This window comes from Balaenoptera borealis, assembly GCF_965194805.1.
Source record: "Balaenoptera borealis genome assembly, chromosome: 7".
Classification (NCBI taxonomy): domain Eukaryota; kingdom Metazoa; phylum Chordata; class Mammalia; order Artiodactyla; family Balaenopteridae; genus Balaenoptera; species Balaenoptera borealis.
In genome coordinates, this window is record NC_138864.1 from 103,144,351 (window position 1) to 103,216,439 (window position 72,089).

Here is a 72,089-nt window from a genome sequence, read left to right on the forward strand (position 1 = left end):
ATCAGTGGTTTCACATTGGAAACTGCAACAATGATAAGAGAGAATGAGTGTCAGACACCGGGGTGGGGGGCTTCCCCAGCAGTCCGGTGAAAGTATCTAGACAACCGTAACTTCTTGGGTGAATAGCAGCTTCTCTGACAAGAGGGTGATTGTCTCAAGAGAAGGACACACCTCCCTAGTGGTGGCCAAACCTTCATCTGTAATCTTGAGTTGTTGGTCTTTCTGAGGAAATAAAAGTAGCACAAATCTGAACTGTTTCTTAAAGAGGCATTTAAGGATTTTCTTATAAGCAGCAAATGGAAAAAAAAGAAATGAAAAAGCTCATTCTATGGTTTCATTAGTATTATGGACTGGACTGTGTACTCTCAAAATTCACATGTTGAAAGTCTAACCTCCAGTACCTCGGAATGTGACTGTTTGGGAGTCACCTTTCAGGGGTGATTAAGTCAAAATGAGGCCCTAAGAGTGGGCACTAATTCAATCTAACTGGAGTCCTTTATAAGAAAAGGAAATTTGGACTCAGAGGGACACCAGGGGCGCTTATGCACAAAGAAAGACCATGTGAGGACACAGAATGTGCCATCTGCAAACCAAGGAGAGAGATCTCAGAAGAAAACAAACCTGCTAACAGCTTGATCTTGGATTTCCAGCCTCCAGAACTGTGAGAAAATAAATTTTTGTTGTTTAAGCCAACCAGTATGTGGTATTTTGTTATGGAAGCCTGAGCAAACTAATATAGTTAGTAAGCAAATGCATAAAAAAAAGTCTGTAAATGTAAAAGGTTGCTTTAAAAAAAAAACTCTTTATTTTGAACCACTAGTCTGTTCATGTGTACAACAGTAGTATTTCAAGAATGTCATATAAATAGAATCAAATATTACGTAAACTTTTCAGATTGGCTCTTTTCACTCAGGATAATTCTCTTGAAATCCGTCCAAGTTCTTACGTTCAACAATAGTCCATTCTTTTTTTATTGTTGAGTGATATGCCATGCTATAGATGCACCACACTGTGTTTAGCCATTCACTGCTGAAGGACACTTGAGCTACTGCCAGTTTGGGACTATTATGAATAAAGCTGCTACTAACATTCATGTACAGGTTTCCATGCAGATATGTAAGTTTTCATTTCTCTGGGAAGAATGCCCAAGGGTGTGATTGCTGAATCATATGGTAAGTATTTTTACTTTCATAAGTGCTATACTGTTTTCCAGAGTGGCTGTACCACTTTACTTTCTCACCAGCAATCTGTGAGAAGTCCAGTTTATCTACATTAGGAAACAGATAATACATGTGCCATATAAAAGTTTCCAGAACACCAAAATATGCTAATTTCCTTTTATGTTATGAGGTTAGCATACCTTGTGCACCCAAACCCAGTAGATTTCTGGTAAGCTAGCTCTCTGGAAATTAAGAGAAAAAAAAGCTGCAACTTATAGCAATTTCCTCTCTGCAAGGTGGTAGCTATTCCTGCCATGTGCTTTCAAACTACCACATGACTTCACTGAGAGCAAAGTTGGGAAGACATGCATATAAGTGGTCCTCACAAGCTGGCACAAGCCAGTTCTAGCACACTGCTGCACACACACACACACACACACACACACACACACCAGATTTATCTCCTTCATGAATATTGATAACCAAAATGGTGGCATGAATTTAATAACATGATGACATAATCAAATGCAGAGACAGATATAAAATTAAAAGTATGTTATAGTGCAATTTTTGAAAAAAGTGTATATTAATATATAAATATATTTATAGAATAAAAGGAATTGAAAACTCCAAAATGCTAATAGTTTTATTTCTAGGTAGTTGGATAATGAACGATTTTCATTTTCATGATTATGTCTCTCTCTGTATTTCAAATTCTTTTCAATGAACATGTTTTCTTTTAATCAGAAATAAATAATATATTTTATTATACTTTGAGATCTAAAATCTGAGGGCTCAAAATTATCAACAAACATAGAACAAAGCAAAACATTGATAAGTGACAAGGTGTAATCGAGTACAGTACAGTACAAATTCAGCTCAGAATGATTTTAAATAGAAACTAAACCAGATCATGTGGAGTCAATCAGAGATGTTTCCAGGAGAAAATAAACTTGAGCATGACTTTCCCCTCCTCCCTATCCGAGGAAAATTCTCGAAGAGATGCCACATGAACCTATATTTGTATCTATGTCGGAGAAGGGAAGAGATACAAGTTCTGGGAGGTAGTTTGTTGTGAAAGGAAAATGAAGTAAGTCAGATGATCCTGAGTTTGAAGACTCTTATTTACTATCCATGATATTTGGGGCAAGTCACCCTCTTGACGCCTCAGTTTCTTCCTCTAGCATGGGGTTAATATTCCTGCTTCATTAAAAGGTTGAATGAAGAAGTATTTATTTTACAAAGAAGACTTTCCTTCTGTTCTGTCTCATTTTATTGGAAATTATAAGCCATCAAAATCCCAGTGGAAGTTTTTATAATGATGACATTAAAAATTACTGGGATAGGAAATGCTTCCCTTTATGAGATAGATGGGATTTTAATTTTATGGTTTACAGCGTGGAAGGAAATTATATAATGTTTAAAAGATTGTATTATGTTTTAAAAATCAGTTACAGAAAGTAAATTTTTCCTTTCTATGTAATCCGCTCATTTGTGCATTCATTCATCAGATATTTATAAAGTACAAACTCAGTGAAAATCAGCCATTAGTTTAGGAGAATGTTACCAGAAAATACAAGATCAATGACACCTGGGGACAAGAAGTTTTCAATAACTTCAATAGATGGTATCATGCACATTTCAGAGCAGTGCAGCTGCAAGGCCGGTACTGTTGTCTCTGTGTCTGTTCTTTCTGTGGTAATGTTATACCTATAGGCCCATGCCAGCTAGTGCCTGAGGTTAAGACAAACACTTATTCAGCCTCATAAGAAAACGGAATGTGTAAAGTGTACAATGAACAACCATATTTATACTCATCTATTCCAGAACTACTCGATCTTTGAGTTAATAGGATATAAGGGCAATGCTCAAATCATGTCTTCCTGCCTGACGCTCTTTCCTCTAAAAGAGACAAGTTGTACTGTGGTTTCACAGCAACGCTTTCCCCACTAGTTGTTCATAACCACTGTATTAGTCAGCTGAGGCTGCTGTAACAAAATACCGTAGACCAAGTGCCTTAACCCAGACATTTACTTTGCATTGTTCTGGAACCGTAGAAGTCCAAGAGCTGAAATCTCCAAGGAATGAAGGCGAATTGTCCACTGGCATCTAAACAGCTGCAGTGAGGAGGGTAAGGATAATAGAGTCGGAAGCATGAACTTCAAATATGCTGGGATTTCCAGAAGACAGAGTAACTGTCTAGAGGTGGAAGTGAAAGCAAGAAAGCCCTGCAGAATGTGTGAGAGGGACAGAGAGACAGCCCCCATTAGAAAAGGCTCCGAGGAATGCGCATCGTTAGGGGAGGGCCAGATTTCAATTCAGGAAAAAAGATGAAAGGGACCTTGCGAAGAATTGATAGAAGTTATGAAGAAATTTGCTGATGACTGACTGAGTTCCAGAGGTTCGCCGCCAGAATGGATTTCAAGGGTTGGAACGGGGTGAGCGACGGGTCCAGAATAAGGGCTATACTGAGCTGTATGGGCATGGATTTCTAGGTGTTAGAGACAAGTCAGGGACTCTCAGCCTTCTCTCTTAGGCTTGTCAAGGTAACAAAAGTAAACTAGAATAAGTGGCATGATGAGTTCTTTATGGTCAGGGAGACAGACAGGGATATAGAGGCTGCTAATATGGGGGAAGGAGAAGGATCTTGCCATGAGTGTGTAGAGCCATCAAAGATGATGAGTAGATCAGAAGTGGGGCAAAGTTACCAGGAATGTGTAGAATTTAGAGGAAATGTATTTCAGCTGGAAATTATTTGTATTGGCTTAAAAATGTGATCTGTAAAGGGACAGTTCTACTGTAACCTTTTAAAAATGTTTATATGATACCAACACTAATACTGTTAAAAATAAATGTAATTGTAAATGTAAGTGTAATATAATGACTCCTAAATTAATAAATGTTTAATAGGAAATACATAACTATAATTTCCTAACTGGAAAGTATATAGAGAAATACGATAAACTTTACATATACTACCACTGAAATTAATAAATGTTAACAATTTACAGCACTTGCTTCAGATCATTTTTAAGAAAGAAAACTCAACAATACGTCTATGTACATTTTGCCAGATCCCTTCCTCTTCCTTCTTGTCTAAGGCAAACACCATCGTGAAGTTTATTTATTCTTTATACTTATGCTCTGTATACATTTTAACATAGATATATACAGCCATGAAAGCATGTGAGTTTTGTAAGTTTTAAAAGTTTACATAATTTTATCATATAATTACCAAATCATATTATCTTTACCTGCCAATATGGAACTAGCTTCCTTTCATTTAGTATTATGCTTCATTTAGTATTTTACTGTTCATTTAGTATTATAACAGAAATCTATTCCATCACATAAATATACCATGATTTATTTATCTTTTGATAACATTTTGGTTGCTTTAGTTTTTAAAATTTTAGCAATGTTACAATGAATATTTGTGACTACGTCTCCTTGAACACACGTGCAAAAATTTCTCAAGGGTATATACCTAGATTGTTACAATATTGCTTCTGTTTTATGTTTTTTGGTTTTTTGACCCCAAGGCATGTGGGATCTTAGCTCCCTGACCAGGGATTGAACCCACACCCCCTGCATTAGAAGGCAAAGTCTTAACCACTGGACCACCAGGGAGGTCCTGAGTTATGGGTATTTTCAACCTTACTAGCTATTGCAAAATTACTCTTAAAAAAGGTTATATTTTGAATTTCCACTCCAGCCAGGAAAGCTGGAGGATACCCATTTACCTATACATTTGCCTACATTTGGAGTTGTCAGACTAACACATCTGCCAATTTGATAGGTGAGATATTATATGTCACTCTTTTAATTTGCATTTCCCTGATTATCCATGAAGTTGAACATCCTATCATTTGTTTTTTGAACATTCTTGTGTCATCCTTTGTGAATTTCTAGTTCACATCCTTTTTCCCAATATATATAAACAATATAAATAAATAAATATTTATATTTGCCTGCTTTACATGTTTCAAGTTTTTTAGTGCCTAGTTTTATCTTTTATGGTATAATTTGGAAGATTTTCAATGTGACATAATTGAATTGATGAAAGTTTTCCGCTTAAAATCTTTGCTTTTGTGTCTGATTTGCTTAAGGTCATTAGTAAAATATTTTAATCTTTAATATCATCCATGGAAATAGCTCACACTATTATTTCATGAATAGAGCTAGCTCAGCAATGAATACAGAGTGATCAAAGTTGTATGACCAGACTTAGTATGATCATTTTCCAGATAGAGTACTATCAATCATATGAGAAATATGTTACTGATTACAAAATACTGCTAAGTAGGCAGGACTATAAATGCTGAAAAGAATAATATTTCCTATTTGCTTTCCCTTGTACATGTTTTATGTATAGGATAAATTTGATTGACGAACTTTAAAGTTATTACAGGAAATGTTTGGAGCAGATACAGACAACAGAATCAATAGTGTCTAAATAGACTGGGTTCATATGAGCAAATTTATTTTCTTGACCTTTCACTCCAAATGCCCTGTTTTATTTTGTCATAATAAAAATTAAACATACTTATATATAAAGCAACAGAGAACAGATAACTCTGATGCGGCAACGTCATTAAAATCTCAGGGCTTGTATATAATTTGTGATCCCAGTACTATTTTTGGCTTCTTTAAAAACATTTCTGTTCCCAGATTAAGGTCATTTCATTATTTCTTCTGCCCCATTGCCTTGAGGACAGTACAAACAAATTCTGCTCTATTTTTACAGTATCAACGGAATTATTTTTAGCTCTAAAAAAATTCAGGAGCAGGTTAAGTTAAATTTGGGTTTCTTAGAGTTAGTTGACCTTGTCTGAGGTCTATGTATGGAGGGATTTGGTAAAAGGCAGAGCAATATTATAGAGTTCTCCAATGCATATGATTTGTTTTCAGTGAACACAGGTAACTCTGTTTATGTATGTACTTACACACATTCTGTTTCTTTTCTATTTGTCTTTACTCTTTTGGTGATTTCATCAGCTTTATGACTTAAAAGTATCTATTTGGTGTGACTGACTCAAAATTATTCCTCTAGAATTAATGTCTCTACTAAACACCAACTATGTTCAATGGCCTACCAACATCGCCACTTGGGTGTTGAATAGGCTTCTCAAAGTGACTATTTCTAAAACTGAGTCCTGACTCCTCCTATCCCACCCTCACACCTGCAGCTCCCAGAATCTTTCCTGCTGCAGGAGTAGTAACTTCATTCTCTTAGTTGTCCAGGCCAAATGTGGCATCATTCTCTACCTCGCTCTTTCTTATGCCACTCTATTTGTAAGAAAAATTCTATCGGGTCCGCCATTCAATGTTTAGAACCAAACATTTTTCACCACCTTTGCTGGTACCGTCGCAGCCCAAGCAATCACCAGATAACCAATATATGACTTATTGCCATCATTTCTTAACTATACTTGGAGTTTAGCAAGATTTTTGGAGGTGAGGACTTAGACTAATGCTGAACAGGGTTGCTAAAGTATTTGGATGTCATGTCTGTTTCACGTTAAGAAGAGTACATTGGTCAAGGAAGCAACATAAATGTGATGCTTAATTTTATGTGTCAACTTGATGGAGGTTTTTGGTTAAAACTATTCTGGATGTGTTTATAAGAGTTCTTCAATGAGATTAACATTTGAATTGGTAGACTGAGTAAAGCAGATTACCCTCTCTAATGTGGGTGGCCCTCATCCAATCAGTTGAAGGCCTGAATAGAAGAAAAAGCTGAATGAGGGAGAATTTGCTTTCTCTGCCTGACTGGAACATTGGTTTTCTCCTGCCTTTGGACTTGGATTCAAAGTAGAACTTATACCACTGACTCTCCTGGTTCCCAGGCCTTTAGACTTGGACTGGATACCATTGGCTCTCCTACATCTCCAGCTTGCTGACTGTAGATCTTGGGATTTCTCAGCCTCCATAACTAAGTGATCCAATTCTTTATAATAAATCTCTCTCTCTGTCTCCATATATATATGTATATATGTGACATATTTCCATTCAATGATTCAAAGTAAGAAAAAGATTCCTTAGAATATTTCCAAAAAGTGGGGCTATTTAATGCAGTCATGAGCAACTTGTAACTAAAAGTTTTCAAGTTAAAGCAGGCTTCCCCTCTGCTTTAGGGGGATATGGTAAATGGGAGCATATATATGTCTAATGGGTAGATGAAGAAATGGAAATATTAAATTATATCCTTCCTCTCTTCAGAGAGTATACTGAAAATAAAACTCCCAAATGAGCAAACAAAAAGAGATGGCATAGTGTTATGCATATAGCAGATGGCCAATAAATCTATGTAGAATTAATAAATTAATAATTGTAATATGTTATAATGTGCAAAGAATCATGGAGACATCATTTTCTCCATCATCTATAAAGAATTTAGTTGTTAGGCTTACATGATTCTCTATTTGGAGGTTATAAATTCTGCCCATATGCTTTGGGAGCTAAAGTGTTTTAACTTTTGCTACATACTTCATGCAAATAATAGCCTGATAAGTCCCCAAACTCTAGCACTGTATTCACCATGCAGTTGTGTGTTCTATAAAATAGACATTAGTATACTTACACAAAATACACTAGAATACTGATGGCTTTACGCTCAAGAAAATACCCTGTGGAATTCACTACTTGGTTTTTTACATTTTGTAGGGAAAGGAATTTCACATAATAGCTGGTGAAATCCAATAAGCTAGATACATTAGGGATTTTCCATAGTTCCTTGAAAATAGGTGTAGTGTAAATAACCATTTTGTTTTTTTACACTTCTGTCTACATAGTGTTTTAAAGTCTTAAAATAATGAAAATTGAATCTTATTTTCTAACACTTTTTACTAAAATGGCTAAAAAAAAATCCCTTGAGACTAGATACTACTTAATATTAAGCTTGTTGCAGTATAATTTGCTCTTGAAAATTATTTATTAAATAATCAAACTTGGTTTCTTTTTTGTATTGGTATTTATAAGTAGGTTTAATGACTGGAATACAAAGATTGGTTCAAACTATTTGCTACAAACTACATCTGTGGTTTCACAACCAAATGTTTGATCGTTTCCAAGCCCTGCTTAACTTAATGCCATAGATACTGTACAACATTCACTTTACAAGAAGTACTGCTGATGCCTTTCTATGACTGTTCTCTTGTAATGAACAAGTGATATGCATCTCTTTTGAATTGCAGCTACTTATCTTTATTTGATTTGATCTTTTTCTTCATCCATCTTCTAGCTTTACCTCTTTTCACATCTTTAGTTTCCATAAACTTCAGAATACGATATAGCCTTTCAGTTAAAACAAAATCACCTTACTGGAAAAATTTTACAGTTGTTGAAAGAATTGCAGGATTATGGGGTATTGTAAAATGGGGTTAATAATTAGCAGTGATTCCTATCAGCTCGCAATTTTGTGTAACGGTTAGATAGCACTCTCACATCCATCCATCCTTTACAGGTTTATCCAGTTCAACTCAACAAGCCCCTTGAACAAATTTGTTACTGAGTTTCTCCCAAGAGAATATACATGACTGAGAGTATTAGAAACTTCATTGGACATTAGAAGATTGTAAAGGACCATCTTCACTTCTAGACTTTGACAATCTTAGTAAACTCTAAAGAAACACATTGAAGACACACACTGTTTTAGGGCTAGCTCATCTCACCTGGAATTTTATTGATAAAGAAATTAAGGACAGTCTGAAGTCATTCCAGATATCATTAATCTTTTTCAGAGAAGCATCCCGGTCAGTAACTGAGCTCTCAAGAATTAAAAAAAAAAATCTTCCGGCTACCTTTTCCTTTGCTATCCTGTACTGTTTTTCTAGGGAAATAAGAAAAAAAGTCAAAAATTAGTGAAGTGGAACAGACACAGTAATGTCATGTCAACATTTATTTATGGCCTGCCAGTTAAGATGGACAAAATAAAAAGTCTAGAGGATTTTAAAAGCAGTACTTGCAAAGAATTCCATGGCGGGATGGTACATCTCACTTGTCACACTGGAAATGGAGACAGTACAATCTATATCTGTAATTATTTGCTTGGGTTCACCATCCATTTTCCCAGATCCTACATTAATCATTTTATTTCTACTCGCCTGACATGACATTCCAACTTCAGTATAGAAAACACTCTATTAATCTTTTGTATTTCATGATTTCCACAGACTTTATAAGTTTTAATAGATGCTATGTATTTTAAATATAACAAGCTCTACCTTATGACTGGCATGTGCTGTAAAGGTCTGTTGTATTATTCAGCTATTTGGAATTTGGAATGAATCTACCCACAGGGCAGTGCTATGAATGCACATTAAATTTTTATGGCTAACGCTGAAATTGCATCTACTTCATTATGCACCAAAACCGTAGTTCTAGAGTTAACATTTCTTTGTGCTAATCATCATTTATAATTTTGCTCCCATAGATAGAGGACTTTCCCAGGCATCTATCCAACCATCTATTCAATGATTCATTTAAAGAATATTGTACAGTGTATGATAGGTGCCAGATGTTGGGGATTTAATAGTGCTGGAAACACTATTTCTGTTCCTCAAAAGCACAGGTGGCAGAGTACTAGGCAAAACATTACAGTGTTATAACACTCCCCCTCACTGCAGCTTGATGACATGGGTCAAGGACAAGGCAGGAGGCAGGAAGATCAGTGCAGGGGATGTTCCAATAATTCAGGAGAAATATGGTGTTGACAGAGGAGATGAAAACCAATGAAAATGGTTTCAAGAGATACTAAGGATAGGAAGGAGTCCAAGATGAAACCCAAGATGTTGCAACTATTGGACAGTGAATTGGAGAGAGTGTATAGTCCAGTTGCATTTTCACAAGAGAAATTATCCTTTTAAAAGAGTAAGTAACTGAGCCCAAGACAAGCAATTCTCTGGTCAGGGTGACCATTTAAAGTGAACTTTTCCTCAATGCTACCAAGTTTTTACTAAAGATTTACTAATCCTTTAATTACTAGTTCTGTTAATTTACGTAGCCAAATAATAAAATGATGATGAGATTTATCCCTGGTGGAACTCAGAGTTAGTATCAGGTTGAGATCACTGCATTAGTTATAATGTATTATCTTTTCTCTAACGTAAGGCAAACTATACTCTTCATCTGCCCAAGATGTTTAAAATTGTCCATAGTTATTAACTGCTCAAGCAATGGGGTAGCTTAGCTCAGCCAATGAAGCTATACGCAGCTTTCCCCGCGCCCCCGGAATACCAAATATATCAGTATTTTGTGCAATGAAATAGCTTGATACTTAGAAAAATCTCACTGTCATGTGTTTTTATGCATTGTTTCCTCCTAATAATTTATTGCAAGATGCTAAACTGAACATGTGATATTTCATACTAAATTATAATAGTCTGTTTACTTAATAAGTTTTCAAATAAATGGTTCACGACTGTCTTTGGGTACAAACTTCCATTTATCTTTTCAGAATTTTTGGCAGACTAGGGTATCTTGGGAAATAAATACTTATCCATTTTATTATATTCATATTTACATAGGTTCAATAGCAAACTTTCATATAAGATTGGGCTTTACTTTTTAAACCATTGCTTTACTTTCATGTAAGATTGGGCACGTGCTAAATGTTGGACATTATCCAACATCCTTTCCAGTAAAGCTGACTTTCAATGCAAATTCCATAGCTTTATGTAATGGAATGGAATTTTTATTTAATATTCCAAATACCTCAATCAGTTTCACTTTGAGCATTATTCTTTTGGCAATACGTTTCTATCTTTATCTTTCAGAGTCTGAATGACTTTCAGTCCCCTGCATATTTGACACATGACTTAATCAAACACAATTCCTTTACATGCTAGTACACTTTGTCTCTCCAGCTGTCACTCCAATCTTAGTAGCTCTTTGGAATATTTTTTTGTTGTTCATTTTCACACTTTTCCTTTGGTTAAGTGCTATGTCAGTCAGAAAATGATTCACTGAATTTGTTTATCCAATGCAGTGTAATTTGGCACAGTATTGTATGTTTCTAACACTTATTCTTTTATTAATATTGTTTCCTGTTACTTTATCATTCACACTTCCTTGACAGTCCTCTAAAATAAAACCACTTTTCCTGCATTAGTATTACTTTTTTCAACCATTGTCAATTTTAATTAGTGCACAAGATTCTGAGGGAGAAACTTATCTTTTGTTAATAATAATTAAAACCTAATGAACTGATTTTCTTGAATTCTAAGAACAAAATAATAGCAGTTTAGAAGAAATAACTATTCATCCTCTCTTTTAAAGAAAAGATTTAATTTGAATAATGAAACTTTTTATGTAGGGAGTCCATTAAATGCACTTACTGTTTTTCAGCAGCAATACAACAACAATAACAACAACACACATGTTTTTAATTGTCTTAGATTGCTGAGTTTAGAAGGAGGGATGATTTAAATCTGGTTAGGAACTTATATGACAGTTGGGAAATGAGCCATCAATGTTAACAGAAGTTTTACCCTGATCCCCAGTGCTGGTTACTGCCCAGGTTTAAATAAGCATGCCTGTCTATTTTGATCTCATAATACAGAGAAAAAACACCAAGTCTACTTAAGGATTTAATCTATGTATGGTTACGTTTGTCAGTCCATGTTTACCATATCTCAGATCAAAGATATTATCTTGCTATTACTAAAAGTAACTTGATCAGGGAGTCCATCATGGTCATTAGGTCAGGGAGCACAATTCTTTATGAACTATATACCTTACATGACTAGTCTCACTACCTAAAACCACTAAGAAGCCAATTTTATACTAAAGGTTGCTTTCCTCTTTATAAAGGAAAGCAAGTAACAATATAATTACAGAGGTCAATCAATAATATCTTTTTCTGCATCTAGGATGGTATGATACTATAACGATGACATGAAGATAGCACTAAAACTAGAATAAGAGGTTTTGAATTTTAATCTCTGGTTCACCATGTACTAACTGTACAACTTGAGACAGTATAACTAACTTTTGGGACTCGTTATTTTTCATCAGTCAAGAAGAATTAATAGTCCTTTCTACTACAAAGAATTTTAAAAAAATATTATATAAGATAATGTACATGAAAAGCCTATAAACTTCTACAATAGTATTAAATTTATTCTAACAACCTCCTGCAAGATAATCTCCCACGCAAGTTTTTCCTAGTATGTTTACTTAATCCAATTCAAGCGCTAGTCTTGGTTTCCCTGGTCTCTTTGAAACTGGAGAATCATTATTCACCCATATTAATAAAGTAGAACAATCAGAGAATTACCTTGATATCATCTATGTACTTACAAACTGTATGTATTTACTGAGTATTCATAAGCAATTGCTATTCCAACCACCCCATTCCCACCTTGTCCCCATGTAGACCAAATACTTCAGACTGACAATGTACTGGAATTCTAGAACTGGGTTTAGAGATGGATATTCCTTTTCAATGACATAAACATTATGTCCACAATATATTTTTTAAAGAGCAGCTATCTCTGAAGTGCTCAATCCTTGTGATGAATCAGTCTCTACTAGCTGGGGAAAATGGTCTGTTACAGGAATAGAGAACTTGACTTTGACCAGATAAGATTTCCCTCAAGGAACTGATGCGAGCTCTAATCTGTGGTCTAGTTTTTAACTTTTCTCTCTACTTTGTATTCTTCTTCTTACTTTTTCTTATTGCCCATTTCATCAGCATATCTACAAGTAGGGAAGAATTTATGAAATTTAGTTATCATATGTTCCGTAGCAGCAATGATTATATTAATTTATTTACAATTGCTTTAGCATGAGCACCATCCAAATAGGACACTGACAACAAGTTCATGTACATGGAAGTATTACAATTGAATGTCAGCAATGATTACCAGTAACTTTAATAAAAGTTTGTGAGTGGAAGAAGTTATAAGAAATACATACAGGGCTTCCCTGGTGGCGCAGTGGTTAGGAATCCGCCTGCCAATGCAGGGGACACGGGTTCGAGCCCTGGTCCGGGAAGATCCCACATGCTGCGGAGCAACTAAGCCCGTGTGCCACAACTACTAAGCCTGTGCTCTAGAGCCCACGAGCCACAACTACTGAAGCCCACGCGCCTAGAGCCTGTGCTCCACAACAAGAGAAGCCACCACAATGAGAAGCCCACGCACCACAACGAAGAGCAGCCCACGCTCACCACAACTAGAGAAAGCCCGCGTGCAGCAACGAAGACCCAACGCAGCGAAAAATAAAGTAAATAAAATAAATAAATTTTTAAAAAAAGACAAAGAAATACATACAATTTGAAAAACAGTTATAGCATTTACTTATTCATTAGAGGCATAAGCCACTTAAAAACTGTTACTGGCCTTACCTGAAATTATGTGAAAAGGAATTCTCAGAGATGTATGTTTTAAACTAGGTTTTCATATATTTTTCAAACAAGATTTTAAATTATGTAAAACAGATAAAAGCACAGCTGCTCTGGTTAAAGCAGAAGTAGGAACCTCTGGTACCTTCTCTATCAGGCCCTGAGATTCCTCCAGGACCTGACAAGACCATATAACAGTTTGAAAGTCCCAAAAAAGCAGGGGACACTTTCAACTCCTAAAATCCCAAATCTATATTAATTTCTTTCAGTAGGAAAAATAACAACATTTGTGAAATATGTTTTTTGATACTTTAAGCAGAAATTTTAACATATAAGTATGTTGACTGAAGTAGCCTTTCTGGTAAAATTCTTTAAATTCCAAGAATCATGAAATTTTAATATACTACAATTTGCTAAATATATATTGGACACAATTAAGTAAAGCGTACTATTTGGGTCTCCGGAAGACCCAAAGTTAAAGAAATATAAGTGCTGCACTCAAGGAACTTAATTATTCTAGTAGGTTAAAGGAAATCAGTAATAGTAATCAAAGGCGTGTTATCTTTCTTGATTTCTTAATTAGAATCTCCCTATTATTGTTGCACTCTGCCAATATTAATATGCATTTTGTTTTTCCTTGAGTTTTTATGCCAAGGAAAATGCTACAAAAGCCTCTATAACTTTAGGGGAAAAAAAGTCTTTCTGAAGGTGCCCATCCGTGCTTGAGCCTACCTTATGGCTGGTACCACCTGAGCTGTCTGTGCCTGTGCTTTTATCACGTATTCCATACAAAGAAGAAGCCCACTCATGAGCAAGGCAGAGAGAATAAGAGATCCTAGTATATCATCCACAGATGTTAGCTCTTAAGAACCTTCCTGAAACTTTTATGCTTTACATTAAATTTATGCTTGTACTAAAACACAAAGTTTCTGTCAGTTTTTGTTGGCAAGATAGAATAGTTCTTAAATAGCTATTTTATGACTTTTTTTGTTGTTAAATTCCAGCTTACAGATGCTTGTCTTTAGAGAGACTGTAGCAGTGTCAGTGTATGAAATCTTTTTTTTTTTCTTTCTCTTTGCCTCACAGGCATTCGACAGGTCACATTTTCCATACGATTTAACCATAGGCTTTTATTATTTATTTTCTCAGCCTATTAATATGGGTTTGCTGTCAGATCATTTAATAAATAGATTTTTTGCATCTGTCCATAGGTAATGGAGTGAGGTGGGCCTACACTTGGCAAAGACTGAAATAGGACAGAATGATAAATCTCTCTGCAGCTGGCCCATCTTTTACAGCAAGGTGTTACAGTTCAGTCTACCCTCTAATTCCCCTGTGCTATGGGCAATTTGCATGTATTAAATGGTCCTGATCATTTCCTGTAATTAAGGTGTTGCCACACAATTGAGGAGATATTTTTTGAAGTAACATATGGCTAATTAATGTCTTATTGCTAAGTTCCACTCAGATAATAAAGAACTGAAAGATTTGAATTGTGTGCCTTTGGCTGAATTTACCCCATGAAAAATAATTGGTAACATGTCAGTATAAATGCTGGAGAAAATAAATCACACCTTAATATGATAAATGTGCACAAGATTCCATTTTTTCCAAAAAGATACCATGAGTTTTCCTAAAAGTCTTCCTGAGTATTAATGAAGTAGACTGCGGACATGGGCTATAGACATTGCCCAGTGAGTGGAATATGGTTTCTAGGTCACCACTGATGGTAACACACAGCAGAACTCCAACCCATGGTACCATCATGGAAAGAGGAAAACAAATTATTTCTGAGTGTGCTTTGCAGAAGACTCTTGGGAATGCTTTTGTGTGACCCCCACTACATGCAGATACAGCAATGTTCATCAAGGCCAAATATTTTATAATGTCAGCAGGCCACACTATAGTCAATTCCTATGTATGTAGGTATAAATAAATATTCAAATAGTATATCTCTATGTATATACACTTATATCTAATATGCTTATAATTATTCAAATAGATGCCTCTATCTATAAAATACAATAAAGATGACAGATGCAAAAACTGTTCAGTCCCTCACTAAGAGCCAATTCAACCAACAAAGCCAAACCTCTTTAAAAGAATAATTTATCTTATCACAGCACACAAAATTCATCTTAAAGACTTACAGTTTTTTCTAAAAGTTGTTTTTGAATAGTATAACTTCTATCTCCATAGCAAGTACAGTTTATTCATTCAATGACATTATTTACTGTGCAGAGAGTATTTTCACATACAATACGGGATCATAGTAGCCTTTATAAAGACCACAGAGAAGCAAGGCTTTAAAAATAATGCCTCTATAGCTTTGATAAATTTGCTTTTCACAACAAACAACCTTGCTGTAATATAAAAGAAAAAAATGTTAAAGGTAATGTATATTTTTTAGTAGCAAGACTTGGCTTAAAGTCTTGCTTACTTTCATTTTTACATAAAAAGTCTAAAAGGGAGTAAAGCACGGGGCCCTGGGACCATGCAGGCTTTCCCGTGAAAGGCCTAGTGCAGCAGCCTTGACCTCAGCCCTGAGAGGGACTTCCTCCTTTCCTCCCTTCCTGCTTCCTAGGTTCAGTGATCTCACCAGCTGTCTTTGGCTCTTTCTGAAACCAGCCGTCTGTCCTCTGTCACTCTCCAGCAGCTGATATGCTACACATACCCAGCAGATATGCTACACAAAGGAAATCAAGGTCATCAGGAACAAGGGTTCCAAAATTAACAAAATCCAACCCGCGGGTGAACAACCCTTAGACATTACCTGAATTGTTTCCTTTATTGAACTTCTCCATCATTGACCTTCAATCCTATGTTTACACGCAGGCAATTTTCATATAACTTTTTCAGGTCAACTTAGAATTCTACACGAGTCTTCCAATATGAGATTTCAAATATATGTATACGCAATTCAGTTTAATCACTTGTTTTCTCTCTTTCATCCTAAGACTAAGGCTAAGCATTCATCAAACACACACCCTTGGGACGTTGCTGATGCTGATTCATGTTCCTCTGTGTTCATCCTATACTGTTTTTCAGCAGTCTTAGCAACCAAAATTGTTCAGAAATTGTAAAGGCAGAATTCTAATCCTTTTATTCTAGGCACTTAGACAACTTATACGCTACTCTATCACACAAAAAAAGCACTTCTTGCCTATATTTTCTTTTTCTGGATTCACTCCTTTTTCTTTTCAGCATTCTCAGGATTCCTAGGTCTGAGGAAGCTGTAACTCAGTGCTCCTTGTTCCTCTCACTATTTGGATCGTCTTTATTTTTATTTTTATTTTTTAATTTTTATTGGATCCTCTTAAGTACGAACTTCCATCTGCTTTTCAGTTAACCCACAGCCCTCATGACCCCCCAGCAGCTTCTCCTGCCTTATATGCTCTAGGCTGTTGGGCATTACTCAGCTAAATTATTGTCTATTCTCACTTGTTTTAATTTGATTAATCCCTTTTTATTAGGTCACTTTTCAGAACTGGGAAAGACTCAGGACTAAAGTAGCTGCCAGAGTTGGGTATAGGGTTGGGGAGTGACTAGGGGCAAGGATGACTCCCTTCTGCATACTCCAGGTGTTGAATTAGAGAGACTAAAGTAGCTCCTGATTAAAATTAGGCTCACCTCCACATCTGGGAACAGGTCTCATTTGCCCATGGATTTCAAATGGCCCTACCTGGGGACAAAAAAAAGGGAAAGGGTCAGGAAATGGAGAAGAGCTTGACCTATGTAATACTAAGTATGTCAAGGGTTTGGGTAAATATGACTTATTATATTATTGAGTGTGAATATGCAAACAAAATCTTGATTGCATTGAATCAAACAAATATTCTTAAACAAAAACTATCTTAAAACTGTTTCAAAATAAACTGTGTCATTCTTCCTCTGCTTCCAAAAGGGAAAGGAGAAAACAGTAGTGGCCTCATTCAGAAGAATGAATCTTATCCTCCATAATGATGGAGGACACAGAGGGGACAATTTGCTTTGAAATCACTGTTTTAGAGTGTGGATTTTTATGATTATTTATGTTTGGTGATGCAAACAGATCAGGATACAATTGCCATTGAAAAGATAGTCTGTTATATTCACAGATCCCAAGAGATGGGGGTATTGACCTGAAGCAAATAGACTGCCAGGTATTTCTCCAGAAAAAAATGGGTTTATTTGGGATCAGCAGAGAATTGCAATTCAGGGTCTGAAACTATGGCAAGCCATGTGCAAGTCCCTGCACAGCAAAGAATGGAGAATTCTTTATAGGGAGGAAAAGGAAGTTTGGAGGACTCTAGTAAACAAAGATGGCTTTTCAATGGCTGAGTCCTTGCCAGGAGAGAAGAGGAGTCTTTGCTCTTGTTGGGCTCTGTTATCTCTGCACAGCATGAGAGCTCCGTCTTCTGGTCTCCCAACTCTACTTAATTGAGTTTTCTGTCTGTTAGGTTTTCACAGGGGCATGGCACACCATGGAGGTCGGGGTGCCGGGCACTTGAGGAAACACCAGGCTTATTCAGGAGGCAGAGGAAGTGAGCGGAAAATGTGGGTAAGAGCCTTTATTGTGGTTTTTGTGGGAAGGAATGGGCAAGACAGGGTAATCAAGTTTAGGATTGGCTAATTTGAATAATTTCATTGGGTTTGGGGGCATAGAGCTGTCCCTAGTTGTCTGGTACCTGGCCCCAGAGTCAATAGGGAAAGCGGATAGTGGTCTGAAGTATAAGAGGTAGACAGGCACTGGACTGATTGGTTTGCATCTGGAAGGCACACTTGCAGGCACGTCCTTTACTATCTCTAGGCATAGCTAGTCCTGGGAGGGGCAGCCTCTCCAGAGTCAGCAAGGCCCCAAGATGACAAAGCATCAAAAATACAGAATAAAAAGACACGATGAATACAATCACCCACGGATCCCGCTGGTCTTTATTTTCCCGAAGTCACTTCTGAGCCAAGAGCTTGCTCTGTCTACACCATCCTGGGTAGAGCTTAGGATCTGCTCCTGTTTCTTCTTCTTTTGATTAAAGTTTCTTCAAACTGGACCTCTCTCCTGTGATATTGAGGAGTGGGACCCAATTTACCATTTCTTGCATCCCACTCCTTCCTCTAAGTGAGTAAACAGACAGATTTTCTAAAACATGTTGTTTCTTTCTGATTAGTGGGAACAGAAGGAAACAAAATAATAAATAAGGGCAAATTACAAGTTCACCAGAAACCTTAAAAACATTTTTCTAATCACTTTTGCTGGACTTCATTGGGTTAAGACTAGAAATAGACTTGACCTTTCTCAGCACCTTTTCCTGAGAAACATTTCTTAGTGTTTCTTCTATGTATCAGCCCTGTTTAATTCCTCTAACTTCCATTTTATCCCAGGGTGACTACTCCAGATTTTCTCCTCCACATTCGCTGAGTTGGGTCTATTGAAGCCTCTTTAGGAAGTGAGATAAAGGGAAACTGTCACTATTGGGGGATACAGTGACCTTCCTAAACAACTCACAGATATGTATTTGTAGTCCAGAATTATCAGTAAATCCATCTTCCACCTCAATATCTTACATGCTATAGGAAAATTCTTAGAACTCAGGAACCCATGCCTTGTCTTTCGACATAGATGAATCTGACTTATTTCCAAATCAGGGAACTCTCTATGAACCATTTCTGGCAAGAGCTGTGGCTCCAATGAAAGCTTCAAAAGGACCAACAGACCTCCTGGAATGATTCCATGAGCTGTAGGTAGGGGTTGGAGATGCCCCTGAGGGCAATGCAAGACCATGTCCCCCCTGGTGGAGAAGCAGAAAAGCATTCTCGGGGTTGTGAACACACGTATTAGAGTTTGGGGGTGTTTCTGGTATGTAATGGAAGTTAACCAGCTGTTTGATAGGTTGGGAGTTCTAAGCCTTGAGGAATGGTCAAAAGGACATTGTCTGAGAGCCTAAGTTCAAGAAGCCATTAATTAAGCAGACCTTAATTAAATATCTCCTATTCATCTTTATATCCCCAGTATTCAGATGATGGCTGATGCATCCTGACATGGTTGAATTAACATGCACAGGAATCCCAGAGGAGAGTGCTGAGCAAGGTGAGGTAATTCAAAAACGTTCCATCTGACTCCGAGCCGGGTTCCTCTTTATATATCTTGCTTGTGATTTTTCTGGCTGTACCTATGTGATGCTCCAAAATCTTAGTGACATGACAAAAACAGAAGGGTCATGATTAGGGATCTGTGACTGAAGTTAGATATTGAATGACCTGAAAAAATGATTTGACAGGATATTTCTCCTGAAGAGGGCAAGGCCATTGCTAGGGACAGGACTGCAGTCCCCACAGAATACCTTTTTCTGAAGTTTTCTTGATTGGACATTTCAAAATATACCACTTGCATAATTAACAGATGCCCAAGATTCAATACAGGAGTCATCAGGTTGTTGACTATTTCAGGCAAACCATCATTCTCCTGTGTTAGAAAGGCATGCATATTTTTCCATTCCACTGTGTCATTTGCTATGTAGATGTTTGCAAAGGGAGGAGTGAGAGTGCTGTGAAAGTGCTGGGATGGAGTTTAGAGACAACTAATATAGAACAATAATAACGCTTCAAGCCTCAGCTCAAACCCTCTAGTTTCTAGGAAACCTTTTATTTCTTTAATTCTTAGAACACTCTCTATGCTCTGAAATACAAAAGAGTATGTTCTACTTGTAAAACCTTGTTCATCTCTTAATTATTTATTTGGGCCCATGACAGAGTTCTGTTCTGTTTGGCACAAGGCTCTCTTCCCCTCCGACCGCAAACACGTGAAGGATCCCGCCACCACAAAACATACAGGTGCACTGCTATCTGCATTCCTTCCCCGCGCTCAACACACACGTCTCACATTCCTTACACAGCTCTCTGAATTGTAGGCAGTCACCTAGTGGAGAAGCCAATGCTGATTGATTGCTAGGGTTGCCTAGAGTTTCTGTGAAATATGCAATTTTACTGCCACATTTTGTGGCAAAATTAATCATCAGCTAACTTGAATGTTTTTCTTTTTTTTTATAAACAACATTGAGTAGTCATATCCTACATGGTCCTGCTGCAATCAACTCTATCTCATTCTTATTCTGTATTCTCTTGGAGAAAAAGAAAAGAAAAAATTGTGCTGTCTTTACGTAGAAATAGCTTCTTTAAAGATTATATCATCAAGTATGCCTTGGTTTTTATTTTTAAGGTTAGAACTCAAATTGCTAACACTAATTGGGGCAAGACAGAAATAATCCCCTCACTTTTACTGAAGAATGAAAAAACTTAAAACACAGCAATCTATTCAAGTCTACAAGACTGTAAGTTTCAGAGGCAGCAAGGTAACTCCATGTACAAAGCAAAAACCAAGGTGGGATTCCACAGTAAGGTGACCTGAGGCAGTCAGGGGCCAATACGTGTGAGCATGTATGTAGGAGAGCGAGAGTGGAGTCAGTGTGTGTGTGTGTGTGTGTGTGTGTGTGTTGGGGGAAGCGGAGGCTAAGTAAGAGAATAACCTACTGGTTAGGCGTATGGACTCTGGAACCAACCTGACAGGGTTTAAATAGCAGTTTGGTCATTTACTATGTGACTTCGGGCTAAACAAAGACAAAATGGTAATTGCCTCCTAAGGCTGGTGTAGGATTAAATGCGTTAGTATCTGGAAAGCACTTAGAACAGTGCCTGGCAAATGGCAAGCACTCAATAAATGTTAGTCACTGTCACAAGTACACACATCAGAGGAATACTGTGCATCGAACTCAAATTTCATCTTTTTCAAAGGTAAAAGCTGATATTCACCTGCAGTTTGGAGTGTGAATGATGAAGAATGAAGAAACTGATATTAAAACTAAGCATTACTAAAATGAGAGTTTCTCTAAACTATTGGAAAGGGCTGGCAGTGGACGGTCAGGTTTTTCAGATGGGCTAGGCAAATTGCTCAGCTTCACCCTCACCTCCACCTATTTGAGTTTGCACATCACTAGATGGCAGTGTAAAATGCCCAATAATCTCTAAATAAATTAATTCCATCAGGCATCCAAATACTTCACACAGAAAAAATATCCAAAGAATCACATGAAAAATGCTTAAAACCTTTTTATCATTAATGTCTCTGATTAATGATAAATCCATTTAGAGAGGAAGAAGTATTGCCTATTTAAAGACAAAGTATATTTACAAATTTTAAATATATATATCTACATATATATGCACATTAGAAATGGTAAATGTGTTTACAAAAAATGATTTTCATTTAGTTTTTAAATTCAGTCTACGGTTTACTATATTTAGACAATAAAATTCTATCAGCGTTATACATGACTTATGAATTCAAAAATAACTTTTTAGTAGCAGCCCTTGAAATGTGTGAGTGGGGCAACGCTGATGAATGGACCCTATGAGAATACTAAGGACAAGCCTCACACTCTTTTCATAAGGAATATCGCAAATGAATCATATAAAGTAGGCTCGCAAACATAACAATCCAGGAGGAGGAGGAATAAAGGCTTACTCCCAACAATGTACAGTATTAAAATAGAAATAGAAAACATTCAGACTTGGGAGAGTATATACTTTGTAATCAAATTCATATTGATCAAATATTGAGGAACAATGACTTCTGAGATTTTACTAAGACATTTCCACACTCAAATATAGCCATATCACTAGGGTAATTTTGCATCACATGCTCAGCTGTAGGGTTCCAGACTTAGATGGAAATGATCGTTTCTATAATGATAAACTTCCTTTGGGAGTGTGGATCTATTTTGCTTGCTGATGGTCAGCTCTCCTGTCACTTTACCCTAAACTGGGCGATATGGTTACAGCAGGAGCTGTAAACTATTATTGCCTGTCTCCACCACCACCAGATAACGTTTATAACAGGAGAACCCAACATCATGTCAGATGACATGGCATGCATTCTTCAGCCTTTAATTACCAAAGTGAAACAAGAGTAGGGAAAAGGATTGCCTCCCTGGGTTTTAGAATTACTTTCTTCTCTGAGTTTCTAGGTGCCGATGGGAAAAAATAGAGCTGTGAAATTATAACCGATCATTACAATTAGTCTTTTATCTGATGGATCGCCCAGCACTGTTTTTCTCCTTTTGTTCTCATGGCAACTGGAAAAGGGTCTATAGTAGAATGCCCTTCTTTTGGGATTTGTCTGATTTTTCTCTTAATTAGACTGGGCCATTGGTTTGAGGAGGAAAACCACAAAAATAAACTGTCTTAACCATTATATCATACCAGATGCACAAACTACCAACATAATTTATCATTGTTGATGTTAACCTTGATTACCTGGCTGAGGTTATGTTTGTCAGATTTCTCCGCTATAAAGTTACTCTTTTCCCCCTCTTTTCTGTATGGTAATTTTTGGAAGGAAGTCACCATGTGTAACCTGTACTTGCAACGTGGGGGAGTTGAGACTTCCCAGGTGGTCCAGTGGTTAAGAATCCGCCTTCCAATGTAGGGGACGCGGGTTCAATCCCTGGTCAGGGAACTAAGATCCCACATACCGTGGGGCAACTAAGCCTGCGTGCTGTAACTACTGAGTCCATGCACTCTAGAGCCCGCATGCCACAACTAGAGAGAAGCCCGCGTGCCACAACGAAAGATCCTGCATGCTGCAGCAAAGATTCCAAGTGCCACAGCTAAGATCTGACGCAGCCAAATAAATAAATAAATAAATAAATATATTTTTAGAAAGGTGGGGAGTTAGGCTCCACCTCCTTGAGGGTAGACGAGCTACATAAATTAGTTGGGACTCTTCTTCCTCATTTATTATTAATTAATTAACTTATTCATTCATTCATTCGTTCAACCAATCAATCATTCATGTACCTCACTATGGATACCTATTTTATACTTCGGGTTATAATGCAGTATTCATTTATTTTGTAGCCCAAATTGTTCCAGCTTTGGTCATTTGGGGGTTCTTTCAGTTGGCTGTCCATGACCCCTCAAAAAGAGTCATCAAAACCCAGGAAAGTCTGAGAAACTATCACCCCCAAGAGAAACCTAAGGAGACATGACTAAATATAATGTGGTATCTTGGATGGAATCTTGGACCAGAAAAAGAGACATTTAGGTACCCTAACTAAGGGAAAAAAAACTAAAGAAATCTGAATAAAGTGTAGACTTCAGTTAATAATAATGAATCAGTAATGTTTCATTAATTGTGATAAATGTACCATACTAATGTAAGATATTAATAATAGGAGAATAGATGGTGCTGGGAAAACTGGGTAGCCACATGCAAAAGAATGAAAGTATACCCCATCTTACACCATACACAAAAATCAACTCAAAATGGATTAAAGATTTGAACATAAGATGTGAGGCCATAGAACTCCTAGAAGAAAATATAGGGGGTAAGCTCCTTGACACTGGTCTTGGCAATGATATTTTGGATCTGACCCCAAAAAACAAAGGCAACAAAAGAAACAATAAGCAAGTGGGACTAAATCAAACAAGAAACAATCAATAAAATAAAATGGCAACCCATGAAATCGGAGAAAATATTTGCAAACCACATATTTGATAAGGCATTAATGTCAAAAATGTACGAGGAACTCATACAACTCAATTGCAAAAAACCCCAAATAACCCACTCAAAAAATGGTCAAAGGACTTGAGTAGACATTTTTTTCCAAAGAAGACCTACTAATGGCCAACACATATATGAAAAGGTGCTCAACATCACTAATCATCAAGGAAATGCTGATCAAAACCACAAGGAGATATCACCTCATACCTCTTAGAAGTCTGTTATCAAAAATATGAGAGATAACAAATACAGGCAAGGATGTAGAGAAAAGGGAACCCTTGTACCCTGTTGGTAGGAATGTAAGCTGGTACAGCTACTATGGAAAACAGTATGGAGGTTCCTCAAGAATTAAAAATAGAACTACCATATGATCCAGCAATCCCACTTCTGGGTATATATCCAAAAGAAACAAAATCACTATCTTGAAGAGATATCTGTACTCCCACATTCACTGCATTATTCACAATAGCTAAAGTAGGGAAACCTAATTGTTCATCACTGGATGGATGGATAAAGAAAATGTATTAAATATATTCAATGAAATGTTATTCAGCCTTTAAAAAGAAGGAAATCCTGTCATTTGTGACAAGAATGAAACTGGAGGGCAATATGCTAGACAGAGAATTAAGCCAGACAGAGAAAAACAAATACTACATAGTATCACTTATATGGAATCTAAAACAAGCAAACAAAAAACCCCATCAGACTCAGAAACAGAGAGTAGAATGATGGTTGCCAGGTACTGCAGGGTGGGGAAAATAGGGAAACATTAGTATAAGGGTACAAACTTTCACCTATAAGATGAATAAGGTCTGAAGATCTAATGTATAATATGGTGACTACAGTTAATATTACCATATTGTATCATTAAAATTTGCTAAAATTATTGTCACAAAAAGTAATAATAAATATCTGAGGTGATGGATGTGTTAATTAACTTCATTTGGGAATTCTTTTACAATTTATATAAAATTATGACATTATACACTGTAAATATATTACAATTTTATTTGTCAATTATACCACATTATAGCAAGGAAGGAAGGAAGGAAGGGAAAAATAACTTATCCCAAAAGGGCCTGACCCAATCAGGTGAGCCTTTAAAAGGAACTGAGCTGTTCATGAAGAAAGATTCAAAGCATGAGAGAAATTCTGCTGTCCTTTGAAGTAAGTTGCTATGATGTGAGAGGGCCAATGAAGGGTGCCAGGCAGTAAGAACCGGAGAGCAGTGTTTAGGAACTGAAATGATTAGGGTTATGATTTGCCATGCCTCCTGTATCATATATCTAGGTTCCATATATGCTTGAGTCTGTCTCTGGGCTCTTAATTTTGTTCAATTGCTCTACTTCCTTCTCCTTGCACAAATACCACACTTTCTAAATTGTTATAGATTTAAAGCAAGTCTCTATCTGTTAGGACAAGTCTATTATTCTTGAATTTTTGCTCTTTTACATGGATTTTAGAATTTGTGTAAACAAATTCACTTTCCACAGTAACTGAGTTTTAGGGAAATTATGTTGGCTATACTGCTGAAAATTTTCACCATAGCCATTCTTTTCAATACTTGTAATAAGTGCTTTGTTTTGAAATAATGAAAATCTTACCAGTTTTGTACAACACATAATACGTCCCTGCATATGTATCAAATGCAAAAGCAGCTCATTGATTTTTCTACGGATTGCAGATCAGGGTGGCAGAAGCACCAAAAACAGACAAAATCCTTTTTGTCAAGGGTGAGAAAAAATGTAAAATTTTATTTCAAGCGCACCTCCAAAAGGTATGCTTTAGAAACTGTCAGAGATGAAATGAAATGATTTTGCTGATTTTGTCCTTTACCTATGAAAAGTTTTTCCAGTTTTGTAATCTTTGGACCCTGAGACTCATTACTCTTCCAAATTTTATGGAAATCACTCATATAAAGGAGATATCAGATCTGACTCCACACCATTTATTCTTGTCTCACAAGATAACTGCCAAGGGGATCAGGAGGGTGAGAAAAGATGATAATCTGTGCCCGGAAAACCACTCCACAAGGGAAGCAGCTCTGAAAACCCATGACCTTGTTTCTTCATCAACTGTTCACCCCCAAAGGGATTTAAATATTTCTGGCTCTGAAAATACCACAGTACAAACGTGCACTCTCTTCCCCTCAATGAGGAAACGCTGAGAGACATAATCAGAGTCCTTACAACTAATTTAAAAATTGCCATATCTAAGTAAGTTTTTCAACAAACATGTAGTTTTACAGACTTGTTTTATAAGGCAGAAATGAAAAAACACATTCCACTCTAGTGCACAGGAAGCTTTGACTGTATACTTGCAAGACTTGATGGGAATGTTGGGATATTCTAATTCCAAGGTCAGATGTGCTCTGACAGTGCCCTAGGAAAGCTTGCTGACGCCGCACGAGGTAGGTTAGAGTGGAGGAAAAGCTTTGGAGTCTTCTGCAGTAATTCCCCCTGTATATAGTGTCACTACCTGAGCTAACTTGTAGCTCAGAAACATATATGTAAACACACACACACACACACACACACACACACACACGCTGTGTATGTCTGCATTACAAATCAGAAAATAATGCAAACTGAGATACTGAGCCAGAGTTTACTGGGTAACATTCATCTGACAAGCCCAGGGCTAATCTAAAACCCGAAAACCAACTTGTTCAATTGGTTATTCATAATTATGCTCTTAATTTGAATTTTGAAAAAATATAATTGGCACCTAGGAAGCACTTTCACAGATAACCCCTAGAATGTTAAGACTTTTTTTTTTATAACTATATTTTTTCTTCCCTCTCTTTGTTTTGCCAAGTGCTATTTAAATTTATTTATTTATTTTTATTTATGGCTGTGTTGGGTCTTCGTTTCTGTGTGACGGCTTTCTCTAGTTGCAGCGAGCGGGGGCCACTCTTCATCGCGGTGCGTGGACCTCTCACTATCACGGCCTCTCTTGTTGCGGAGCACAGGCTCCAGACGCGCAGGCTCAGTAGTTGTGGCTCACGGGCCCAGTTGCTCCGTGGCATGTGGGATCTTCCCAGATCAGGGCTTGAACCCGTGTCCCCTGCATTGGCAGGCAGATTCTCAACCAGTGCGCCACCAGGGAAGCCCCTAGAATGTTAAGACTTTTAAGTAACTATTTCAGATCTCAAATTTTATACTTGGAGAGAAGATCTCCCCCAGCCTCCTAGTCCGGCAAACAATGCATACATAGCTCTAATTCATCAACTAATGCTCATCTCTCCACTTTCTTGGGCCTAATCAGATACAGTGCTATGTGTCTATGGGCTAGTACTGTTTTTCAAATTATTTTTGTAACTTTGGTGTCAGAACTTATGGGCTATACAGGTGCTTTTCAACAAGGCTCTTTCCCAGGTCTGGTTGTTTACAGCATCTGACTCTAGTTGATGTAGCAAACATTCCACCTGTCTGTGTTATTTGAGAAAGGGGATCAGATCTTATTCATCTTTGAATGTTCCACAATAGTAGATCAGTTCTTTGCAGATAATAGGTTATTTAGTGACTGTTTATTAAACTGAATTAAATAAAATTGAATAGATCATTTTTAAAAAGCATGGAAACATTGCTTTTTGTGCAGTTCTATCTGTTGCCTTAAGCTCCAAATGAGCATAGGATGCAACAATTCTGGTCTCTGCCAACATAAGAGAGACCAAAATATTCAACCGAATTAGGATTTTTTTAAAGACTCTTTAACTATTAGCCATTCCTTACACCTTGCTTCCTACCGTCTTCGGATCACTGGTTCTCAAAATTGGTTGAATATTAGAATTATTTGGGGGAACTTTGAGAGGTTTTAATGCCCAGGTCACACCCAGATTAAATAAGAATTTGGAGGATGGTACTCAATCATCAGTAATTTTTAAAACTCTTTAAGTGATTCTGATTTTCAGTCGATGTCAAGATCACTGCTTTAGATGAAGATGAATAGTAACTTGACAGTCATTCTTCCCCCATTTTTCTTCCTTACATCTTGAAGCAAGCATCAACCCTCCCATAACTTGAGAGGGTTAGAATAGTATTTGTTTTAAAGTGACACTGAACATAAACCGCTAAGCTTCCTAAAATTAAAATGTGGTCCAGGCCACTGGTGGCAGTTTTCCAAATACAGAGAACACTTAGTACTATAACTTTAAACAAAAACTTTAAAATTTTTTCAGCAGATTGTGTTTCAAATTAATTAAACCTTTATCAGCATATGGAAGTTACAAGTTACAGATTCCTTTTCCTTCCGACTCCTTTTCTTATTCATTCTGTTCACACATATTCTTGATGTGAGAGGTGTTAATTTACAATGGTCTTCATAAATTATCTTTCAGTTATCATTATTTTGGGCCTTGATTACATCATTTAAATGTTTATTTGATTTTAACAATGTAATACAAAATAGTTCTTTCAAACAGGTTAAAGGGAGTTGCTAGAAATGAGAACTGGTATCTCCTCTAGGTCACATGAATTCCTTTGCTGCTGATACATGTTTAAAACAATAAATCAGTCTGCGTCAGAGATACAAATTATTCATCCTGTGGTTCTTCTTATTCTGTTTTCATCTTTCATCTAAACCAGCACATTCATGAGATTCTTCTTCACTGGAAATCTCGACATTAGTCAAAGTGTTTCAAATAATTTTTTAAATAAATAAATAAATTTATTTATTTATTTATGGCTACATTGGGTCTTCGTTGCTGCGCGCGGACTTTCTCTAGTTGCGGCGAGCGGGGGCTACTCTTCGTTGCGGTGCACGGGCTACTCTTTTTTGTGGTGTGAGGGTTTCTCATTGCGGTGGCTTCCCTTGTTGCGGAGCACGGGCTCTAGGCGTATGGGCTTCAGTAGTTGTGGCTCACGGGCTCTAGAGCGCAGGCTCAGTAGTTGTGGCGCACGGGCTTAGTTGCTCCACAGCATGTGCGATCTTCCAGGACCAGGGCTCAAACCCTTGTCCCCTGCATTGGCAGGCGGATTCTTAACCATTGTGCCACCAGGGAAGTCCCTCAAATCATTTTTTTTTAAAAGAAGCTAAAATGCTTCTGACTCGTGACAAAGCAATTTTTTAAAAAAATTGGAAGCTAACTTGTAGTACATTTTTTTTTTTTTTTTTTTTTTAGACAGTGAAATAGAGAGAAAGTCTTTTTTATTTATTTATTTATTTATTTATTTATGGCTGTGTTGGGTCTCCGTTTCTGTGCGAGGGCTTTCTCTAGTTGTGGCAAGTGGGGGCCACTCTTCATTGCGGTGCGCGGGCCTCTCACTATCGCGGCCTCTCTTGTTGTGGAGCACAGGCTCCAGACGCGCAGGCTCAGTAATTGTGGCTCACAGGCCTAGTTGCTCTGCGGCATGTGGGATCTTCCCAGACCAGGGCTCGAACCCGTGTCCCCTGCATTGGCAGGCAGACTCTCAACCACTGCGCCACCAGGGAAGCCCTTGTAGTACATTTTAATGCTACCCCTCTCCCCTCAACTTATCTTGGGCATTATTTTTGTATCTCTTCAAAATAAGAACTGATTATAGACCTAAGAAAGAATGATTTTGCTTTGCTGTGATCTGGTTAAGGGAGTAAGTTTGGTGTAACCTAGTATAGTATTACCTGACAATACAACTAAGAAGAATAGTTGTTCTTAATTTCAGGAGAAAGACCCTTAGAGACATTCCTCTAATAGAGGTATTGCTTATAATTTGGAATAGGTCATTAGTTTTTAGAGCAATTGTGCTAAATACAGCCAAATAGTATACCTAGATATGTATTCACTTATTTATTTCATAAGTGTTTGCTGACTATCTACAATATTCCAGGCACTTCTTCCTGAAGTTACAAGTTTGAATATTATAGAGTCTCTGCCCTAAATTTATGAAACAGTACAGGATACTGTGTCCTGGTGAGAGCTCACCAAACTGATATGGGGGAAAGTGTTCTTTTGTAAAATTATCTGTATATCATCATTTTTGTTACTTTGTTTTTATGCATACAAAATGCTTGAAAACAGAGTGCAAGTTCCATATATCATTGTGTTTTACATGTATAGGGAAATGTTATCAGGTTGTTTTGAATATGATAAAGATACTGCCTTTTTTTTTTAACCACAAAAAAATTTAAGCTTTTTGCATGGTTTTGGATGATAAAGTCTTCATATAATCCTTTTCTGGAATTTCATCAATGTCAACAACATTGTTCTAATACAAGACAAGTTTGGGGTTTTTCTGTGCAGTACATCAGTGGGTATAGGATAAAAAATAGAATATTACTCTCTAAAGTGGTCTGGGAATATAAATGTTTTAAAGCAATGATTCAGAAGAAACTTTAAAGCAGTTAATGTAGACACACTTCACGGGAGTAACAAAGACTCTTAACACTGATGTAGATGCTTTATAAAGCTATGCTTGTTATCATAGACAAGAAATGAAGGTCTGGAGGGGATTGGGGCAGAGTCAATAAACATTTACTGATAATACAGTTTTTACTTGATTCTCTATAGCTCAAGGAAGCTCATCTTCTAAAGCAGAAGCCAAATCAGGATGTTACTCACTTGAAAGAGTTAAATCATTTGGTCTCTGTGTCCGCTCCCCTGCAGGAACAATGAGACCTGTCATTTTCCTATGATCAAAGGAGCCCCTGCAGGCTTTAGTGACACCTTGTACATCATAAAATGTTGGCCCACTATGTCCAGATGCAAAATCAACAAGGGGTCTTCAGATGAGCCAAGACCATGTACATGCCATTGGTCGCCAAAGAATCCCTGTGTCGAGGTGTCAAACTTTTCTGGGTTAGAATCTGGTAAGGCATCATTCTGTGAATGATTTGAAGGTGCAAGATGACCATAAGCAGCTTTGAACTTCTGATCCACTGCTAACAATTTAGCGAGGTGATGGACTAGGGGAACAAAAACAACCATAACTAACACAATGAAAACATATGCCAGGCACTGCTCTAAGAGCTTTCTATATCTTAACTGATTTAATCTTTAACACAATCCTGTGAGGTTGGTACTATTATTATATCCATTTTTTTTTTAATTTTTTTTTTTTTTTTTATTCTTGGCTGTGTTGGGTCTTCGTTTCTGTGCAAGGGCCTTCTCCAGTTGTGGCAAGCGGGGGCCACTCTTCATCGCGGTACGCGGGCCTCTCACTATCATGGCCTCTCTTGTTGCGGAGCACAGGCTCCAGACGCGCAGGCTCAGTAATTGTGGCTCACGGGTCCAGCTGCTCCGCGGCATGTGGGATCTTCCCAGACCAGGGCTCGAACCCGTGTCCCCTGCATTAGCAGGCAGACTCTCAACCACTGCGCCACCAGGGAAGCCCTATTATATCCATTTTACAGATGAGGACACTGAGGCAAAGAAAGGCCTAACTTATGCAAGACTTGCCTATGTTACCCAGCTAATAAGTGGGGAAACAGGGAAGCAAACTTAGACAGCCTGCCTCCAGAGTGTGTGTGGTTAACCGCTATACAATGCTGCCTGTCACACAAAATACTGCTAACATCAATCTGCTTCAAATCTAAAAGTAAACTGTTTACAATTATGGTTTCAGGGAGTAAGGAACAAAAATAGTGGTTGAACAAAAGTATTAGGAAGAGGTAAGGAAGAGAGAGAAAAAGACAGAGAATGAATGAACAAATATATTCTAAAGCCAGTGGGGGGGGGAGGATACTTTAAACTGTAGAATAATTTTGTTTAACCCTAATCCTAGCAAAAAGATGACACATAATGTTTTTAAAAAGGTCATTGAGGCAGGACTTTGAGAAGATACAGAGTGTCACAAAAATCAGTGATATGGCATTATAGCTCCAAAAGTTCAGGAATTATTTATGCTTGGGAACTATATATTTATCTTCTCAATATTTCTTTAAAAGTTAGTACATCTTAAAGTGGATGAGGAAACAAGTTTGCGGCAGAGAGCTTGACTCTAGTGGAGCTTCACTCAGGATTTGTCTTCCCAGTATGCTTGTGAAATTTCCTGCTCTCTTTACTACTGTGTGAACTTTATAATCCAGAGGAAGAAATCAGACCCTCAAATTGTCTTTCTTCCTTTGGTGACCTTTTGCTGTGGCCAAATAAAAGCATTTGACTTCTTTGTGATTCCGATTCTCCCTATGTTAAAATGAGGTCAAAGGATCACCAAAACAACAACAACAACAAAAAACACCTGGTGCTTTGAAACATATATTTTGAGACTTTTCAAAGAAAGAGGATAAGAAACCCATGAAAATAACATGATTACTGAGAGATCTTAGAATGATTTAGAGTTGGAGAATTATTTAAATAATTTTAAGCTTTGAGTTTTATTTGATTATGCTATATTTTGACACTATTCAACATATGACATAATAGAAACTGACATTACAAAATATGATGTTTTCCAACCCTTCTGCATGAATTAACTTTTGGGGACTGTTTTCACTCTTGGTGAGCTCTCTGGGATCTTCCTCTGCTTCTTCAGGGCATTTATACCCTATTAATGCAGTCAAGCCTTTCAAGAGAAACACAAGTCATTTCCTTCAAAGTGGACATATTTCTAATCCCTTGCTTATTCCAGATGTGCTACTGAGGACTTTTCAGAAAGCCATAATGTGACTTCCCATCCATCCTCCTATTCTCAAGAGTAAAACTCCTGACAAAACCCCTGCTATATATTGTACATCAGGCTTGAGTGAAAGAAAAAGACCTACACACAACTCGCACACTTTCAGGTGATAAATGGAAGTGAAATGCATTGCTAGTGAGGAAGACAACCTTTCTCCCTAGATGGGGACCACAGTCCTGCAAGTCCTGTCTGTGAAATCAGGAGTCGTCTCCTTGAGTAAAGGGACAGGGAACTGAGATCAGATTATTCTAGGATGGAAACTATTGACTTATGGGATGTTGAGAGGTATGGGGAGAATGGATTTATTCAGAACATTCAGGCTTTATCAAAGTCAGCAAGCAAATGGCGAGTCTTCTAGGTAATTCCCTTGTGGTCCAGTGGTTAGGACTCTGCACTTCCACTGGAGGGGGCATGGGTTTGATATCTGGTCGGGGAACTAAGATCCTGCATGCTGCGGGGCGCGGCCAAAAAAAAAAAAAAAAAAAAAAGCAAAGAAAAAAAAACCCAGCGAGTCTTCTAGTGATTTTATTTATTCTGTACTCTTCTTCCTAAATCTTTCTGTTTAACCCCCTGCCCTGCCCAGTATATTTTCACTGAACCCACCCACCCCCAAATGCATCAGATACTACAAAGGCCCATGCAGGTTTGTTTTTTAATCTGCTATGATTCTGAGTTTGTTTTTCCTGGAGCTTTCTGTTAACATTTATCTTCATCCTATACTATTTTGCTATTTATATGCAGTCATTTAACCAACTCATGAAGTTTATTCTTTTTCAGTAGATCTCTTCCTCTCCCTCCTTCCCTCCTTCCCTTCCCCTTTTCTCCTTCCTTCCTCCCTTTTCTTCCTTCCTTCCCCCTTTCTTTTCTTCCTTCCTCTCTCCCTTCCTCCTTCCTCTCCTCCTCTTCTTCCTCCTGTTCCTCCTTCCTTTTCTGTACCAAATGCCCTTTTGAACAAGTGAATTAAACTAAATATCCTTATCTGTCTGAATGCTTTTCTGAAGCTTTTGTATCATATACATCACACAAGTTATAGCATTTTTTGGAATGTAAAAAACAGAGTGTTTCTAAGAGGTTAAGACTCAATACTTTTTTGTGGAATGAATAAACCGTGGAAACCACTATAATTTCATAGCCGTATCTAAATAACATTCTTTTTTAATATATTTTTATCTCGTAAGCTTTCATTTGCATTTTTTAAATTAAATTAAATTAAATTAATTTATTTTTATGGCTGCATCAGGTCTTAGTTGCAGCACGCAGGATCGTCGTTGTGGCACACGGGATCTTTTGTTGTGGTGCGCAGGCTTCTCTCTAGTTGTGGTGCACAGGCTCCAGAGCGTGTGGGCTCTGTAGTTTGTGGCATGCGGGCTCTCTAGTTGAGGCGCATGAGCTCAGTAGATGCGGTGCGCGGGCTTAGTTGCCCTGCAGCATGTGGGATCTTAGTTCCCTGATCAGGGATCAAACCTTCATCCCCTGTATTGGAAGGTGGATTCTTTACCACTGGATCACCAGGGAAATCCCCTAAATACCATTCTTGAAAAGGACATCTTTAATTATTTTTAACTTTGTGTATTCTTTAAAAACACTACCTGATTGGAGTTTGAACAGACATGATCAGGGCTGAGATAGTGTAGTCTAGGGATTGAAAGCAGGGATTTTCAAGTCAGAAGCCCAAAGTGTGGATCCCTGCTTCTTCATGGATAGCTTGTGTGATCTTTGGTGGATTATTTAATTTATCTAATCCCCTGGTTCCTCATCTGTAAATTGAGGATAATAATTCCTGCTTGATAAGATTATTACGCTGGTTAAATAATGTGGGTAAATTTTTTGCAGAGTGTCCAGCATGTTACTGTTTATTGTTAGATTCTCTTTTTTTTTTCTCTTTTTTTTTTTTTTAGTTACCAACAACAACAAAAAATTAAGCTAGTTCTTGTGTTCACATATACTGGAATGGAGATGGTAGGAATAAATAAACTACAAAACCTATTGAAAGATTTAAAACTTGATGGTTTTCGTGATGGTATTTAAACACTACAGATGAAGATAGAAGAGAGATGTTGAAGACACAAACCCTACAGGAGTTCAGAAATCATTAAATACTGTAAGATTAGGTCCATAAAGAAAAAGACCTGGGAGTAAAATCCACAATGGTTTTATAAGAAATATTATAAGGAAGGCAAATTAAAAACATAAAAGATTGAAAAAATATGACCTTGTAAGAGTGCGTATGCATGCATAAATGTAGGGAACAGAGGAAATGATATAAGTAGAGAGGGAGACGATTAAGGAAATGAAGCAATGGCTATTTAACAATGCTGTAGGAACTATATGTTTTTCATTTATATGCACAGCCCAGGTAACCTTATACACTGAAAAAAAAGTGAAATTTTTTTCATGTGATTCCCCTTTTTATAAGTTTATCCCGTGCTACTTCCATTATAACTCTATATATGACAGTGTATCTCTTGGGAATTGTTTGAATTCTCATATCAATTTTTAGGAACATTGCTGTAACTCTGACAATAGAAATAAGGAAAGTTATACGTCAAAAAAAAAAAAAGTTTATCCCACCTTCATATCATCTGTTAGTTTATTTCTAAATGGTCTTGGTGTTGCAGGCTTCTCCCTGATATTCTCATCACTACAACTGACTAACTAGCCCTGCCACATGCCCTCTCTTTCGCTCTTCTGGCATCCTAGCCGTTCTGTGAATCTATCATACTTGACAGAACACGTATTCCTTTGCTAAAGGTACTTTCACATAGAATTCCTTCCTTCCACCTAATATTCATATCTAAGTCAACTATGTCTTCTCTGGGATATCCTTTTTAAAAAACGTGTAATTGTACATTTCACTTGTTAGAATCTGTTGTGTATTTATGATTTCTACTTTTATGCTTATCAAATTCCTTTAATTGAATTTTAGGCTTTTTAAGGTAAAGAATCTTATCTGCTGCTTCATTTGTATCTTCTACAGTAAATAGAAGAGAAGTGGCTCAGTAAATTGTTGATTGACCAGCATTTCCCAGTTGCTAATGTCTCCAATTTAGCACTAGTTTTTTAATGATTTACACATAATTATTTGTATTCATACAGCAATTTACCAACACAAAAATATAACCAATACTACTCATATGTACCATATTTTTATTTGCATTAAAAAATCTTTCTTCTAGAGAGCTTTTTTTTTTTTTTTTTCAATTTTGGCATTCTTACTCATAGGTCTTCCATTAATGCAAAAGATAATATTTCCTTTTCAACCACAAAGACATCCTTTTGCTCATCTAATTAGGTCCTCTTGATTATCCTTTGAGACCTATCATCCATGTCAGGAGTTAAAGAATATTTTTTTCTCATTTATTCTACCAGGATCTCCTTCATTAGTTTAATTTTGGATATATTCTTGCAGTGAAGCTCTTTGATCTTTGGTCATGATTCATTAAATAGCTCTTCTGAAATGCATCCCTCTTCATCTTATAAGATGAGGGCCATTCCAAATCTTACTTATTTTGCAAGATCCATTTCAAATGCTCCTTACTTCATGATACAATTCACAATTTGTTTCTCTCTCTCTTGAATTCTTCATCACTCTGATTTCACCTGTATCATTGGACATCACATTTTGCTTTTTATTCATTCAAATTCATTGAGCACCTTTCATTTCTTGGGCACTATATCCTGTCACAAAGACACAAAAATGAATAAGATAGGGTCTCTGGCCTCCAGGATGTTGCAAACAAGTGGGGGAGATAAAAAATTTTATGGAAAGTTTGGTAATGGTACTACACACAAAATAGTAAAGGAAGCCAGCAGAGGGAAACTTTTTCAGTACTTGGGCCCCAGAAAAGTCTATCCAAGAAGCTGATGTCTAAGCCAAGTCTTTAAAAATGATTGTGGAGTTGGAGAAGGTGAGTAGAAGTATTTTGGATAGTGGGGAATGCTGAGTTGTAACGGGATGGAGTATATAGTGAAGAGAATTACATACACTTTGAAGGGTTATTTTTTGTTTTTGTTATTTTGGTTTTTTTTTTTCCCGATTATAGAATGTGTGCTGAGAGAGGAAAGAAAAAGACTGAAATATACAGGACCAATTTTAGAGGGTTTTGTGTGCCAGCAAAGCGGTTGGGTACTATCTGTGAGCAGTGAGGGTTATTGAGTTGTTTTTTTCAGCAGAGAAACGATACGGTCAGAATTGAATTATGCATCAATTATTATTGAAATTTTGCGAAGAGTGGTATGAGGACACAGTACTGTAGACAGAAAGACTGATTAGGAGGCAGTTGCAGGAGCCCTGTGATGGAGGAGTATTGCCCAGATTATGGTACTGGTAGCTGTAAGGGAGGGAATGAGTTGAGAGAGATGGAGGATTTAGAATCTGAAGGACTTGTTGATTTATTGTACTGGAGGGTGAAAGTTAGGAGGAAATCAAGGATGACTCCCAGGTTTTGAGATTTATAGTAGGTCTGCAATTTGCTAGACCAACATAGAGGATGGTGGAAGGGGGGCAAATGGAGGGAAAGAGAGAGAGATAAAGGATGAAATAGAGACTGTTAACCACAGAATGGTCAGGAGAGTGGATGACAGAAATGCAAAAGAAATAATGAAGAGGCCAGTTCACCAATGAGAGACTTTCTGTTCCCAGGCCTTGGAGAAGGGCCCTTTTGATGTGATATGGTCATATGTTCAGTATAATTTGCAAAGGTGAGATATTCTAACTGTAATGGATTTAAATTGTTGCTACTTTCAACTCTCACTTCCCTTTCATTGTGTGTCTCCTTTTGTTGAGTGGTGTTGGAGTAGTAGGCACAGAAATGTGAAGTTCATTTAGGAAAACATTTAATGTGAGTTTACTGGGATATATTTATATAGCTTACAGTTATTTCCATGTATAACTGAGTTATAGGTTTCCTGGTGCAGGGACGGGTTCCAGGAATACTCCCATCACACACAGTGGACCCATGTATCTTCCTGGCATGGTGACATTAACAGCAAATTACCTTGCTAAGTGTCTTCAGTTCAAAATATATTTCAGATGAGTCATTGTGCAAGAAGACTAACAGCCCATGCACAAAAGAAAATTGATAAAAGTTTTCCCAAAATGGAAAACAATCCTGCATTATGCATATGATATTAACAAAATGAATTATGAAGCTGAAAGGAACTCTCCTATGTTATCAGTATTAAAAAATATACAAACTCCCACCAAATTTGTCCGAGGAAAAACTAAATTATTCTATTAACAGAAAATGTTACAAAGTCACTGAGTTAGGAACAGGTAATCAGAATATGCAACTGTAAATGTAGAAAAAATAATTATAAAAAGTTTATTAAGCATTTAGTTAATAAAAATGTAAAGTTTATTTTATGATGTAGTTTTAGATAGCTTTTTAAAATTGGTAATCTGTTGTGATTTCTCATCTAAAGAATACTAAATCTGGATCTGCTTTTAAGGTTATTGAAACCAGTCAAGGGACTCTGAAATGAAGGTGAGAGACTAGTCTCAACAGGAAACTGAAGAAACCCAAAGGTTTGGTTAGACTTACGGTGAAGAGGAAGTCTGAGATCCAGACTCCCAAATCTTAAATGGACATTGGCCATGAACAAGAGGTACTTTATAGAGATTATGAGGAGACAGATTGGAGTTGCTGAAGGCCTGGGCCACAAAGAGTTACACATCCTGTTTGCTTGTGTACGTTCTCATTGCTGGTCTGTGTATTTCCTAGCAAAGGGTATTACTCTTTTTTGTCTATTCACTGTGTTGTACCCAACACAGTGCATTACACATAGTAATACATGTTTTTGACTTGACTTCAAAGACATTTTATTTTGTAGTTAGAACTTCATTGCCTCTAAGTAAACATTTCATTGTGCCATTTTTCTTTTATATCATTTAACAACTGAAGCATTTTCCTTTTGAGCACAGAATTCATTTTTGATCTTTTCTCCTTTTTTTGCAGCTTTTAATTGTTATTTTACTATTTTATTTTTCATATTTGAATAGTTACTTTGTTTTCTAGAATTTGACCTCATACATATAACATGGCCTCACTATACACATGGAGTTTCTTATTTTAATTTTAATATTTTTGAGCCACAACTGAGAACTTGGCACAGAATAAAATAGAGAGGAAGGTCTAGTTCCTGCCCTTGGGGCTTTGAGCTTCATTACACTGTGTTCACTGCACTGAAGTGTAGTCTGGGCCTCTTGCCAGAGATGGTCACCTCTGCTGCTTAATACCAGGCCAGGGACGGCTTCTTTCTTCCCCAAGAGCGGATGGAGCTCTGTCTATCTTGCAACATCACTGCAAATAACACTGCCCTCTTTCTTTGTTTTTTTTTCCTCACTAACCCTTCTTTTTTGGGGTACATCTAGTTAAATAGGTAAAGGTCAGAAAAATATCATACTAAAGGAGATTAGAGAGAAACAGTTCTGAGTGATGACAGGCCTGAGATGTTGTCTGGAGTAAGTAGCTAATGTACAGAAAAGGTGTGTTTGTATTTTGGTCTAAGAATGGTGAAGTTTGCTTACTCAGAATGGTAGCAAGGCTTAAGGTAGAAAAGGAGCCCACTATGGTGTACAATTAGCTTGAAATTTAATTTTTTTTAAATGAAGAGCCCCTAAAATTGGGGGTAGGACTTGCATTCATTTTATAGTATAACATAATTTGCTTAGAATCACTGTATGGAATGAAGCTTAGGGAGCATTTAGTAATAATTTAGTAATAAATAGATTTCTGTTATTATGCTGTGTCTGCACATATTGTTTAATCAAATTGACTAATCAATATATTGGGGTGGAGCCAATAAAAGGTTAAATTGTCCATTTCCTTCATTTTTTTAAACTGTTGGTTAAGTATTTAATTGCATTAGATGCTTTGAAATAGTAAAATTATGAGAAACACTCTCAGATACCCTGCTGCTTTGTCTTATTGGTAGTTGTATCCTTTCATAAATTGAGAGGAATAATTTCTTCCTCTTATTGCACTTGTCCGACTGTGAGGAACATATATCATCAAGTTTCTAATGAAAATAATTTATCTAAGGAAGCATAAATACTAAATTCTAAAAAGTAAAGAAGCATCAAACTGTATTTGAAAGCCCAAGTTCACTGCAAATAGCCATTACTGGTTGTTTAATAAACTGCAGTGTCTTCTTTGTATAAAAAAATTCTGCCTCAAAAAACAAAAATTTTATAGTGACAAAAACTATGTGAAATTCATATGATGTCAATTAAGTTCATGGGCTGAAATTTTAGTAGGATTATAAGGTTTTATAAACTGCAATAAGTAAAACCTTAAAATAAAAAGTCTTTATTATCTGACTTATGTACCCAAATTTTGTAAATGACACTATTGCCTAATTAAACCTGTAGTCTAACCCATGGATCCATTCACCTATTTTAACTTGAACCATCAACGAACAAGTATACATTTTAAAATTCATTATTCTATGTGTCCTACTGAATCTTTTATAATCAAGTAAACTATGTATAAGAAAATTAACAAATATACCTCAATATAGGAATATTTTATGTTCTATCTCTCTTCAGATTTCTACCTAGAGAAATATCAAAAAACTCTTTAAATTCAAACCCGTTATATAGCTCAGTGGTTATGAGATCAACTTCCCTATTTTGTTTAATATATTGTGAATTGTTTGATAATATAACGAGTATCACACCTATGTCTGAATAAGTTTAAAAGGAATAAATATTATATTAGATGAAAACAAATCAAGGAGATGATATGTAAGATAACTATGGAGGCCTGTAGTCAGGGTTAAAAATATCACACTCAGATATTGCACTTAGGGAAGATCTACTCTGATAAAAGTTATTGTAAAGAAGACTTTAGTTGTCTAGAAGCTCAGTGTGAACAAAAAATTGTGATTGGATGCTAAAACAAGGTAGTAAACATCAATTTGCTCTTAAGTCTCAATGGTAGGAGGGCAGTATTTGGATCAAAGAAGGCAATAGTCCCATTTTCCTGTCATTCACTGCCACTGTGAACTTATGGACAATTATGTTCAGATGGAGAAGTCTCATCTTGCATTTAAAAGATGGTAAAAAACCTAGAAATTATGAAACATGAGAAATGTTTGAGGGAATTTGGGATGTTCAACCTGGAAAAAATGATAAAAATTTTTAAAGAGGAATTCTTTGTATCACTTATTATTTAGAGGCAAATAGAATCAAAGGACTGATGTCACAAAGACACACATTTCAGCTTCGTGCATAGGTTTACCCAAAGTTAGGGTAAGGAATGGGTCTTATAAAGAGGTCGGTTCTCAATCGCTAAAAAGCTTTTAAGAATCTAGATGAAGTTCTAGTAAGGATTTCCTTGTGATGAGATTGGACCAGATGACCAGTAACATTGCCGTCACTGTTCAGATCTGGGAACAGTGACTTCCATAAGCAAATAAGATGTATTCCTGATCTTCTAATGTAGATTTTCTGAGGTTGTACCCCTGGATTTGTCCTCACCTCAAAGGCAGTAAAATGTGACAGACTTTGTTATAAGAACATTAATTACATTGAACTCATTATATTTTAACTTTCCTACCGCTTAATTGCCTTAAAGAAGTCTAGGTAACTGGCCTTAAATCACATAGCTAGTAAGTAACACAGAAATGGTTTTCCATGCAAATCAGTAAAAGAATAAGCTTGTAAGTGATGTAGCGTTACAACTGAAGGTTAGCATGGCTGGGGCTCATCGTTGTTTGAAGACCCCAAAGACTTCCTCTTTCAGTACTCAGAGGTGGCCAGATCAGATTCACATTTCACTGAGGCCGACTCCAGAAAGCCAAATTATCAATAAACAATCAGGTGTATGACTGTATATACACTCTGAAAATATTCACATTAATACTCCCTACTCTTAAGCACTTTGGAAAAAGTTCATTGGTAGCCGTTTTATTTATTTACCAAGAAAAGTCACAGTCATGAGATATGGAAATACAGGAGAATCAATACATTGTCTCTTGCTACGTTGTTAGTTCTATATGGTGAATGAATAAATAAAGAACTGAAGATAGACCAACATGGAAATCATGGAAGTGCTTGGAGATCATGGAATCTGAAGAAGGAGAGTTAGATAAATCACGCTTTTAATGGTATTACTCTAAGATAGCTGTGCTTTCATTCTGATTGACAAACTGTCTTATATGTATTATCACACTTAAGTTACTTACCAGAAACTCTTGTGGCCAAGTTTCCGGTCTTTTCCTTTTAAGTCGTTGACAACCTATGTTCTAACACATAGCACTGATACATTTTAAAGCTCAGAGGACAAATGTATAACCCCAATTTTCTAGTTAGTGAATCTTCCAAGTACTTACCAGAGAATCAAAGTTTGTCTGGCTCCAAAGCCCAATGAAAGTCATGTAAGTCAGGAATATGTCATTATAAACTATTTGTGATGATTTAAAGGGTATTTGCTTTGGGTACAACTATCAGTTCTCAAACTAACAATTTCAAGGGGAAAATAGAAACCTCTAAGTTGCTAATGTGGCAGTAAGAATAAACTTGGATGATCAGTCCAGGGAATTTAAAAAAAAAAAAAAAAAAAAAAAAAAAGCAGGTCTTTTGGAAGCACCATGAATTATGCTGTTAAATTGTGGCTGGATTCTAATGCAAATCCAGGTTACCCAGGCATAAAAGGCAGCGGCAGTTGGCAAACACTGTGTTATTTATTTTCTGGATAAGCCATCTATCAGACTCTTCTCTCCTCACTGAAATGCACTCACACACCATGGAGAAAAAGAAATTGGTAGGGATGGAGTGTAACCGTGGGAACTTCTTTTCTGAACTTTAGTAGAATCAAGCAAAAATCAAAGTCCTGTGTAAATTAACAGTTTGCTTGTTTGTCTAAACCAAACAAGAGAGAGATATTCATCTGGTTGCTAAGCAGAGAAAGTGGTTACTGAAATGTTTCATGCCCTGTTTGACGAGCCTGTCAGGTGCCTTCTCTGAATCCACTGCCATAAAGCACACCGATTTAAACCTCAAAGTTACAGAAATGGAAACTCATCCTGAAAGTTGTCAGTTATTCCAAATCTCAAAAAGAAAATAAATGGATGGAGAAACCATATTTTACAGGTACATGAGCCAATTAATCAATAGTAGGGATTTTTCCAAAGGCTGGAACAGAGGGATTTAGAAATATTATCATTTCAAGTCAGAGAACTTCTGCTTTGCATGCTATTCCAAAAAAGAAGAGGGTATTTCTTCATCATGGTTTTATTTGTTTAGTAATTAACAGAAGACTTAGGAGGAGTAGTGAGTATAAATCGTAATCCACACTCTTGAAGATGCAAGAAATACCCTATTATCTTCTGTAAATCAAATTAAATCGGATACAAACCTCTATCCAGCCATTTGATGGGAATTTAAGTGAATGTGGGGTTATTCCCCTCTCCTTTCCCCACTCATAACATAGGGATCCAGAATTATCTGGTACCAGGAGAATAGGCAAATGCCCTTCACGTGAGTCTATGACCCAAGTCCACAGGTCACCAGGAGGTTATAACTGTTCAAGGTCCTTATCACACTGCTAAGCCTGGAATCCAGAACCTTGGTTGGAGCTAAGAATTCCAGTGTCCAGCATTCACCCTTGAGGAAAGGGTGCACAGTTACTCCTCATAAAGGATGCAGATACTGAAGAAAAACACCACCTGATATATCAAAAAAAAAGCAAAAACCAAACACAAATAAATGTATCAGTACATTATTCTTACAACAGAAGTCTTGCCTAAAATGTTGCTTGAGGCCGGAATTTTTTAAACTGTTTTTTAACTTTCATTTTGAAATAATTTTAGGTATCAGAGAAGTTGCTACTATATATAAAATAGAAGACTAATAACGTACAGTATAACACAGGGAACTCTATTCAATACTCTGTAATGGCCTATGTGGGAAAAGAATCTAAAAAAGAGTGGATATATGTATAACTAATTCACATTGCTATACACCTGAAACTAACACAACATTGTAAATCAACTATATTCCAATAAAAATTTTTTTAAAAGTTGTAAAATAGTAATTTTCATATATCCTTCACCCAGCGCCCCCTAATGTTAACATCTTACATAACCACAGTAAAAAGAGCAAAACCAGGAAATTAACATTGGTATACTACTATTAACTACAATACAGACCTTATTAAATATCACCAAGTTTCCACTAATGACCTTTTTTCCCCCAGATTTCACATTGCATTTAGTTGCCTTCCTCTCTCCTTAGTCTCTTCCAATCTATGACCATTCTTCAGTCTTTCTTTGTCTTTCAAGACCTTGCAATTTGGAAGAGTATCAGTCAGTTAATTTCTAGAATATCTCTCATTTGTTTTTTTCTGATATTTCATGGGGTTATACATGTTCAGAAAGATCACAGAAGTGATTTTGTGCCCTTCAGAGGGTAATAAGGTCAATGTCTTACTACTAGTGACAGAACTAGTGATTTCTTGGCTAAGGTCCTATCTGTGGGTCTTGAATTTCTTCCCTGTAAGTTACTGTTTCTTGGGGAAAATATTTGAGGCTACTCAAATATTCAGTTCCCCCTCAAAATTTTATGTACTAATTTAGCATCCATTGGTGGATCATGCCTGCAACAATTATTATTATTTTGCTGTTTGACTAATGGTAATTTTGTTTTTCTCTTATTCTTTCAACATTTATTAATTGGAATTCTTCAATAGGGAAAAAGATGTCCCTTCTCATTGATTTATTTATTCAATTTATATCAGTATGGACTCGTAGATATTTACATTATTCTATGGGTTATAATCCAATAACATTAGAGGTTCAGAATTTTAAACTGTAATAATACCCTATTTCTTTTTTCTTTGTTTGTTTCACAGATTCTCTTTCCTACCATGACTATAGTTGTCTCTAGTTCATTGTAACATGTCTGTTTATTCCATTCTTCTTTTATTGTTTCCGTTGATTTTTCTTCAGTCTTAACCATGATTTCTCCTTTTAAAAATTCTGCCTCTAATATTGTGTCATCCTTTATTAAAAACTTATCTTTTCTCTCCTCCCCTCCCCCAGTGTTGTCATTTCCCCCAATCACCTTCCCTTATTTCTATTTACTTTATGTATAGGGGCTGATGGGCAGAGATATTTTGTCCAGTGTGAACAAAGATAAATTGCCTCTTCCCATCTTTTGAAAATAGTCCATTCGGTCTTTTGACTTTCAAGATGAATGTGAGCAAATTAAAGGAGTCATTCTCTATTTTGCCATCAATTTTCAGCAGGCACTGAGTAAGGTGTCTGCTACTGAAACAGTAATGGGTTCTAGTTCTTTTTGTTGTGTTATTGTGATTGACTTCAGAGAAGGAGTGACAATATTTTTTGAACAATTACTGATTCCATCGGTCTTTGAACTAAAAATAATTTAGAACAACACATATTTTACTGCAAGAAAATTAAAGCAAAATTTTGTCTTTTGTATCTCTGTATGACAGTTGCTTAAATCGCCCTTATACTCTTATAGTTAGATCCACATCAAATATATATATTTTCCCTATTCTAACCAGAGGTTATAAATCTGACTTTCTTTTTCAGGTACATCAAAATATATGTCCATGACACATATTTTATTGTGGTTGTAGAAGAGAACTCTTTTTAGGAAAAGAACAGAACCATAAACTCTTTCTGTATTCCTTGGAAATTTCTAACAAAAGCTTATTCAGAACATTTTTTCTTACTTTGAATTGCTAAAAATATCTTTACAAGGATAGACAACGGGAATTATACTTCAGTGAGACAGCAAGCAGCGAAACATACCTCATTGTATCTATATACTTTATTTAGAGAATGGGCTTAGATCTTTGAAATTCTGAATGGTTCATTATAACCAACAATAACAAGTAGAAAGCAGAGACCTTTCAAACTAAAGATTTTGCAAATTCAGCAGTGGAAAACTTTAAAACTTTGAATGTCATTTAAAAGTACCTAAATTATTAAATAAAGATAAAACATATACATGCATCTCAAAAGTATAAATTAATATTTACTTTATTAAACATTAATTAAAATTCCCTACATGTAAAAATCCTGAGGCCATCCATTTAAATACTAACAACCCAGAAAATAACTGTTCTGAGATTCTTTCCTATTCAAAAAAAAGAATCATTAATTAAAATTAAAAACAATTTTCATTCCCAAGAGCAGAAATAGGAATATCAAATAATAACCTAAGAAAGAAATGTGAAGGACTTATGGGAAGGAGGCAAGTTTTAGCTTATGAATATTAATGAAACTCTTTAATAAATAAACATGTGGATGTCATAATCCTGTATAGGAAAACAATATGGCAAAGTTGTGATAGCTACCTCAAGGTAATCGAGGCATGTAAACCCATTCCAAGCCAAATCTTAAAAGATATTGCTTGAACTTGACAACTTTCAAATAGCCTACATAGTATAGATGAGTGATGTTCATTTTTTTAAGTGTAGCTGGAATGCTTTTTCACGTCACCCAAGTTTTTCAATGTATCTTGGTTAAAACTCAGAGGTAAAATTTCAACATAATTTATTTCAAATTTGGTACACTTTAGTAAGATATTTAGAATCATTTTGTAAAGTAGAAGGAGATATTTATACCAATAATGATGATCCTAATTTTATTTTATGTTATAAAATGTTTAATGTTTTCTGTCTCCTACTAACAAAAAATAAAACTACATGCCAGTTGCCAGACCGATTACATTTTAGCAGTATAGGATTTTCTCTTTCTCCTTTTTTCAGCATACAGGAAATGTTAGATCACGGTAGCTAATGAACTCAATTGAATTATGTCTGATATTTATATTTGATTCACTTTTAATTATTTCCAAGAGCTGAAGTCCGAAGTTCATTACCCAGGCAGTGGTAGACTGAATTAGTCTGAATGGCATCCATTCTCCATTCCTTCCTGTATCCATGTCCTTAACCACTCAACTATACCATGTGCTCTCCCTGTGACCCAGCACCATTTCCCACTCCTTGGTTTGGCCTTGCGACCTACTTTGACCAATAAAATAAGAAAATAGTATGCCAACTTCTAGCCTAGGCCACAAGAGGCTTACGTGTTTGGAAACACTTGCTCTTTTTGATCCTGCCATCGCCTTGTGAAGGACATGCTCAGGTTAGCCTGCTCAACTTAGAAAAACAAGAGACATGTGCAGAAAAGCTGAGCCGCACCCCTCTGAGCCCAGCCTAGATCAGCTGACTCCCAGGAAAATCAAGGAACCTAGTTAAGAAGAGAAGACAAACCCAGTCCAGGCTAGCCTAGATCAGCTGATACTAGAAACAAATGCGAGAAATAAATGTTTATTGTCCTAGGACACTGATGTTGCATGCTTGGTTGCTTTGCAATGGTACTGTATCCTTAGCTAACTGATAAACCCACACAGGTACTGCAGGATTGCCAAGACTTATCCCTTCTGCTTTATAAAGAACTTATAGTTTATAACTAAATATTTCACTAAACTATGACAAATTAAGTAATAAGAAACAGCTTACTGATTTATTATTTTCATAACACATTAATTATTTGTGATTGACATCATTTTAATCCTAATGACTGCTTTTGGCAATCTCCTTATATATAATTAATTTCCTCAGGTCTTTTTATAATAACACTTGAAAAGTGTATTAATACGTTTGTTTGAATTGAAACACGAAGGCAGAATTTTTCTGACGGAATGTAAGTCTGATTAGCTTGGGGATGCTTGGCTGATTAGGTTGTAGGGCAGACATTCTCCATAAATTTAATAGGTTAATTCTGCAATACCAAAGTATTGATAAAAATATATTTAAAGCATATAATAAGATAAAAAAGAATTTAACACAAAAATATTGTATTAAAAAGAGTGTAATGAAATAACATTTTGATTTGTTCTAACCCTTTTGGGTATATTGGGTTAAGTAATTCACCACTAAATAAAAGAATAATAGGTATAATTTATAGTCATTTGGTATGTGTTTGTAAAGTTATTTTTTGGTTGTTTGTTTGTTTTTTGGTTTACATCCCAGATATTGAGAAAGCATGGACAATAATGATTGGGCAATAAATCATTTTTCAAATCAGGTACTTTCTAGTTCTTTGCTATTGCCAATTCAAAATAGGACTTAATTAAAAATTGCTAAAAATAATTTTTGGTGATATATCACTGGGATTTTGGACTTCAAATATGTGTCAACCAGACTATAATTAAAAATAATTTTTGGGCTTCCCTGGTGGCACAGTGGTTGAGAGTCTGCCTGCCAATGCAGGGGACATGGGTTTGAGCCCTGGTCTGAGAAGATCCCACATGCCGCGGAGCAACTAGGCCCGTGAGCCACAATTACTGAGCCTGCGCTTCTGGAGCCTGTGCTCCGCAACAAGAGAGGCCGCGACAGTGAGAGGCCCGTGCACCGCGATGAAGAGTGGCCCCTGCTTGCCACAACTAGAGAAAGCCCTCGCACAGAAACGAAGACCCAACACAGCCAAAAAAAAAAAAAAAAAAAAAAAAAGCCAGACCCTTAGCTCTAAAAAAATAATAATAATAATAATTTTTGATGATAGATCACTGTGATTTCTGGTATTTAAGGAATTGAGTGACACATCTATGAAAAAGAAATAAAACTTCCTCCCATTCCCCTCTACTGATTTTTTTGAAAATAATTTCTCTGTGTTCACATCTATAAAATCAAAACAAATCAAAATACAATTCGCGCAGGACTCTGTCCCACTCCTGCAATTTCTTACACATTTACGGAGATAAGAACTAATTGAAAAAAATACCACTAATCTCAATAAGAAATGTATTTCTAATAAAATTCTACTTTTGACATTCAGTAATTATATAGCAATATCAATACTATATTTATGATGCACAGTAATAATTGTAATGACTCAAGCCAGAAAAAAATTTAATATTTATAACCCTTTAAAGAATTTTCCACTTTTCATATGTATCTTTTCTTTGCAAAGAATAAAGGAAAGATTATCAATAAAAGTCTTTCAAGAACGAAAAATAAATTATATTAAGATAAAATTTTATGGTTAAACAATGGAATGGAAATATGAGTTCAAGGGGGAATAAAAGCCAAAGAGGTAAAATTCCTAAATGTCAAAGAACAAATTGTTGATGTATTGTTTTGAATTGTGATATTTAAATTTCACTAGATATTTAGAAGAGTATTATAACCCTATTTTAAAATCAAATGTCATAAATTATATCTATTTCAACTCATTAAGGAAAATCTTAGATGTCAAGTAAAAAATGTTCAAGAGGATACAGAAGTTATTTTAGGCTCTGGGAAGCTCTGCCACTCTGTAAGCAAGCATGAGTATGGATAACGCATATGAGATGAACAGGCCAATACTTACAGATAAAACCCTGACACATTATATTTATGGATTGTGGCTAATTTTTTCTGGGCATTTATCATGTTGCAATTGCCATTCTATCTACGTTCAACAACTCATTTAATCTTCACATTACATCATGAGGTAGACACAATTGTTAGCCCATTTTACAGATTAAAACTGGGACTCAGAAGGGCTAATTAATGCACCCACGGTTATATAGTGAGTGAGATTGGCATAAAAACACATATGGTCTGATTTAATATCCCACTAAGTTTGGAAACTGCCCCAGTCTTTCCCCTTTTCGCTTTCCTGGTAACCCTTCCTCTTTTCCCACGAAACTTTCGTTAATGCCTTCTACCACTCACTCCACTCTGTACCCATAAATAAAAAACAGGAAAGATATATGCTAAAGATTAACACCGATGATGGGTTATCCAGTGATTTTTATTTTTTTCTTTCTTAATTACTGACATTTTCTAAATTATGAGAAAAAAAAATTGTCACATTAGCTCATCGTTCAGGTTCAGCAAATAGTCATTTTCTTTCCCCCAACTCCATGGAGAAGCAAGTATCCCTATCCCATCAGAGCTGGGCTTGGCCAGGGAACTTGCTTAGGCCAGAGGAGTGTGGGAAGAACTGACTGAGTGCCAGTCCTAAGCCAAGGCTTCAAGAGGCATCTCTCATGTGTACCCACTCACCTAGGGGCTTCTGACCTCTGCCAGGAGAAGATGTCTCAGGTAACTCTACCCTCCAGCTTGGGTCCACCCACAGAGCATAGCCAGAAGCAGAGATGCCCTGGTCTACCTGTAGAAATGTGAGAAAGAAAGACATGCCAGCTGTATTTTGGGGTTGGATTTTGCACCACAAAACTGGCAAACAACGATAGTGAGAGGCCCGCGCACGGCGATGAAGAGTGGCCCCCACTTGCCGCAAGTAGAGAAAGCCCTCACACAGAAACGAAGACCCAACACAGCCATAAATAAAATAAATAAATTAAAATAAAAAAATAAGCAGGAGCTGTTGTTTAAAAAAATAAACAAAAACTGGCAAACAGAGTATATGCCTACTGCATTTTAAACTCTCTACTTTATCATGCATCATATACATTTCTTTTCCTCCAAAAATAACAAACTTATGAACTGCCCCTTTCAGTACTTCGGAGTTTTCAATCATTGACATTACTCATGAATCTTCACTGTTTTTTTTCTGTGAACATCGAATTCATTCGTAGGTGTTTATTTATCCACGTAAATTAGATGTTGATACAACAAAGAAGAACTAGAGCTAGAAGTCATTTCCTAAAGCGCTTACATTCTGCACTCTTCCTCTGCACAGCCTTGCCGTACCCCACATGGAGAAAGCTGGCTGTGCAACTCCATTCTGTCTGCACTTAAAACAGCCATGGGTTGCCAGGAGAAATCCTGCTGGCAGCAAACAGTGAGGTGCGATTTCAACTTTCTGGCAGTTACACGCACTCGGTTAATGACCTTGCACACTGTGGTTCTGTTTTTCAGTGTGCCTCTAGTAGGAGGGAAATCCAGGCTTTTTTTTTTTTTTTTAAATTTTGATTTGTGATTATAAAACTTTGGAGATTTATCACTTCTCCAACTAGTGTCAGGTGGTCATTTTCCTAAGTGAGACGCAATCCAGATCAGCCTGTCTTTTGTAAGAGTGAGGCATGGCTGTGTGTTGGGGAATGAGAATCAAACTGTAACTGAAGGTTTTTTTGTTGTTTGTTTACTCATTATCCTGGCCTGTTTATACAGGGAGTTTCAAAAAAAAAAAAAAAAAAAGAACCGAGACACAATGCATCTGAATTAACCAAAGAAGCCACCCGCAATTCAGACACCAGCAGTCAATTGACTGAGATAGAGGGTGGGGATGACGCAAGGTTGCTAACAGATGGCTTCCTAACAGAGGACTGGCAGGCTGGGCTATGTTCAAGCTTAAGCTCTTATTCTGTTACTCTCATGACCTCCCAGTTTGCTTGACGAAACACCATTGGAGATCATCAATCACTGAGAGAGTCCAGGATAAAGCTTCTAGGAAGTTGCCTCCTGCTCTTCAAAGAGAAGACATTTACCAGGGACTGTTGATTAGAAGGCATTTCAATGGAAAATATTGCTTCTGCAAAGGGAGGCTGTGCCTTTAATTATCTCACTTGGTAGGCAGTCTCTACAGTTAAAAGGTATATATATATATATATATATATATACATATACATGATATATCTATATCATTAGTGGGGCAAAATTCTAAAGTAAGATTAAAAATAATGATTACAGATTAAAGGAGTAGTTAATGATCATTTACGAGTTCTATAATTTATTATTTTTGACAGAAACAACTTTTTTGAAAGGAAATGACATTAGTAAAGCCTTTCAGACTTGACCTTTTAATGGCAGTAAAATTGAGTTATATAAATTCTATTAATGGTAATGGATGATTTCCAGCTAAATCGCTCTCTGATATTATGGAAGACTGCTCATTTTCAGAATCACTTTCTGGAAAGGAACTGTTGAAAATGGTTTAGTTCAGTGAAGTCAGTTAACTGAGATTATCTGTTTTTAAGCTACAGCAAAAATAAGTAGAAAAATTGTGATACCGGTCCTGTATTTTATGATGTAAAAGAACTTCTGAGCAAGGTAATTAAATTCCAAAGGCAAAGGTGTTTTTCTGCAATTCATGTACGGCACAGTGCCTGACAAAAACATTTTCAACAATGTTTTCTTAAACTAAATCTACCAGACCTCTTTAATTTTTCTGTTTATTAGAGAAGTTATTAATTTGATATCTGATCTCATCCTGTTCTTTATTCTACAATTTTTTCTTGAATTTCTAATTTAGAAAGGAAAGAGCATCAATTTTAAAAAAGGAAGGAATTTCTAATATTTAGTGAGGAGTAATCAAATATAAATATCAGGCATAATTCAACTGAGTTCAGAGGCTACCATGATCTAACATTCCCTGTATTCTGAAAATAGGAGAAAAGAGACAATCATATACTGCTAAAATTTAATCAATGTGGCAACTGGCGTGTAGTTTTATTTTTGGTTGGCAGAAGATAGAAAACTTTAAACATTTTATAACATGAAATAACATTAGGATCACCATTAATTGGTATAAATATCTCCTTTTACTTTTCAAAATGGTTCTGAATATCTTGTAGAATAAGGTGTACCAAATTTGAAATAAATTATGTTGAATTTTATCTCTGAGTTTTAACCAAGACACACTGAAAAAGTTGGGTGGCATGAAAAAAAAGGAAGGAATTTCTAATATATAGTGGGGAGAGTTACTGTTGGATTAAGTAGACATTTGACTTGGAGGTGAGGAGTTTTGCATGAAAGGGGCTGGAACATAGAATCACAACCACAGCTGTTTTCCCAGATGTGAACTCTTGCGGCTGTGAAGAGGGCATAGAGGTCAAAGGCTCAGTCTCCAGACCTGCTCTGTTTTTATTAGATCTATGATGCTTATTATTTAAACTTTTAGTTTCAGCTTCTCTGAGCTACCTAACTTACAGAGTTTTTGTGGAATTAAGTAACGTGAATTAAGTAATGTTTGTGAAGTGCTTAATGCCATGCTTAAAATAGAGTAATGTTACCCTCTACTGTTTCTAGGGAGGATTCAGAAGTTAACTTTAGATACCAATCTACTGGGCATTCCACCTGCAGAATTTAACCTAAGGCCACGAGGTTTGCTACTACTGTTCATCAGCTCGTTGCAACAGGTGTGTCACTGGTCAGACCCAGTAGAAGGAGAGTCTTGACTTGAAAGGGACATGAGGTACTGGGCTAAGGTGGGCGTTTCCAGGTCTAAGAGACTTACTCAAAGGTGCTACGAGCTATAAAAATGGCATAGATGATAAATGGGCAACATATTTTGTCGAACTTTGGTTTTATCCTTGTACCTAACATGATGCATATATATATTCTTCTTATGTGAAGAATCTTCCAATTACCTGTGCAAACACCTACCTGTCTGATGTCAAAGTTTTAAGTAGCTTCCCCCTACTCGAACCAGATTAGCTTAATCATTTGAAAAGCTTTGCCCTCTAGGGCAGGGAATTGGGGTGCAGACAGGTGTTATAGAACTGCTGTAGGGCTTTTTCAGATCCTGGGACCAAGGTTTCATATTGTGCATGTATTAGGTTTCTCAAAACACAGGGGGTTGAAATAGTTAAAAAATAATTTTATAGAAGCGAAAGTAGATGTTAGAGATTTTAATCGCCTCTCTTCGGTCACTCCCTAAGTGTCTGTCAGTCAGTCAACATTTACTGAGGACTTCCACATATGAGACTTTTCCTATGGTAGAAAGATAGTATAGATCAAGGGATCTAGAACTCAGAATCTGTTTCCGGCGGATATCAGATGTAAATATGATAATTACAGGAAGAAAACTACCTGGTTGTTAGGTTCTCCTGAAACGGAGAAGGACCCTGTGGTCCTTGCCCCCCACCCCCCCCATGTCCTCCGCCTGCCTTTTGTCTGTGGAAAAACTTTAGCCAAAGAATAAGTTTAATCAGAGAAGTGAGAAAATGCAGAAACAAAGGAAAACAGTCAAAGGAGACCAAATAATAATAATCATTAAGCATAGTCAAGGACCTTTAGCTCCTCCTTAAGGGCTGTAGATAATATCCTGAGCCACATCCTGTGAGCTGTTTTGCAGGTACTGAAGCCCCCGCCAGCTGGAGGAGGATGATTGCATGATGACCAGACTGAAGCCATGACATAAGCTGCTCCACTTCACACAATTCCGAGAACTGGCCTCAAATAAATGGGAACAAACCCCGGAACTAAAGGTTAACTGTACTTAAAACAACCGAGGTGACACTGATCAGACCACCACATGACTGGTTTCAAGACGACTGTCAGAACTGACTGTGCTGTTCTCTCTCCCTCCGCCTACAACCCCGAAACTCTCCTTTAAAAGCCCCTGTCCCCTGAGGAGCCAGCGGGAGTTGGTTCTCAGACGGGAGTCCACCCTCTCCCCCAGTTGCCAGCCTCCGACATAAAGTCAGCTTTCCATTCCTACCAACACGTGTCTCTCGAGGATTGGCTCTCAAGCGGTGAGCAGCCGGACCTGGGTTCAGTAACACTCCCAGTTCTATCTTTCAATCCTGATAACCTTCATTTTTCCGTTAGTTATTCTTCATCTATATTGCTGTAGTGCTGTAGGATAACTACATTATCAGTCATTTATTTCTCTTCCTGCGAGCAATTTTTGATAGTAAAGACAATGGGAAGAGTCAGGAAACCTATGAGGTACCTCGGAGAGAGGAAAGAGGCTATCTCCAAGAGAGGAGAAACAGGTAGGCAGTAGCACAAGTCAGAGCAGTAGTGTGGCTTACGGAGGGAGGCCCAGCGGGTTCTAGTTAATTCTATCTCTGATATGGGACAAGGTGTTTTCTTTATAACTCCCACTGCTTGTGGGATGGCGTAATGGTACAACCTTTGAAAAATATTTTGGCAGTTTTGCACAAAGTTAAATACACACTTTCCATATGGCCCAGCCATTCCACTCCTAGGTATTTACGTAAGGGAAACGAAAGCATCTGTCTACACAAAGACTTATACATGAATGTTCATAGCAGCTTTTTTTGTAGTAACTAAAAACTGAAATGTCCATTTACAGTGAATGGATAAACAAGCTGTGGTACATCCATACCTTGGAATACCACTCAACAATAAAAAGGAATAAAACATTGATAATGAACATCATGAATGAACTACAAAATAATTATGCAGTGTGAAAGAATTCAGACAAACAAAATATTCTATGTGATTTCATTTTGTATAATATTCTACAAAATGCAAACTACCTATAGTGGCAAAAATATATCAGTGTTTACCTTAAGACTGGGGAGGACTGGAGAAAGGGTTTACAAAGGGGCGTGAGGAAATGTTTGGATGTGACGGATGTGTTGAGTGTCTTGATTGTGACGACGATGATGATGATGTGTATGCGTATTAAAATTTATCAAATTTTGTACATTAAATATATGTCGTTTATTATATCTATTCTACCTCAATGAGGCTGTTAAAATATGCTTTAAAACTCTTCAGTGGAACACTTTAATATGGCTGTCATGCCTGCCACCCCACATTTTGCCCTCTAAATTCCAGAAACTTCACTGAAACTCTTTCAGCGACTCATACCGAGGCTCTCAAAACCCAGTGTTTTCTCTACCTGGAGTGTACCTGCTGCCCACAGCCTAGGTCATCCTACTTACCTTTTACTTCTCAGCAAGAGATCATTGCCTTCAGATACTCTTCCCTAGCTCCACAATAATGGATTTGGCCCTCCCTTCTTGGATTTCTCCTTTTACAGCATGTTATTACAATTCATTTTAAATACTGTTTCTTTTCTTATACACGCCACCAGAATGTAATCTCCACAGTCAGGTATCACATCTGTTTGATTTACCACTGTATCCCCAGCAATTAATCCTATGCCTGACACAGTAGAAACTAGAATATTTGGTGAATGAAGGGACTGATGTATGAAGGGAACGATGTTTTTATAATGAGGACAAGTGTTCTAGGTCACTGGCAGTGGTGCAGGTGGGGACCCAAGACCCTGAGTCTCTGAGGTCTGCACACAGGAGCTTCACTGGGGAGTGTTCTTGGGAACAACACTTGTGAGGAAACAGGGAAACGGGACTGGGCAGAGGGAGAAGTTTAACGGGGACACATTTGTAGCAGTAACCTCCCTGGTCCCATGGGGCACCTCAGTTGGGGGATGGATCTTCCAGTTGCCCAAACAGAGGCAAGGGGGCTGGGCCTCTGTATCTCACATGTCAGTACTCCATGGCTTAAGTGAAACCTTCATGAGGCAACTTACTTCTGTCAGGGAAATTTCCAGAAAAGGCTCAGGTGTGAGCCCTCTGCCTCCAACACACCCATCCTCTGGGGGATGAGAGTCTTGAATCTGGAAGGGGAACTGGGCCACAGATAGATGCACCACAGAGATGACAGGGCAACACATTTCAACAGGAGACAAAGGCTTAGACTTGGCTTATGAGGGCAAACCTTGTGATGGCCTTGGAATCCAAGTGAGTAAAATGTCATGTTCTGAACACTTTTCCTTTTATGAAGCTGCTGCTCTCAGAACTGTTTCAAAATGCAGCATAGAAAGCATTAAATTAACCTTTTCAGCTAAAGAAGATAAACTAGAAGTGTCAAATGACTTGTGATTTAGAGTCTTCTGACAGAAATAAGCATTGGCTTCATAGAGAAGAAAATTCAAGAGATAGCTGTTGAGCTAAGAGGAATGGCATTCAACTGCTAAAGAATTTTGTAACTACACAAATACATTTTAGGAGGTAAAATCTCTGGGGCGGTGAGTTAAATGTGAGTATATTTCCCCCCCTCGCCTGCAAACCATTTGGATCCTCGGCTTTCTTCTGTGACATCAAGATCACTTCATAGGAAAAAGGTGACTACTTCTACCAGTTTCCACATCCTTCTGTTAAAAACAAAACTTTTTCACAGTTCAGAGCAAAATTTGCTCCATAAATTATTTTCAAATTTTTTTTTTTTGTAATTGAAACTGAATTTTTCACAGATGGCAATAAAAATAACCCATTTTAAAAATCTCTTCTTCTAAAAGGGAATACTGGGACACTGTTACCAGTGAAATGGTTTCTGTTTATTTTATTCTGGTTTCATCTCCTTCTGCTATTCAATTCTCAGTCTGGCCTTTGCATGGAGAACAGAGGATGCAAAATATAATGACAGAAGGACAAAGAGTGTTGATCAAATTGTCATTATGATTAAGACAGAAAATTGTAAATCAAACATTTAAGTTTCTTAAAATGAAAGACAATTTTCAATAAGACTTGAATAATAGATTTATTTGTTCAAAATTCTTACACTGATTTAAAAACTAGCAGTACATCACAGAGGTTGAGGATAAGTAGCTGACAAACCTTGTTTAAATCCTAGCTCTGCCACTTAGTAATTTTGTGACTTTGTGCAAATACTTAAATTATCTGTCTCAAATTCCTCATCTATAAAAGAGAAGGTAATAGTATTTTTATCAGGTAGTTGCAGGAATAAATTTGGTACTATACATAGAAATAAATTGTAAACTACCAAGAACTATATATAGTTCATATATAAGGGACCTAGAGACCTAGAAAGGAATCCTGTTCTCTAGATCAGTTACAATCATTCATATCATTTTTTTAAAAACATGTTAAATTATATTTTGTGTACTTAACATTATAAATATAATTAAAGTATTACATATCACTAACATATGAAAATAATGTTTTTCCAAATATTGGTAGGGACATACCCATTAAAAAAGATTTTCTTAGGCAACGAGATTACCATCAGACCTAGCAATAAAGTGCTAACGTGGGCTCTGATATGCATAGACCCTCATTTTATTAAACCACATACATATTTGTTAGCGGAACGCTCTAATTACTATTCAGGGGTTCTTAACCAGGAGAAGATATTAGAATCACCTCTTGGGCTATGTAAACATACACAGACGTGGGTCTCCACACCAAGATGCTGTTCAATGGTTTTTCTGGGTCTTATAAATTTGTCTCCTTAAAAGTTTTCCACCAACTATTCAGATGAGAAATCCTATGTAGGATGATCACAAGGGAATCAGGGAATCACACCTCCTTTTTGCCTTTTACTTCACTCCTGAACTGGAGTTGAGATATTTGTCAAACCCAGAATGCCGTGTAGCCATGGGATTCAGGAGAAGTTGGCCACTCCCATGTCTGTGTGACGGGTTCTCTTTGAACGGCACTTGGGACTCCCTCTTTTAAGGACCCCTACTACTCTCTCTTTCTCCCCCATTTGGTTAATATAGTCTGAAGCATTTTCCTCACTTGACCTTGAAACTTGATGCTCAAAGTGAGGGTCATTAGCATCACCTGGGTGCTTGCTGGAGATGCAGAATTTCAGCCCTACTAGAGAGTGAAGCCAAATCGGAATCTGAAATTTAACAAGATCCTCGGTTGATTTGTGTGCACATTAAAGTTTGAGAGGCACTGTGATACAAAGCCAAGTAGAACCCAGAGGAAAGATCATGGAGTGCATGTTATTTAGAGAGAAATTGTGTTATTTTGACTTTTTTCATGGAGTTTTTTTCCCCCCAAGGTTTGTTTGTTTAATTGGTTGGTTGATTGATTTGGCATCAGAACTAAAAATAGAAGAAAGGGGTTAAAGTTAGGTGAGGCCTTAGGCCAGAGGAGGTAAAGAACCTCTTGAAACCTGTTATTCGTCCCTGGTCTCGAAGGATAGGAGTTTGGAACAGGGCACTTAGTAATGCACAGTGGGCCGTTGGCTTTGTCCTCTATGCAAACATCTCCGGGAGCCCTGGTGGGGAGGCGTCAGCTGGCGGATGATTTAGTGATTCATAGTTCCAGCCGTCAGAGGCAGAACCAACGGTAAAAATGGGACTCTGCCTGCACTTGCATTCTTTTTTTATCATTGAGAATATATTAAACAATAAATCATTTTGCTGTTTTTAATGACAAAAACATTATCACTCTTATCATTAATAAAATGTGCTCTGACATCAGTGATATAGGGGTGTCTCACGGCTCTCCCTTTAACATCAGTGGGTGGGAAGAGAAGAGAGTGTGTCACAGAATCATGTTTAACTGTTTCTAAACTATTTTTATTTCATTATTTTTAATTCTCAGTTCCTATGCTGTTTAAGGAAATGAAGCAATCCAATATGGTCCTTCTATAGCACCATTATATGAGTGGATATGTGTAAGTTTTACCATGTGTAAGTTCCAAGCTAGCTTAAATAAAACCAAATTCTGAAGAGAGAATGAGATTAATCCACCTTGGGTCAGATATCTAGTTCTGATCTAATCAGCTATGAGCTGAAGATAGGGGATATATAGTATAAATAAAGATGAGGAGGGCTCACTTCTGTGGGCAGGGTAGCAGTTCCAAAGAAGAGGGAAGATAATCAGTGGGTACCATATACCATCCATCTATCATTATAGATCATCCTAACTAGATTTGGCATCAACAACCATACCAAACAAATGAAGGATAGATATAAGTTCATATTGTGAGTCCTGTAACAAGCATGATGAACCACGTCAAAGGTAGATTTGTATTTATATCCTTTATATGATTCCTATGAAGGCATTTCTGCTTTGTGGCTATTTGTAGCAGAGCAACCAAAGAAGCTTTATTTTTCTTAAACAGTCGTTACACCTTTTGGCCACCATTCTTCCGTAGCTTACTAGTTGCTAAGTGAACCTTTCTGCTGCTCAAGAATCCCAGCTGCAAAGATTTCCAATAGTATCCTGCTATGATGCCTCAGGGCTGCATCAGACCCTTTTAAATGTTTGCAGCTGTTCCTTTTCCAAGTGACTACTTTGGAAAAAATACCACATTTGCCCCATATTGGGACATTTTAACAGAATAGACTGCCTTTTAAAAAAGTCTGTTACCAGATTGCTGACATTCTTACATAAAAATGATCATTTTTCTAAATACTTTAGAAATTAACATGCCTATTTTTTAATGCCTGTAGCCCTGTTCTCCCAGATGATTCCTACAAAATAGTTGCTGCCCTGTGTGCAATAAAATGGCTCTTTGAGATGGGCATGTACCTTGTTTTGCCCCATCTACCTCAATGTTGGAAAAAAGGTTTACACTGATGAGCCACATCTTTCACCCTCACTTTCTGGCTAACAACAAAGATTGGCTAAAAATCTGGCTGGATTTAGGGGCTGAGGCTTTCAGCCATGGAGCCAGTAAAATGACTGACTTCGGCAGTAATTAGAGATGCAACATTCTTGGACAGTAATGTCAGGTGGTTATGACAAGGGTCTCTCCAGGTATTGCAAAGAGTTTAGTCAACAGCCCAACTGGAAATTCTGCCAACTTGGCTACAACAATGCTACAGCCGTCTTCTCATCTGAAGCAAGAGTTTCCAAGGCTCAGAATGATTCACAAGGACACTCAAATCTAGCTTCTTCTCAGGATCCCTGCTGCTGTTTAGAGTGCAACATTGTTATTCATCCATCCATTTACTTATTTACAATATTGGGAAAAACATGTAGAAAGACATCAGTGATCATAACAGATGAGGAAGGAGGGAGAGAGAATAACCCCCAGTGTATATGCTCCTCGACCCCTGCTCTTACCCCATGGGATTCAGAGCTAGTTCTCTGAAATTATACCACTGTTACATATACTTACTTATATTCTAAGTATTGGTCAAATAATCTGGCTGATAAATCATCAAGGCAATCAGAGCAAAAGATTCCGAGGAAACTACCAAAATCTCTATTTTTTCATCTGGATTACCAGTTCTCATATATATGAGAAATTTAAGACTGTCACCGATGGTCAAGATCTTTGTTGAAATGCAGATTCCTGAGACAGGAGCTTCTGATTCTGAAGTATCAGGAATGGGCCCAAGAATCTGTATTTATTGTAGAGTTCCCAAGATGATTCCTATGCAGCCAGACCTACAAACATCCTTTGACTGAAGTTTGGGAATGAGACTATCTAAAATTAATCTGGTTAATTCAGGGTAGCAGAGGGGAAATCAATCAAACAAGTTGTTTAACTGAAGTTTGTACTTCAGGAGATACACTGATTGAATGAATTTCCTTTTTTTTTAATCATCAGTTTTGTTGGCACCATATAAACAAAAGGCAGGGCTTTTAAAAAAAATCTCCTTAAGTAAAAATGAGTGAAAAGGCAAATTTGATCAACTGAATTACAAATGTCAACAACATTTGAAGAAACCCTAAGAATTGTGTCAGGCAAAAACAATGATTCTTGCTGTTCCTTCTTTCTACCCATTACCTCTAAATAGAAATAAGATTTACTTTATGTCTGCCTTGCTGGAACATAATGGTTACCTTCCTGGATAAGCATCAGAATATACAATCAGTGGCTCAGTGAGATTAATCTTTACAGCAAACTGTCCTCCCCACCAACCTTACGGGATGTTGAAAGAGCAACGTCACAGCTTTGCATATTCCATGGCTCGAGTTGTCAGGGGGTGAGCCGGTGACCGAGGCAGCCAACTGCCTGTGAGTCCGGAGCACTCCTTCTCTCTTTCAGTCTTACCTTTCAAATTTAAAATGTTTGGGTTTTCTCCAGGGAGACATTTCACTTGACAATATGCCCCAGGAAATCAAAGAAACATGGAGGTAAAGAAGGCAAGCATGAGAGAGTAGACCTTTTCCTCCCTGTCACCCTGGGGGTCTCTAGTGCACGTGATTCTCCCCACCTATGACAGCTCACCCCCTAGGACTGAAGGGATGGAAGGGATCCTTAAAGAAAGTCACAATGACAATTATGAGTTTTCTTTTAGAGCCATATATGTGTTTAGGATAGATGAGGTGCCAGGAGGGAAACTTGGGTTCAGTAGAGCTTCTCAGGAAGATCTCAGAGTATTTTTATCTGGAATGGGGACTAAAATACTGTATGAAGAAAACTAAATTGTAAGAATTTTATCAGGTAAGGATTTTCACTGGCTTACTGTGAGTACTGTTTCTACTACTTTGATCACTACTACTGGAGGTTAACATTTACTGAGTGACAACCGTCTGCCAAGCAAGGGGCCAGGGGCCAAAAATTTCTCCCCACACCCTCTGACCCTATACAAATTAGGAAGTGAAATCTCATGCAGTGTAAACCCATCAGTGGTTCTTCATATAGCCAGTGGAGGAGTCTGAACTTGAACCCAGATCCATCTTGACTCCAAAGGCTAAAATCTTCTTGCTTGCCACATACTACTATTTTTCCAAATATAATGATACAGTAAGTGTTATCACTTACTGAATACCCACCAAGGGCCACACACTTTGCATATATTATTTTATCCTCATCACAAGGAGGAAATTAAAACATAAATAACTGACTCAAGGTCACATAGGCTGTTATTTGCAGAGATGGAATTTCAATTTCTGTCTACGTACCTCATTTTCTTTTCTCCAACACAGGCTAGGTGTGCTGGAAGCAGAGGTGGGTGTTTGGATTGCTTGCTTTGGAAAATATGTTTCATCAATAACATAAAGTTCATGAAAAAGAAAAACACTGGTCTTTCTATCCTTTCCTTTTGCATCCCTTCTACAATCATATCAAAAAAGACTCTTGTTCTCTCCAATTAACTCTTCTATTTTTGTTAGGAGATGAAGGCAAACTAGTGATGGAAGGGAAAAATAAGAGATTTTTTGTTTAACTACAGAAAGGCCAATTTTGTCTCAAAGATATTTAAGCCACCAAACCCCTCCCTTCATGAGCTGAGAATATTAATTTGAATTCCTGCAGAGGAAAAGTTAATCGTTTTGCCTATGGGGAGAATGTGGTGTTTCTTGGAACATGTGAATCCTTCCATTAATTTAATGGAAACTCAAAGTGAGGGAAATATCTGGAAGACACATTCTATGATAGTCATCATAAATCTGTAAGAAACCAAAGTATAAATTGGACACAAGCACAACTCAAAGTTCTAAGTAGAGTCGAGTCATTATTGTCCAGAAAGTGTGGGGACTTCCCTGGTGGCGCAGTGGTTAAGAATCTGCCTGCCAATGCAGGGAACACGGGTTCGAGCCCTGGTCCAGGAAGATCCCACATGCCGAGGAGCAACTGGGCCCGTGCGCCGCAACTGCTGATCCTGCGCTCTAGAGCTGGCAAGCCACAACTAATGAGCCCACGAGCCACAACTACTGAAGTCCGTGCACCTAGAGCCTGTGCTCCGCAACAAGAGAAGCCACCGCAATGAGAAGCCTGTGCACCGCAGCGAAGACCCAACGCAGCCAAAAATAAATAAATAAATAAATAAATTTAAAAGAAAAAAGAAATTGTGAATTTTGCCTTTTGCTTTGTAGAACTAATTGCGTACTCTGCCTCCGTTAACAAACTGACACAAGGTGGGTTCATCAAAGTGGGTTGCAAAGCGGTGTGTAAATTAACTATGGGGTCTTTCAACATCCAGTGCATTAAACAAGAAATCTGTGGGAAAATGTTAAAAACTTGTTCAGAAAGTTAAGTGTTGGGTAATTCCAACAGTTTAGAGATATCTGCCTGTGGAAAACAAGACGACCATCTGCAGCTTAGTAAATGTGTGGTGGGTGAATTCCAGAGTGATGCTGGGTGAGATTTGCAGGCTGTTCCGTACATATCACCAGTCACAGCTGTGATAGTATTTTTTTCTGTTACAGCAATTCCTTTTTTTGATACTCACAGGGCTTATGTCAAGAAAGAAAATGTTCTTCCTTCCTATAGCTTCTGATAAACCTATCTTGTCAGCACATCCTGCTTTCCTGAGATTAAAAAAAAGAATCTAGTAAATTTTTTAAAATGCTAATTTTTGTTTTCCATCCCTATGAAAGAAGAGGAATACAAATTCTTGGCTCTGCTAGGTTTGTTGCCCTGATTATCAAACCACACATCACATTCCTGTTAACAAAATGACACACTTGGTAAGGGGATCACCTAGCAGCTTCTATTTTGTCCTTGAAATTCCTAAACTCTTAGGAAGAAAAAAAAATGCAGCTCCAAACTCAGTTAGCTTAGCTTTAAATTCAGTAAATAATTACATTTCTATGTTAGTGTTCTCTTTCTCCCTTCCTCTCTACCCACCCCTCCCTCTACTATATATGTGTGGATGTGTGTGTGGATGTGTGTGTGTTTGTGGATGTCTGTCTACTCGATGTGGAGGAAGGGACCATCAATTTTAAAAAAGCTCAAAACCTACCCTTCCTGCTGTCTCCAATGAGCAATCAAAAAGCAATGGTTCATTTTATCACTTGATAAAAATATGTCAGTATATCATACAGAGCACTATATTAAAATATATTGGAATTTCCCATTTTAAAATATGGAGCACATAGTTATTATTCCAGTTTGGAAATTATCCCGTCGTGTACCCTGGGACACATCACATACACATAACACCTACATGCATGCTTGTGTTTGCACCTCCAATGTTCCTCTCTGTAAAGGAGATTGGGCTACTGTTTAAAGCTTGAGTAGAATCACTTATTGTTCAGCTGTAGTCACTCCCCCATCCACTCCTTTGGGAGGGGCATGCTTCTCTTTGTGACCTGCTCCAGCCAATGGAATTTGAGAGAAGTAACTGTGTGCGTTCTGGCAGGAGAGCCTAAATATTAAGAAACATTGTATGTTTTTATTCATGTATCTGGGGTCTTCCAAACTTTGTCATTAGAAGAACATCCTGAAGTAGCTGCAGGCCTAGAATGAGACTCATAAAGCAGACCTGGAAGGACCCACGGCGTGAGGCAGAGGCTCAGAAGTCCCACTGCCAGCAAACTGAGACAAAGTCATGCTAGGTGACCTGTAAACAAGAGAACAAATGATTGTCATTTTATGCCACGGGGTTTTGGGGTGTTTTGTTACACAGCGTTTAAAGTGGCAGTACAGGAGCAACACACCAGCACAGCTTATAGCATTAATATTCTGTGATTCTAATTCTATGCTTTATTCTGGATTATGCCTATCAACTACTTACTCATCTTAAAAAGGTGTAAAGTTTGCACATGAATAATAATATGACTTCTTGGTAATTACCAGAGGTTTTGTTTTCCATGTATTTTTCTGTGTATGCTTATGTAGTCTAGGCTTAATTCAGGGATTTGATATTAATAACCCGTCTTCTCTGACAAGCACATATTAGGGAGTCAGATGAGAAGTTATTTTCGGGGCGGTATCCTCAACTCTAAAACACTTTCCATCATGTTCTGACCAAGTTACTTGACTTCTTTAAAAAAACTGGAACAAATCCTATTTAAATATCTCCATTTTTCCCCTCTGACCTAGCATAGGCACGAAGGACTTGGAAATTTTGACAAATATACTAGTAGCCTCTGAAAAATCATGGTGGCGATTAGAATGGACATATCCACGTTACATCTTTTGCTAGTTTATTCTGTGCATTTAGATGGTTGATGCGGCAGATGATTTTGATGTGAGTAGCTCTCTAGATGACTATCTTGGGGGTACTGACATCTTCTGATTTATGTAGTTGGAAGTGGACCTGCAAGGTAGTAAATTCCACATTAGCATGAGCAAGGCAAATTGAGTGATAATCCCTGAACAATGCTGAGAAACTCTCAAATTCTTGCCTTCCACTGTTAACGCCTCCTGTTCACAGGTCACTTCTTGCACTGCACTGAAAAGTGGCTCTTAAAGCCATACATTTGCACCTGCCTCAAGGAATTGACTTAGCTGCTCTCCTTGTTAGCATACTTTGTACACTTCATTACTTCAGAGACCTTGCTAAAGATGTGACCCTGGGTAGCTGTTGTTGCCTTCTTTGTGAATCGAAAGCTAACCAAGCTTAAGAGCTAGATTAAGTGGCATGGAAATTTCAGAAGACAGCTGGTGCCCTACTCTGAAATGGAAATACTACACTTAGGTCTAATGTTTCATTCTTATGCAGTAGAGATATATTAGGCCCCAAGAGGAACAACACAACAGAATTCTTTCAGGCATCAATAATCTTTTTCTTCTATTCTTTAGTCATTGGAAACCTGGCCATAGATTGCCATTGGCCATTATGATAGGTAGGACAAGAAGGGAAATTATCTAACAATCTACCTCTATCTATCTATCATCTATGTATCTACCTATCTCCTTCCCTCCCAATCTTGCTATCTAGAAACATGGGGGGGGGGAGGTAGCTTGTTTATTTTCTGAGATTAGGAACCCCTAATTTAAAAATCAGTCTAGGCTATTATGAATTGAAGATCAGATTTTTCTCTTATTAGTGCTGCTAGTAGCAAAATGCTTTATAGGTTTTTTCTTTGCAAACTGATTATGCTGTGCAGGAAAATAAATTCCTTAAGACATCCTCCATGAGCCTAAACCACAGATGACTTTTAAAATAACAAAAATTAGCAAAAATGGAAGTGTGCTTTCATACTGGCTATTTTAAATATTCATGAAAAAGGCTGCTAATTTACTTTTGACTACTGTTCACATTTTCTGACATGGATATTTTCTGTCTGAATGCATATTTTACTTCTCAAGAAAGAGAACAGACAGTGGAAGGGAAATAGCATTTATCTACTACCTACACCAAGAATTTTGCTATGAGAGCAATGTAGAATTTTTTCATTTAATTTTTTAAGGATTAACATTGCTATCAATCAGGATAATAATTATATTTGCCATTATTACACAACCTTCAAATAGAGAATTTGGATAGCTTTTACTCATCTATATTATATCACTATAAAACTGGAATGGTGTTATTAGTTATTATTTCAAGAAGGAAGACACAGGGTTTTAGGTATCGTATCCAAGGCCATATAATATTCAGTGATCGAGACAGGCTTAATACGGTGTCTAGATGTCCCAAGCCGTGCTTGGTATGGGGTATCTAAAGAGCTGACTTATTTCCCTATCTAGGAAAATGCTTAGTTTTCTGATAACTTTCACTTATTGTAGATCTCAGCAGCAATCAGAGTTTAAACTCCATTATATCTCATAATAAAAATAATTGCCATCTCCTTTGCAGTATAACAAAAGTTCTTAGAGCAAAAACAATAATAATAATTTAGGTCAGCCTTATTGTTCAGGCAAGTTTAAATTTGATTGCCAAAAAAATTTCCCCCAACTCCACTGACGCTATTAACTAGGCCACCCCTATTCTTATGTTTCATAGCACACTTTGTTACTTTTTCATGACTTTAATTTATTATTTGTATATCTAATCAATGTTTATCTTCTCTACTGGAAACACAATGAGGTCGGGTATTATCTATCTTAAATAATAATAAATCCAGTGAATAGCAAAATTTTGTATATATAGAATGTCTTTAAAATGAATAAATCCCATCTTCTGCTAATCTTGGGCCTCTTGTTATTTGTGTATTTGCTTAACAAAACCAGCTGGTCATGTAGAAGGATTCACACTAACAAATATAACCCAAACTGAAATAATGAAAGCCCATGGATTTGATGTAATTTTCCTGGAAATTCTAGCAGAGCTGGTGCTTAACTCCATTTATGGTGTATTGACATCTGTATTTAATGACCATTAAGTCTCCACCAAATTGATATGGGGGAATGTACCATATAGCCATTGTTACATTTTCCTTCTTGCCTTTGCAAACTTATGACACTTAAATTCACTTGGTTTTCTCGGGAAAGACCAAGTCCAAGTCATCACTGCCTTCTCTCATGCATCTGTGAAAGTGTATGTATGTGTGCGATAGGAATAGCTCTCATCCTGTCCTCAAGATTAGTTACAGTCTCGACAAATGCTTCTGATGACTGGGATTTACCTAGATAACCTTCTGAGACCTTAATTTACTCTGTCTGTAAGATAGCCTCTTTTGCCAATCAAACAGCAGTTTTCCTGATGGAAGCATTGACACTGACATGAGTTAACTTGCCCAACATTAGACATCTAGGAAGTTGATGAGCTAAGATCAAAATTAGGTTTATCTTACTCCACAGACTTAGCACTGGCTCATTATTTATACAACAAAGGTAATAACAGCGCTTGATTCAGGCCACAAGGATTATATTCATATAGGTCAAGCTCTGAGTACAGTCTTGCTAATTGTAAGTTAAGTAAAATCGATTCTAGCTATACACAACTCTACTGGTCATATGCAGTGCCTGAACCTGAAATAGGACAGCAACACGGGGGGAAGAAAAGGGACACTCATGCCAGTCAGGGATTGTTAACTCTATTTTGTAGGCAAGAAGTAGTTACTCCAGAAAATACAATACCAGTTCTTGCTCACCAAATAATTGGTTATTTTTATTCCTTTGTTTTTTCCCCTCTGATTCCAGCATATTTTAATGTTGGTGTTGTCCATACACTTAGAATGCCTCAAGTAATTAAGTTCGCCACAATAAATTCACTCAAAAACAAAAAAGAGGTATTACAATTCTCCTGTGCTCCTCTGACCAAAAGTGAATTGTGTTTGGAGTTGCTGACATACTGGGGAGGACTGTGGTTCTTTAGGTGGCTTTTTCATCAGAAGTGGCCTGAAAAGGGTGAAGAACAGTATCCTATTCTTTAGGAACCAACAGAGGCCAGATATGAAACCAGGCAAGAGGGAAGCATAACACCAAAGATGTTCTTATATAATATTCAGATTTAGGAGATGGAATAACAAAACTGAATGGGAAGCCCATTGAGCGAACCCATAGAGCAGGAAGCTGAAGCTGAAGCCCAGACCAGTCAAGGGGAAACAGGTCCAGGAAGGTGACACAAGTTGTGGTATACACTGATCCTGAACGATGTCGTAAAGGTTTAGAGACAAACCCAAGTCATCAGAAAAAGAAAAAGTGGGAAAGTGAGAGAGAAGATCAAGTCAGCCAACCAGGCTGTTCACAGAGAAGGGAAAGGCCATTCAATGAGACAATTTTCACTGGCTTTGTCAGGGCTTAAAATTCAAAGGTGTAACTAGTGGTCAAGGGAGAGGGCTTACATCAGATTAAAGTCGTTTAACTACTCTGAGCCACACAATCAAGACCGAACTTCTCCTTAAAGTAAAAATATTGGATTTTTTCCAATAAACTAAGAGGATCATCTTTAGTTCTGAATTCCATCATAAGGCTAGCTTTGACAAGTGAGACAGAATGGAGGTGGAAGGAGGTGGTAATGAGAGAGAAAGGGAGAGGAAAGGAAAACAGCCTAGGAGGAAAGGGAGCGAAGGAATAGGAAAAAAATAAAAAGATAAAGGAGAGAGAATTGCACTAGAAGGAGACCCAGAAGGCCGCCATCAATTGCCTTAGTTTACCAACTTCCACTTAAGAACGTAACATTATGTAGTTCTCTCAAGAAGAATACTTTCTTCTCTTATCACAAATATGATATGCGAACAATCAAGGGAGAATGTGGCCACGTCAGTGAGATTTGGAAAACAGCCATTAATCATGGGATCAATAGCTCTCTATCATGAAACTAGAAGAGCTGGTCACAAATTGGCCATGGTTTTCCCCCTTTGGCACATGATTATCCTCATTGACTACAAAGGTAACTGTAGAGATAGTTTTGTTGTAACTCAAAGAAGGCTTCGAAGTTTTTATTTCTAGAGAATATTGTGTTTGTATACCACCTCCAAATAGTCAAAGCAGTTTTATCTCTAGTCCCTCATTTCACACTCACAATAATTCTGTGAGATAGTTGAGGAAGTTTTTATCATTTGTCTTTTGTTAAAAATTTTTTTGATGTAAAAATTGTTGAATGTTAGTTGACCCATCAATTATTTAGAAGTGTGTTGTTTAATTTCCAGATTTATGGGAGGTTTTCTTAGACATCTTGATTAACTCCTAATTTCATTCTATTATGTTTGGAGAATACACTGCAAGTGATTTTGATTATTTTAAATTTATTGAAATGTGTTATAATCTAACTTGGTGAATTATCAGGTAGAATTCTTTAGTGATGGCTCTAGTGTTCTATACAAATTAATTAGATTTAAGCAATGTACTGATTTATGTCTAATTGTTCTATCAATTGCCAACAGACAACTATTAAAATACCTTACTGTTAACCTTGAAATTGCCTAGTTCTTCCTTTAATTCTATAAATTTTTGCTTCGTGTATTTCAAAACTCTGCAAATAGGCACATATACACTTAATAATTGCTGTCTTCCTGATACATTGTTCCTTTTATCATTATGAAATGCCCCTCTTTATCTCTAGTAATACCATTTGTCTTGAAAGCCATTTTATCACATGTTAAAATATCCACTTCAGTCCTCTTACGTTTCATGTTTGCATGGCATATCTTTTTTCATCTGTTATGTTTTCAGCTTCTCTAGTCTTTGTATTTAAAGTGTTATCTTTCTAGCCAGTATATAGTCTTGCTTTTTTAAAATCCATGTATCAATCTCTGCTTTTTAACTAGAGTGTTTAAAAAAGTGTTATCCAATTTTGTCAAAATTTTATAACTTACTACTCTTTGAAAGCCACCATTAAGGAAATCAAAAGGCAAGCCCCAGTCTGGGAGAAAATATTTGCAATGCGTTTATCTCACAATGGCATTGTTCTGAGAATATGTATTAAGTAACTCAATGATAGACAAACATTCCAGTCAGAAAAGAGGCAAACAATTTTTACAAACGTTTACCAGAGCGGCAGAGTCAAGATGGCTGTGTGGGAAGACACTGAGTTAGCACCTCCCCACAACTATGGCGCCTGCCGGCCGCTGGTGGGGAACCCTAACCCCAAGGAGACAGGAGGAACCCCTAAGTGAACCGGTAGGACATGGGGGCACTGGGAAGGGGGAAGAGAAGTGGAAGCCAGACAGGATTGGCAACCCTGAGGCCGGGGAGATCAGGAAAGGCAGGTGGGAGGGACCCTCCGGGAAGAGAGGGAAAGGACCGGAGGGCGATTGCCCCGCCCACGCGGGCCCGGGGGGCCTGCTGAGCTCCCAGGCTGGTCCCATGCCCTCCAAGGCCACGGCCCACCCCCCCACCCCGCTGCATTTCCTGATTTCCTGCGGGCATAGGAGGGAGGCCAGGGATATCAGGAGAGGCAGGCGAGAGGGGCCCTCCAGGACCAGAGGAGCAGGAGAGGAGAGGAGGGCAAGATCTTTTTTGACCCATCTTCTAGAGTAATGGAAATAAAAACAAAAATAAACAAATGGGACTTAATTAAACTTAAAAGCTTTTGCACAGCAAAGGAAATCATAAACAAGACAAAAAGACAATCCTCAGAATAGGAGAAAATATTTGCAAGTGAAACAAAGGACAAAGTATTAATCTCCAAAATATACAAACAGCTCATGGAGCTCATTATCAAAAAAAGAAACAATCCAGTTAAAAAATGGGTGGAAGACCTAAATAGACATTTCACCAAGGAAGACATACAGATGGCCATGAGGCACATAAAAAGATGCTCAACATCACTAATTAATAGAGAAATGCAAATCAAAACTACAATGAGGTATCACCTCACACCAGTCAGAATGGCCATTATCAAAAAATCTAGAAACAATAAATGCTGGAAAGGGTGTGGTGAAAAAGGAACTCTCCCGCACTGTTGGTGGAAATGTAAATTGATACAACCACTACGGAAAACAGTATGGAGGTTCCTTAAAAAACTAAAAATAGAACTACCATATGACCCAGCAATCCCATTACTGGGGATATACCCTGAGAAAACCATAATTCAAAAAGAGACATGTACCACAATGTTCATTGCAGCACTATTTACAATAGCCAGGACATGGAAGCAACCTAAGTGTCCATCGACAGATGAATGGATAAAGAAGATGTGGCACATATATACAATGGAATATTACTCAGCCATAAAAAGAAAACTAAATTGAGTTATTTGTAGTGAGGTAGATGGACCTAGAGTCTGTCATACAGAGTGAAGTAAGTCAGAAAGAGAGAAACAAATACTGTATGCTAACGCATATATATGTAATCTAAAAAAAAAAAAAATGGTACTGATGAACTTAGTTGCAGGGCAGAAATAAAGATGTAGACATAGAGAATGAACTTGAAGACACGGGGTGGGGGGGGAAGCTGGGGCGAAGTGAGAGTAGCATCGACATATATACACTACCGAATGTAAAATAGTTAGCTAGTGGGAAGCAGCAACATAGCATAGGGAGATCAGCTCGGTGCTTTGTGATGACCGAGAGGGGTGGGATAGGGAGGATGGGAGGGAGGCTCCAGAAGGAGGGGATATGGGGACATATGTATTCATATGGCTGATTCACTTTGTTGTACAACAGAAACTAACACAGTATTGTAAAGCAATTATACTCCAATAAAGATCTATTAAAAAAAAAATTTACCAGGGAAGATATATGGGATGGCAAAGAACTACACCAAAAGTTGCTCAATATCATTAATCATTAGGGAAATGCAAATTTAAATCATAACAAGATATAACTATACACCCACTAAAATGTCTAAAATTAGAAAGATTGACAATACCTGGTGCTGGTAAAGATGTGGAAAAATTGGAACCCTCATACTGCTGATGGGAATGTAAAATATGACAATCACTTTGGAAAATAATTTTGCAGTTATTTATATAGTTAAATATACATTTGCCCACCATATGACCCTGCCATTCCACTCTTAGGTATTTAGGCAAGAGAAATGAAATTTTATGCCTACACAAATACTTGTACATGAATGTTCTTAGCAGCA

The 72,089-nt window shown here is 37.2% G+C and overlaps 1 long non-coding RNA gene across 1 annotated transcript; it reads left to right on the forward strand.

Annotated features, from left to right (window-relative positions):
* Positions 1 to 17,368: 17,368 nt before the first annotated feature.
* On the forward strand, positions 17,369 to 56,036 carry LOC309632531. The gene is made up of 3 exons (XR_014246956.1): positions 17,369 to 18,046; positions 19,500 to 19,575; positions 52,593 to 56,036. It is a non-coding gene; the product is annotated as an uncharacterized lncRNA (long non-coding RNA).
* Positions 56,037 to 72,089: the final 16,053 nt, after the last annotated feature.